The sequence below is a fragment of the Cryptomeria japonica genome, chromosome 8 (genome assembly GCF_030272615.1).
Source record: "Cryptomeria japonica chromosome 8, Sugi_1.0, whole genome shotgun sequence".
NCBI lineage: Eukaryota > Viridiplantae > Streptophyta > Pinopsida > Cupressales > Cupressaceae > Cryptomeria > Cryptomeria japonica.
The window spans coordinates 66,106,872-66,178,960 of NC_081412.1; the positions used below are offsets into that span (position 1 = coordinate 66,106,872).

The 72,089-nt window shown below is 36.0% G+C and overlaps 1 protein-coding gene across 2 annotated transcripts; it reads right to left on the reverse strand.

Annotated features, from left to right (window-relative positions):
• Positions 1 to 2,310: 2,310 nt before the first annotated feature.
• Positions 2,311 to 53,553, reverse strand: LOC131046365 (CDP-diacylglycerol--glycerol-3-phosphate 3-phosphatidyltransferase 1, chloroplastic). Of its 2 annotated transcripts, XM_057980104.2 has the most exons (7): positions 53,176 to 53,545; positions 38,086 to 38,183; positions 37,820 to 37,870; positions 13,013 to 13,126; positions 3,009 to 3,065; positions 2,815 to 2,900; positions 2,311 to 2,654 (listed from the first exon to the last, which is right to left on the reverse strand). In XM_057980104.2, the coding sequence occupies exons 1-7, from the start codon at positions 53,333 to 53,335 to the stop codon at positions 2,528 to 2,530; spliced, it is 693 nt and encodes a 230-aa protein (XP_057836087.1). In that variant the 5' UTR covers positions 53,336 to 53,545; the 3' UTR covers positions 2,311 to 2,527. The 2 variants fall into 2 exon arrangements, with proteins under 2 accessions (XP_057836087.1, XP_057836088.1); XM_057980105.2 differs by lacking the exon at positions 13,013 to 13,126 and having other exon boundaries at positions 53,176 to 53,553.
• Positions 53,554 to 72,089: the final 18,536 nt, after the last annotated feature.

Genomic DNA, 72,089 nt, shown 5'->3' on the forward strand with positions numbered 1-72,089 from the left:
AGATATATAGTGATACATAAGTAGTAATACTTGAACTTCAAGAAATAGCCAACCACCTTAGGGTAGGAATCTTCACAAAACTAGAGAGGGAGTTTCAAAATGCAAGAATCTTTCATTTTGTTTTGATTAGATAAGATGGGAAAGCGTTTGGACCTATTACAATAAAGACAACCATAGAGGCAAGCAAGGCTAGTCTCACCAATTATGAGATTGGGAAAACCGACTAAATATATGCTTTTGACTAGAGCAAAGAACTAGCGGGAAACAAGGATCCTAACCAAATTCCAAAGACTTCTCTTCCACAACAAAAGAAAGGGTATGGGATGAGGTAAGATCTTTCCTTGTCCTACAAATGATACTCCAAGCAATGTTGTCATCTAAGATCCCACTATACGAGGAAACAAAAGGTGACCCCCATCCCGCCCCCTCCCTCGCCCCTGCCCCCTCCCTCTTCCACAACAAAAGAGAGGGTATGGGATGAGGTATGATCTTTCCTTGTCCTACAAATGATTATCCAAGCAATGTTGTCATCTAAGATCCCACTATAAGAGAAAACAAGAGGTGACCCTGTCCCCTCCCTTTCCCACCGCACACCAATCAATCGAAACTTAAATAAATATGGAATCTTTGAATTTAGGGAAAGCAATTAAACCTGTCATTTATGGATATATATTGATACAAAACATTATAACACGTCTAAAAAACAATAAATTAGCAATACAAAGAGGTTCTATCCTTATGAAAAGGCCATTTCAAAATGTATTTATTCAAACATCTAGCTGAAGAATATAAGCTTCCCTCCATTCCATAAAATTAAATTAGGATTTGAAAGGAAGTAATATAGTGGCTTATCAATACTAATTTTAACCGGCCAATGCTTAAGGGCAGTTTAGTCTAATCCTTTTCGTACCTAATTTAGTTGAATTTAATTCTGATAGCTTGATTGATCGTACTCATTACATTCTAAATCCCTATTTTAACTTATTAATATTTGTTAGAGTGAGTTTCTTGTAGAGCACAAATGAAATTTAATATCACTCGTACTCGAATATATTATGCATTTAAAAAAAAAAATTGTGTTTTCACAACACGTAAATTTCATTTTTACGAAAAATAACTCTACGTAACTATTATTTTATAATCAACTAAAACATCCATCCATAAAACCATCAGTCAATGGTGTAGCTATAACTCAAGGTCCTTCAAGAGGCAGTTTAAGGGGGAAGCACACTACAACATGAAAGTTTAAGTTCAAGGACTAAAAGAAAAGACGGGATATATTAGTCTAAAATCATATATGGTTTTAGAAATTTTATTTTCACATGATGTCTATGGTACAGACAGATTTTGTCATGTTGTATGTGCTATAAATATTCCATTAGTGTTATAGGCTGTTATGCTGTAAAAGATCTGGTGGCAACATCTACTTTATCAGGCTAGGTTTTCGTTCATGCCTTACCTTGTGCCAAGATTGGAATTGGTACTTAATTTTCTATTTAATGGTCCTACATAATATTACACCGATTGTAAATGAGTTTATATGAATAATGGCATCCTTGTATTCATTTTCCTTTTCATCATTAAAGGACCTAAAGTACATCCTAGGTTAGCTTATAGTTTGTCTTCCCCTGTCGCATGCTTGGTATTAGATGGTTAGCTACAATTTGTGTCGCGAGAAATGATGCATTCTGGTGTGATGGTTCTTGTGACAAAAAAAGCATTCCTACATTTTTAGGGCATCCTATATACTAAAAATCACCTATCAACTCTTGGATGATATTATTGCTGCCTCCAATCTATGTTTAATATCATTAATCTACTCCAAGAGGAAAATTGATCTAGACATGATTTTTCAATTAACCAGACCCTTCAGATTCATGAGGTAATTAATCCACATTGATAAACATGTTATCAAAAAGCTGATCTAGTTAATGATAATTCATTTCTAGTTTCTAGTTTCAGTTCCACCAATTCAATCCTTTTTGTCCTTCCTAATTATTCATTTTGTTCTTGCTCTTGATTAGATGTAAAATGATGCTCTCCCTTCTGATGGGATAGGAAGGAGTGCTGTTCTCTATTTTGTTATGCCAAATATAATGTCATTTATATCCAGCAATGTTTTAATATCAAAGCTCCAAAAGGAACACTAATACAGTCAAACATACAGATCACTGAATATTTCTGCCCAAAATGGAAAAATTTTAAAGCAAAAACTAATTTTAAATATTAAATTTATACACCAGAGGTTCACCATCACTGCGCTTCACTCTCATGGGGAACATAACTAAGTATGTGTGCTTGGTCAATAAAGAATAAATAAAATACTGTTTTCCATATAAAACTGAATCAACCATTGCCGTCGTATAACAAGGGTATGCGTTGGACCACATTGAACCTAACAGATACGGTAGAATTTACCATCTGTTCTCAACATTTCTTCCACTATCTACTGTCATTGGAAGAAAAAGTAAATTATAGAAATGACACATATTTCAAATGGATATACTGTTACAAGTCACTACAATTATCATTTTTGTTTGAGAAGCATCACTGAAATGCTCTTCATGTATGCTGCCAAAGTCCACAAACCAATACAAGCAGAAACATACAGCATGGCAACTCCACATGCAGCTAAATCGCCAGCCCCAGTGTAACTATAACACAAGACAATATTACAAATTAAATTTGCACTCATCAATATAAAAGGTTGGATAGTATTAAAATGACACTAGGAATATGAAATGGACTAGCATCTTGTCAAATTCTTGAAAAAGTTATTTATCATTTACGATTGGCAGAATCATGAATGCCTACCTACTATCTCTAGTAACCATGAGAAATGTCAAGGCTACCATTTGTAGAGTAGTCTTTAGCTTTCCCAAGTTGTGTACAGCAACAAGCTATAGCATTGTAACAGCCAAATTAACTAATTTCATAATAATAGCATCACAAGATAAAAAGCTAAAAATCGCCCATCTAGACCAATTTCAAAGAAGAGGCAGTACTACCTCATGCAAATCTCCACCTTGAGAAGCAGCCCACTCTCTCACTGCTGAAATTGTTATCTGGAAAGTCAGTCAAAAAACTGAGAGATCATCAAAGCACTCAAAATATGAACTCAGCAGAACAATTAGAAAATTAAAAAGCAAGAGTTGTCAAAATTAAAACAGAGTCAAGGAACCATGACAATGGCAGTTAAGCATGGTATGAGGAATATCAATAAATACAATGTCATGGTGCCCTAGGTCCTCGTAAAGTACGTTTTTTATCCAAACAATGTCACTCCACAATTCCAAAGAAATTTTAGCAAATATTGTGTTCTACTGATCATATTGCAGACTTGCAGTGATGGCATAAAATTATTCATCGAGATTTTGTATATGGGGTCAGGGCAGGGAGTGGGGGCGATAAAAAGTCAAAGGTTTGTATTATAATATAAGGTACATATTTAAAATATGGTTTTTGTATACTGTTATAAATATGCATCAGACTGCTGTGATGTTTAAAAACTTTGATTTGGTGCAGTTTATGTCACAGAATACTTTATCTGTAGTTTATTTGCTATGTGTTGTACCTGTGCAAAAAAAGATTGTACCGTGTCAAATTTCAAACCTAATCCTTGTCTTTTGTCAAATATGAGTCGTATATTGGTCTTCATCTTGTTTGTCCATATCATTTCTGGTTGTCTCCATTCCATGACCTTGCAGGAACAATGAAAAGATCTATAAAGTAAATCCATCAGAACAGGAAAAGTGTTACCAAGTGGAGATGCTATTTGATAGTTGAAACCATGCCAATAAGGATTTAGCGAGAGAGTTTTCACTTTGAAGTCTGCATGTCAAGTGGAGTGGAAAGAAGTGTCATTATGAAGTGAATACAGAATTTTCAAGGCAAGAGTTGCTGCCACGCTTAAGGGTGCATTCCAGGCTAGATAGGAACTGCAGTTTCAAGTTAAAAGCTTGCACCAGAATGCAAAGAGTGTGCTATGCAATGTAATGAAAGACTCTTGAAAACTTAATATTTGAAAGGTAATACCTGGGCATGCACCTATTAACACAGATGAACAATTTTGGAAAAGAAGGGAAAAAAAAAGTGTGCCCTGCTATGAACAAGTGCATGCCTCTAACTGGTAAACAGGTTTTCAATAACTTAAAACACGAGCGGTTATCTGGCGCACACCCTGAAGAACAGAAACATTTTTTAAACCAAAAATTGCAGGAGGTAAACAGTCATGAGCAGTATGAACACAGGAACAAATTATCATGAAACAAAAAATCTGCCACCCTACAAGGGTGCTTGCCTTTGAATGGGCATTCAGATTTTCTTTTTCAGGCACAAAAGTTGCACGGATGATTGAGTGTGCCCATATATAGGAAAGAGACATGATTTTCAAAGGTAAAAACAAAAACAAAGATCCATGCCTGAGAAGACCACCATGCACTATTGGCAAGGGCTGGCAAGGGCCAACTGGGAATGTGTAAAAGAATAAATAAATTTGATTTCTATCAAAATTTCACAAAAATAAATTTGATTTCTGTAGGCATGATTGATATATGTGTATGTGGGTGATTCTATTGGAGTTGCATCTCAATAGTTGTGCACCATTATGAGAGTTGATTGAGTTATTTCAATAGGCTGCAACTGCTATAGATAGGCATGCTCTAACCATGAGATGATACAATTGTTCAGAGGTGTGATTAATGTGTGAGTATGTAGGTGATTCTATTATGAGGTGAACAAATAGTTGTGCACCATCATGAGAGTAGAGTTGACTGAGTTATGTCAGAAGGCTGCAACTTCTATAGAAAGGCATTCTCTGCCAGGAGATGATACGATTGTGCAGAAAATCACGTGATTACCTATTAATTAAGGTGCAATCAGCACAAAGATGGAGTAATTTTTAATAGCAGATCAGAGGGTGAAAGCAGATTACACATACCATAGTTACCAGGAGACAGGGACTAGGACTGCTATGGGAGATGGGAGATGGGAATGGGTACCAGTATGCCTTCTGAAAAAATGTTGGAGATCGATACTTGGAGATGGCAAAAACTTAATATATATATATATATATATATATATATATATATAGAGAGAGAGAGAGAGAGAGAGAGAGATCTTAAAAGAATGTAAAATACTTAAATGCTTAACCAAGTAATGAAATACATGTAAATGAAAGTAATGATTTATAAAATTGATGTTTGATAATCATCAGCATGATATAAAAGAACAAAAAAAATTAACCATGATCTTTTGGAGATGACAGACTGACCCCAAAAGCGAAATGCCATTATTTTTAGAATCATGGTCTTGAGGTCCTTATAGATGCATATATTTTCTATCAATTGAAAAGCTTCAATGCATGTACACATCTAAAACTTTGTAACCACTCTTTGGGATTTGATAGAAAAATTTCTACTACAAAGAAAAACTTATAAATTTTGATGTAAAAAATAAAAAATTACAAGTCTCGCCAAAAACACATCATTAATCATTAAAATCACGAATTGCCACAAGTTGGTGATTTTTTACCAAAAATGCCGTGTTTTAGAAACAGAATTGTGGTCAACATTTATTGACCAACTTGTTTTGGTTAAAACACGTTTAAATCACATGGTGCAACTTTTTGCAATTTATTCTGATTTCTGACTTTTTTTCTTCCACGCAACAGGGTGATGTTCAGTGATTTATTAGCTAATGTTTTGAATGGCCAAACACATGCAAAAATCATGCTAATACTTTTCATTTCCAACAGCATCAATGGAAGGTGTATCTGCATTAAAATCTCAAGAGCGGAATCCTAACTCACAAGCACACTTAAGCTCTAAGTTTGCAGAGGACAGAGGTAATTGGGGAGCTCCCCGTATGCAATGCACACGGGTCAGGGCACAAGGTTGAAACATTTGAATGCAGAGCTACTCGACACAATCAATTTCCTATTAATGGCACAAGCAATCAGAAAATTGCTAGAAGGAACTAGCACTTGGCACATATTTGAGCAGGGAGCCCACCACATAAATAACTTATTTAATTCTAAGAATTTTAAAATTAAATTATTTTTTATATATATATAAAATATGTATACTTCAAGACTCAATATATATTTGCTAATTATAATTTTTAATATAAGTTCATTAAGTAAAAGTTGTTTAAATTTCAATCTAGAATTAATTATTAAATTTTTAGTATTTTTAAATTTTAATGATATTTTAATTGTAATTAAAAAATTTCTAATAAATTAATTTTGATATAATTAATATAATATATATAATTTTGATAATATTATTTATAAATATATATAGGAATTCATATTCATACCTAGGCCTTGAACCTATACCAGTTCTCATATGAAGACTAACAATTTATTTTTTGTTGTTTGTTAAAAGTCATTTCAGGTGCCATTCCTGGATAGTCATTTTTTTAGTTAATTATTAGATACATGGAGTCTAGTCTCTATGCCATTAAATAAATTCCATCTGAAGCATAACTATGGAATTTAATTTTTTTAAAGTTTCATTGACTTCAAATGTTTTGTTTGTAGGTTAGTGTTACGATTTTAGGTTCTTATATTTCTAATTTTTTATTTTTGATCATTCAAAAACAGCTGACGAGCTGCACCCATTTATATAATATTGTAAAAGCTTTACAAGTATAGTTTTTCACTTTTTTGCCGTAGACAAACTAGACTTCCTACCAAAATGTCTCAAATATCACTAGAGACATACTAGCTTATACAAACTTACATATACTATCATCCAAGTCCCACATCATCCCCATAATATTAACCCAGTCTAATATCACAAATATTAACAAAAAGGTATAATTGTGCAGAAAGCAAGCTACCCCAAACGCATCTCACACTTAATTGCAAACTTTGCTCTCATTGGGCAAGAAGGGCCCCACATTCAGCATGCATCTCTAGTGACTCCACATCTTCGGGGGTGACCATGTTCATAGGCTCAGTCTCAACAGACATCTTCTCGCCACCACTATCCTCACCATGCTCAATCAACCCTTCGTCCAGCAAATACTTGCGGGACCATCCATCAGCCTCTTCTGAAACCAAGTCCAGTAATTGTTTCAAGAACTGGATGCTCCTCTCCATCGCCAGCCACCTGCGGAAGAGAGAAGCCAAAATCGCCGAGGAGATATGAGGATGCTTTTCAACCTCTCAGCCCTTTCGCCATGACACAGTAGTCACGCAAGAGAGGGATACCTATCCCCATCACCACATTCTCTAGAGCATCACCAATTCCACCCAGAAACTGCTTCTTAATCACCCCCTGGCAAATCAAGTTGGCCATCTACTTGGAATCCCCTACATTGAGCAAGGAGGCCAAAAACATTGAATAAATATCAATATCCACTCAATAATGGTGGTTGGTCAAGAGAAATTCATCCCTCAACACCATTTTAACTACATGGACTACCAAATCATGGTTCGACCTTATCACACCTTTAATACTCTTCTCAAAGACCTCCCCAAGAAAAGCCATCTGACGCTTTTTGCAGACCAACCGAACAAGGGTATCCATCACACACACCCACCTAGCACTATAGCCGTTGACCAGAGCAAATTTCAAATTGTTGGAGATGGCAAGCCATAAATCCATTTAAAGACTGAGACACGGGTTACATTTGGCCATGAATGCATAGAAGGCTGCCCCCTTCTCCTCAAAACACTCTGCAACATGAGCCTATTGCTCAGTCTCTCCCTAATTCTATAGAACTTGAAGATATGACAAAGTTTACCACAACCCTTCCAACATGATGTTGGGTAACAAATCCATCCCTCCTTTTATCCAAAGATACTGAGATCAGCTTCTCAAAACTTGTGCAAAAAACCCCATCATGATTTTTTTTTTTTTTAAATCAAAAAACCCAAAAAACAGCAACACCCTTCATAATTTTTTGTGGAAAAAATAAAAACCCTCAGGCAGAAAAAGAACCCACACTTTTTGCGTGAAAAAATCGGGCACAAAATTAACAGAAAAACCACATTTTGTGAAGATAAAATAGAGCAAAACCCTCCATGATTTTTTGTCAAGAAAAATCAAAAAACCCATCCATGGTTTTTGAGGAGAAAATCGTACGAAATCATCCAATTTGTTCAAAAACATAACTCGCAGCCATCATGAGTAGTAAACGGAAATGGAATTCCTTGATTTGGGGGAAAAAATCAAGCAAAAACCCTTCCATGATTTTTTGTTGAAAAAGTCAAGCAAAACCAATGAATTTTTTTACTAAACAAATTCGCCAAAAAAAAAAAGCTTTGATACCATGAAACGATAATTCGATGTTGTAATTAATTAAGGAGAGGAATACTCGTTATATAGAAAAAACAAGACGACCTTTCCATAACAGAAATAATTGAGAATAGAAACACGAAAGTAAACATACTAAAAAAAAACTAACTACGAAAGGGAAAGATCCTTTTGATTGAATGACCATTATAGAAACACTACAAAATTACTTTAATAATAACTCTAAATAAGAGAAGCTTTACTAGTATAATATTATTTATATACTATATTTTGTAGAAATTTTCATTACACAAGTATTTTGGAGTATGTTTAAGACTCAACTCATCACTCAATGAATATTTTTTATTGTAATCATTTCTCTACGACATTTTATATCAAGTCATCACCATGATAAATATTTTTTGATATGATAATTAATTGTTCTATAATTGAATAATTACAAAAGAGATGAAAGCTCCTTAAATAAAGATTACATGCAAAGTTTCTAATATATAAACAAAAAACAAAAAACAAGCATTCTAAATAGGAACCAACTACAAAAAAGAAATTACCTAAACTAACAAACTAAATGACCATTATAGAAACATTACAATATTACTTTAATACCCTCCCTTAATGGTCCTTCTACTAACTACCCTACAGAAGACTTGACATAATCTGCAAGTCATTTGGCCATGAATGCAAAGAAGGTTGCCTCCTACTTTGAATGCTTTACAACATAAGCCTACTGAGACCCTCCCTGGTGGACTATAGATCAGCCGACCGCTTTCTACAGAAGTTCTTCATATGACCAAGAAATGAAAACCATCCCAAAGCCATTCCTCCCGCTATCCAGAGACACGGAAACCGAGATTCACTTCAAAAGACTTCATTTGTTGTTGATTAAAAATCGGCAAAAAAAAACTGTAACCTATGATTTTGTCCAAAAATTGTTGTAAGACAGCACCATGAACTTGTTGAAAAATTATCAAACACCAGATGTAATGTTGAAATCACAATTTTGTAAAACATTTGACAAGAACCTTCGTTTTGTGAAAAAAAACAATAAACACCCACGAACTCAAAAATCAAGAATGTTTGGAAGAAATGAAAAAAAAAACCACCATAATTTTTTTGGAAAAAAAATCAGAAAAACCAACCATAATCAAAAATTTAGAAAACCTAGAAACTGAAAAACAAATCTACAATTTATACGAAAAAACGTGCAAAAACTCAAAAATCTCGTCGTTCCAAAACCCTAGCCATGGCAGAAACTGCAGACCCGATCATGCAAAACTAGTTGTGTGGGAAAAAGAATTAGATTGCCAAGTCATGCAGGAAAAAAGAGGAGCCATCCTAAGAAAATAAGACAAATCCATCACAAGCAGCAAAAAAAAACTTCACCCTATCAATCACAAAAAAAAATCAAAGAACCCTCGTCGAGATTTGCAAAAATGTGACCAAAAAAGTCTTTGTGACAAACAAAGTCCACAATTTTTATAAGGAAAAATATCGATCAAAAAACCTTTGAAAAACTCCACAATTTCCCAATAGAAGCCACAAATTTTTATTGCAAATAAAAATTGCCAAAAAATTCTTCGTACAAATGTGTACAGTAAAAAACTCTTTTTCATAAAAAATCATTTCAAAAAACTTCTAGAAATAAATTCCAGGTAAAAACCATGAATTTCTTTTTTATTTCACCAAAAAAATGTAGTTGGCTTTGATACCATGAATTGATAATTAATTGTTCTATTATTGAATAATTACAAAGGAGAAGAAAGCTCACCTTAGATAGAGATTACAAGCAGAGTTTCTAAAATAGAAACAAAAGACCAAAAAGAAGCATTAAGTACGAACTAACTAGAAAAGGAAATTACCTAAACTAACAACTTAAATGACCATTGTAGAAATATTACAATATTCCTTTAATATTTTTTTATGATATTCATTTATGTGACCTTTTATACATGATCAAATCTCTAACCCAATACACATAATTTCCTCCACTAGACGAAATCATCCTTGTTCATTTACTCAGACCATAATTTGAATGTCATCACCATCAACGGCACTAGCACTAGCCCCATATTAGTACTAGTAACCCCACATCTCCAAGTAACTACGCTTTTAAATCAAGTCACCAACATGATGAAAAATTTCATGTGGTAGTGATTGCATGGAATTGTTGACCTATGCTATCATGGGCCTAATGTCAACTATTCCATATAGTTGTGGTATTATCATACCTTTGATAATTGAGCTACATAGTATTTCATAACAAATTTTGATCTTCAAATAGCCGATCAAACTCATCTCAACATCATCAACAAGGTGTGAGAACTAAAATGTCTTGTAAGGCAATTCATATAGTTCATGTTTGATTCACTCCTGAATTAGATGTTCAAATTTTTGCTTAGTGTGTGTATTAAGAAGCCTCAAGTATTTTTTGGCCCAATATTTTGTCATAATAGTGACCAATTTCCCTTATTAAAGAGTGATGATTCTTTACTACACTTGCTTGCACAGAAGGTGTTTTACACAAGGCTTGGGCAGACTTTGCCTTGTCTCAAGACATTTTCTTTCCTTGATGGGCGGAGTTTGCCTTAGCTCAGGACGTTTTCTTCATGTGGAAGGCGGATTTTCCCTTGTCTCAAAACATTTTCTTTCCTTGATGGACGGAGTTTGACTTGTCTCAAAACATTTTCTTTCTTTGATGGGCGGAGTTTGCCTTGTCTCAAGATATTTTCTTTCCTTGATGGGTGGAAAATGCCTTGGCTCAAGACGTTTTCTTCATGTGGAAAGCAGATTTTGCCTCGTCTCGACATTTTCTTCATGTGGAAAGCGAATTTTGCCTTGCTTCAATACATTTCATCTTTGCCATGAACACTTTGTGGAATTTCTTGCTCATCACCATGTTCATCTGGAACTTTCTGGATCAACGCCTTGTTTGGAGAATTTTCTTGATTTTTTCACTTTGAAGATACAAAATTTTCATTTCGAAAACAAGAACCTTATTGCCACGACTTGAGTGACCTAATCCCAGGTCAATTTTCCAAAAGGCTCAAAAAAGCAAAAAGCAAAAAAGTAAGCGAAAAAGCTGCTTCCCCAATTGTTCCCAACGTGCCAAAAATGAAAAGAAAAAAAGAAAAATTCCACAAAAATAGGAAGTTGTCAAAATAGACCTTAAGCAGTTGCAATGGGGCAACACGTGAACACGTCACAACAGGTCCCAGATGTTTTAGATCTGCATTACTATTGTGTATGTAAGACCCTCTTTTCATTATACAGTGCCCAAGATGGATCATAGTCAAAAACTGCATGCAGGAAGTTTCAAACGAGGAAACCTTGAAGCTAAAGGAGGATCTCCATCATGATACTTTGAAGAATGAAATTTAGCGACTGCTGGATGATATTCCTATCATAGAGCATGCTGAGAGGTAAAAAATTTAAGCACAGCAGGTCTGGGCTATTTGCACCCCAAATTGAAGTCTATAAGCATGAGAGGCTTCTTTTGGAAAAAGGGTAGATTGGTGAAAACTTCATGGCTTTAAAAGAGTGAGATGTCTTAAAGTCCTCTTTTTCTCAATCCCAAATTATTCTTAATTAAAAAATATGAAAATTATGAGGTATTGAAAAACTGGAATAGCTTCATGATTCATCTGTAAGTGTTATGATTGTAAATCGTGATGACTATAGTCAATAGTGTCATACAGGATGAATTAAGCACATTTCTTATCAGTGACAATTTATGATACCAAGCAACACATGTAATAGGAATATACTTGCAGCCATACAATTTTGGAATCAAAACGGACGCATAAGCCCCTTGTTTTCTTGCCACTCTATTCATCTGCATTTACAATTAATCCCAGTTTCCAAATCAAACAAGGTAGTTTACTTTTAAATTACAATATCAGGAATAGGAACATTATAAATTTCATTTTTATTTTGACCACACTATATACTCATTTTGCTCCACAAGTGAATGAAACTGAAGCAAGTATTTCTTTCTCAAATCTGTGGATACAAATGTCAAAAAGCCTAATCCTGCAGATTACTCCAGTTTGGTGTGTGTTCGTTCAAATCCTCTCCACCATAAGAACACTTTGTTGAACCAATAGGGACATGCAATATTTGTGGTTCTATAGCTGATGAAAACAATAAGTTGCCTTAGGAGGTATTGCAGGATAACACAAACAATGTTATAAGGACCTAGTCATAAAAGCCTTGATTCCTAAGAAAGCAGTACCTATCACTCTTCCACACAAGAGGAGCCAAGGGTTATTTATGAATGTTATTTTATTTGTATGCTTGTAGATAAACTTCTTAATAATTGATGACTTGAAGGGAAAACAACTTATATGATAGCTCCTATCTGTCTATTGCATAAAAATTTAAATGAGTTGTGGAGTGTTTTATATGATGAGCATTATTATAGTTAGAATTCTTAACTCGACCTGTATGTCACATTGTCAAGTGAAAAAACACTGAAATACTTATTATTGAAAAAACTTAGATTTTCCATTTCTCAATCTTAAAACCACTTCCCTTTTCATACCATTTCTGAGCAGATATAGGATGACTATGTTTCAATGAATTATTTTGACTTTTATAATAGGTAAAAGCTGCTTTTTAGTGGATATCGAAAAAGTGATCAATATATACACATATTTGACTCCTGGCAGTTCCTTTGCACAAAAAATAGTAGTTGGGGTGAAGATTGAGGAAAAACTCCAATATCTAAAAACAGAAGATGAGGAATTTACCTCCCGACCAATTATGACAACTGCAGGCACAGAGAGTATCCATGGCGCATCCCCAAACCAAGCAGTCTCTGGAGGTATAGTACACAATAGCACTAAAGCAGTTGCAACCATAAGCTGCATAGTAGCATACAACTCTAACTAGATCAGAAAATATTTAGCTATTAAATTGAAAAAAAACATCAGAAATCGGGCAAACACCCATGCATGTCCTCAGAAACACATATACATACATCCATCCTTAAAAAAGAGGTGGCTTCATCAACATAAAATTCTTTGTTTCAATTTTGATATATCAAAAAAGGAGCATTTATTGATCTATTTCTTCAATTAATCACATATCTTGTTCTTTCCCTGCACCAAAAGGCACTACTTTTTTGGTTAGCACATCCATCCAACACATTTTTTTGCAGTGTTTCTGATAGATTGTTTGTGATAATTACACACAACCAATAAAATAATTAACCTCTTCGATACCACTTTGATTTTGACACCTCTAATTTAATCCTTCATTGCACACCACAAGAAAATAATAATTTTCTATTAGACTTTGTCATATCACACAAAATTGGCTTCAAAAGCATTATTTTTTTACCAATTCTATATACAGGTAATCTTTTGTTCTTTGCTTGATTTTACGCCAAAACATACTTCTTTAAGTTTCCGTATGATTTGGTCATATTCCAAATTTATTTTGACATTAGCACATTTTGTCATTGTGATCTCCTCCTCTAGACAACCTCTTTGAGAACAACCATAATTCATGCTTGCGATTATCACATTGCTATTGGACTCCCATCAAATTCATTTTCATTTAATGAATTCTTTGCAGTGCCAACCATTTAGATTTTTGCATTGGATTACAAGTCCTACACTTTTGGCTAATTCTTCTCTAAAGCTAGTGCTGATAATAATGAGAATTATCTAATACTAGTGCTGATCTAAGTTGCCAGTTTGGGTACAGTTCAGGGTTCAGATATGCTGCTACAGCAATTTTTTTTCAGGTATGGGTATATGGCTGTATATACATATAATCATATAAATATTTTCAAAATAAATAAAGAATTTAAAATTTTATAAATAATGAAATATATGATAATGCAGAAAGCAGCTAATAAGTGAAGAAGGTGGCAGCAATGTCATTGTTGTTTTGGTAACAAGAGAAAAAGTCAATGTTTTACTAGTTTGTTGGTGAAGAAGGGTGGACAGACGGCTTCTTCTATGGCTGACAAATTTAGGAAGACACAGAAAAGGGAAGGTATTAAGGGAAGGTATTAAGGGAAGGAACTGGTTGCAGTGAAGAAGGAGAAGCAGAGAAAGCAGAGACTAACAGGTGAGGAAATGATTGTTGATTTTAAGGCGTTCGTGAAAAGAGAGATTAAGAATATTAAGATTTGCCATTGGATTGTTAGGATTTGGGAGCTTGCAAAAGAGATGGGTGGTGCATAATGCGTTTAAATTAGGTCCACCATGGCTAACCTATTTTACACCCTAGCCAGATGCAAGGACACACAAATGTCTTAGATGCAGCACAAAAATTGAGCTATGCCTCAATGCTCTCTACAGCAGCTAGATCCTATCTATTATATGACAATATTGAGGAGGTCAAGCACCAAGCAGAGGTCTATTTCAGTATATATATATATATATATATATATAGTAGATTTTAATTATTAAATATAAATATATAATATATCAATCTATTCATAATATATAAACATATTAAAAATAAAGAAATAATTTATAATTTATAAATAATAAATATATGATAATGCAAGATGCAACTAATAAGTGCAAAATGTGGTGGTGATGGCAAGATTATCAATGTTTTCTTAATTTGTTGGTGAAGAAGGGTATGACATGGTAATCATGGATGTAGAGCCACAAAATGTGGTTCAATTTATCACAGACAATGCTGTTGCTCGTGGTGTTGCTAGGAGACTCCTGACAGACAAATACCCCTCTATGCTTTTTTCCCATGTGCAGCACATTGCCTCGATCTAACCCTAGAGGACATTGGAAAACTTGAATGGGTTAAGGAGGCATTGCAGAAGGCTCGCACGGGAACCAAATCTACCTATCATCACACGAGGATTTTGTCTATAATGCACTCTTTCACAAGTGCCAAGGAGCTAGTTCAACCAGGGGTGACAAGATTTGCTACGCACTCCCTTGCACTACAAACACTGTGAACAAAAAATTAATTTGACGCGAATGTTTATTTCAGCCGAGTGGATGAAGTCTAGCTTCACAAATCAGTCGGATGGCATAGCAATGGAAAAGTACATGTATTATACCAATTTTTGGGATTCGATTTAACAAACTGTAGAATTTCCAGAGCCTCTAGTAAAAGTCTCGAGACTGGTGCATGGGGAAAAATCTCCAATGGGATATTTGTATGAGGCCATGGATAGGGCCAAGGAGGTGATGCGGAGTAGGTTGGCAAATACCAAGGATAGGTATATACCATTGTGGGGCATAATTGATGGGAGATGGGATGGACAGATGAACTCTCCTCTCCATCCATGTTGGGGATACTTTCTCAATCCATCGTTGTTCTACAAGACTCCATTCATGGATATCGATACTAAGATCAAATAAGGCTTCTTCAAGTGCATAGACAAAATGTTTCCAAACCAAGATCAATTTAATGAAGCTATGTCAAAGTTGCAACAATACAAGCAAGCAAGGGATTTTCTCTCTTCTAGGGCTGCCATGGAAGGCAGAAAGACCTTCCACCCAGGTAGACTCTATAAACTTTTGACAGTCTCTTGATTTTGTCAACATGGTCATTAAATTTGTTAAGATTTTAAGATATTCTTACAATATCATCTCCATATAATGTGTTTTTCAGCTTAATGGTGAGCTTACTTTGGTGACGATTGCAAAAATTTTAGGTGGATGGTGGTGCACATTTTGACCCAACCATGCAGCTCATCTGCTTGTGAAGGTAATTGGAGTGTTTTTTAACACATATATTCCAAGAAACGCAACCACCTAATACAACAACGGATGAATGACTTGGTGCTTGTTCACCACAACCTCCGCTCGAAGCTAAAGAGAGCTCAAGGTAAGAATATCAATATATACTTATATAATTGCAGTTGGTTGAAATTGTATTCATTGCGTTTTTCAATTAAAAGGCAAAGACTAATTTCTACATGGGCAAAAATAGGGACTACTGGGGAAGATGAGCCAATTGACCTTGACGAGATAGATCCAGAGTCTAAGTGGATTGTTGTTGATGATAATAATTTTCTTGTGTCTGATGATTTTGATATAATGAGGCAAGCCAGCTTGGATCCTCATATTATTGAACGAGTTAGGACAGGCTCTCACCCAGGAGCTTCATCATCAAGGCCTTCTGCCATCTAGCATGTCATTGGCTACATTTGATTTTTCGGAATTTTGTTCTCAATTTATAGGTTGACTTTGTACCAAGTCACATACTCTATTGTAATTGACATTTTAACAACTATCACCATCTAGTTATTATTTATGTTGTTGTGGTATGTTTGTGCATTGTAATCAGCGATATGAATATAAACAACGAAAATCTATTTTCTACAATTCATGTTTTGAGGTCTCTATTTTATTTGCTTACAGTATCTCTATGATATGGAAATACCCTTAAATGTATAAAAAAGTATTTTTTGACTGTTTTTCTACAAATTTTTACATTTTTTTGTAAATCCGATTTTTCCAAAAATCTAATACCTTTGTTTGGTCGATTAATTCCCCAAAAGATTAAATGCTTCTTTGGTCCTAACACTTAGGATAGAAAAATAATAATCTTTTACACTTTGACTTTGCACCTTTATTCACAATGGACTGAATAGATCTAACTTGGAATAGTTGTATTGGTTTCTAGCATAGACTCATTTAATCTGGGTTTTAGGGTTTTGGGTGTCATTGCAAGACTAAATAGATCTAGGTTCAAGAACAAGATCTGATTTGCAAATAAGACAGCCAAGGCACAATCCTTCCACCACAAGTACCATGTGTGTATGTCTAGCCATCCCATCAATGTTCCCAATGGGATTTCCTAAAAAAACCAGAATATTCTTGCACAATCTCCCTAATGAGGCATTAGAAGGGCAACTTCACAATGAGCAACTCAACACTCTTTTAGAACTTATACATCTCCAATGCGCCAACAGTGTTGGGCTGGAACTTGTGTGAATTCTTCACTCCCATTGTAGACACAAACTTGCAAACTACCTTCGTTGCTAGCTATTTCAGCACAACCTTTCTACCCATCAACTTCGTCACCAATCATGTCATGATTCAAGCAAGGGGAGATTCTTGCCAATCAACACTCAATTGATTTGCATTCCTTCCCCCATTCATAATTGTTGGGGATTGACCACTCTAAAATAAAAAACATTCTAGATCAAAGAAATAATATTTCCACAATTATTAGGGAGTATAACGTATGCTTCTTGATTTAACTATGCAAGATATTTTACAATCAATGTTTCGGATCACACTCAATGATCCCATATAGATGAAGAGAGAATGAGAGGATTTTATAATATTCTAGATGAAGGGAGAATGAGAGACATTCTAGATGAAGAGGTGAGCAAGAGAATTTGAAACTGGTTTGGGACCCCACCAATACTCAACCAAGTGCCAAGATTTTTTAATGTTTTATGATTTATTCATTTATCGATTTCAATTTCTTTCCATTCATTTGTTTTTAATTATATATACTATAATATTTATAATTTTACTAATATAAAGTTGCAGCCATTATGGCATATGTATAAAACTGTTACCTTGGACTAATCTAGCATTTTGGTCATATTATATGGCTGTTATTCCTTGGCATCCAGGGTTTTGGTTGGTATGTATGGATATGTTATCCCTATGATAGTTTTTTTTGTCTCAGCTATTGGTTGTTCTTCATAAATCTTAGTTATCAGCTGATTGTGTGAGCTATATTACTAAATTATTTCCAATATAAAAATATACATTTTACTTAGATAATATATTTATTTTATATTTACTATTAATTAATTTAATAAATAAAAATTAATAAAATCATATTTATTATTAATTTATTTATTTGTAAAATTATAAATTATTTTTACTAATTTTAAATATATTTATAGACCATCATATGAATATTTTTGCAAATTACGCACATTTTAGTATATTTTTAATATTATACACTCACTGATATCCATGCCCGAGAAAAAATCATCATACTAGCATACTATTGTGACGTTATCACACATCGCCCCATTGCAAATGGGGATCCCCTTGTTTTTGCTTTTTAGGGTAGTGTTTGGTGTCTCAAGTTTTGTCTCTGATCTCTAGCCTCTACAAATGAGTCAAGTTTTTCAAAATTTGGAGGAGTCATCAAAATCAATAAGGAGAAAGAATGGTCAAAAGGGCGTTTTGATGCTACAAATGTGCTCAGAAAGGTCAAAGGAGTAAAATCAGAATTTCCTGATCAAATCTAACAACTTCCTACCTTTTAGAAAATTTGCTTTTTTTTGCTTTTTCTAAATTTAGAAAGTTTTGTTTTTGGCATTTTGGAGCCAATCCGAGAACCTGATTTTTCAAGTTGCTTTTTCTAAATTTAGAAAGTTGTTTCTTTCTAAAAAAAATAGAAAGTTGCTTATTGCTTTTTCGGGGTCACGGTTGGTCATCGAGTCAAGAAAACGTCAAGTCAAGAAAGTTCGTCTAGAATAAACCAAGTATGGAATCACTTTCGAATCAAGAGGATAATTTCCAAAAGCTAATTGAAGATCAAAAAAATTGACTAAGTTTGGAACTTGGAACGAGGAATTCCTTGTCCAGTTCAAGAAGAATGCCAAGCCTTATGGAAGAAAGTTCCTTGTTTCATAATGAAGTCCGCCCATGCTAGCAAGGATTATCCACAATCATGATGAAGTTCGCCATGCTTGGTGAGGAACGTCCTAATGGCACATGCAAGTCTGCCCTCTAGCATTGGGAAGGTTTCTTGTCTCTATAGCAAGTTCGCCCTCAAGAAGAGGAAAATTCCTCATCTCACATGAAATCCACCCAACCCTTGTGGCAAAATCCTTTGATCAAGCATCAAGTCCGCCTAGAAAAGGTGGAATTTCTTAAGTTGGCATGAAGTCCACCAAGGCATGGTGGGTAGAATTCCTTGTTCAATGGTAAAGTCCACTCCTAGCAAGGGAAGTTTCTTGATCAGCCAGCAAGTCCGCCCTTCCAAGGAAGAAATTTCCTTGAGTTTTGGTGAGGTCCGCTATGCCTTAGAAAGAAATTTCCTTATCAAACACCAAGTCCGCCTAGGAAGATAAGCAAAAATCCTTAGCCAACACCAAGTCCACCCTATCAAGATGCATTTTCCTTATCCTAGTATGAACTTTGCCCAAAGCATGAGAAAAATATCCTATCAAGACTTGAAGTCTCCCTACCAAGCACAAAAATTCCTCATCTCGAATGAAGTCCACCCCTCCCTAGGTAAAGTCCAATCAAGAATGAGGTCCACCCAAGGAGTGGGTGAGAAAAATTGTAAAATGGTTAAGTGTTGGTACTTTGACAAGAAAAAAAAAAGAGTCGAAATTTTGGCTAAGTATGAAAAAACAAAATGAAGTTCGCCATAAGGAGAATTTGCCTAAGTGTTGAACATGGAAAAGTAAGATAAAGTTCACCCAAAAGGATGGGGTAAAATTTGCCTAAGTGTTGAAAACGATTGCCACTAAGATCATAAAGCAAGATAGAAAGGGAAGGTTCAACTTGGTGTTCAAAAGGAGACTGGATTCGTTCCCAACAAAAATAAAGGAAAAAAGTGTAATAAAACAATGGTTGAATAAATAAAGGAAAAAAGTGTAATAAAACAATGGTCGAATAAATAAAGGAAAAAAGTGTAATAAAACAATGGTTGAATTCTCTATAAACATAAGCATTGGCATTCTTTCAACTCGCAAATTGCTTCTCCAAGTTGAAAGTTGGAGCTAAGGAAATAACTTCAAGGCAAATTTTGACAAGTACAAGGCAATTTCTAGGAGAATTTCAAAGCCAATTTCCACACTTGGAGACAAATTTGAAAGTGACTCCTTAGGCAATTTAGGGACTTTTATCAAAATTCTCAGGTTTACTAAGTATTGAGAGCAAATTTTAATTCGAATTCCAAATTTCTTTCAGATTTTCAATCGGAATTTCTAATTTTCCATAAGTGCATAACAACTTTCATTTCGGATTCTACAAATTTTATTCAAAATCATCTTACTTTTTTGTGCTCTTTAGGGGCAAATGCTTCAATTTTCAAAATTTTAATAAGTCTAATTCCTGGAATTTCATGAGTTAAATAAGAATTATCCTTTCAAACTTTGCACTCCAGGTTGGGAGCAAACATCCAACCCCCTTATTGTTTTTAACTTAGAAAATTTTCATGATTTTTAGGTGGTAAATGTCAACTCAAGGAGGGATTTCCAAAAAGGCGCAAATTAAGTTCAATAACAAAGCACCAAAGATGGAGTCCAAGATCGTGATGGAGTGGAGAGGTTGGAGATACCGACCTTGGCCGTGTGGACCTCGAAAACTTCAAAAAAAGAAGGCAAAGAAATATTCCTTGAAAAAGATGAAGATTGATGGTGCCAAAATAGAAGAAACAATCAAAGTAATCCAAGTCAGGGTCTTCATCCATAAATCCAATCCATAAGCAACATTTTCGCAAGGCATCCTCATTTCTATCCATTGAGGATGGTTTTCAAAAACTAATAAGATGGACCTGATGGAATACAAGATTGACATTCTGCCAAGTGTCCCAACGGAAGAGTTGGGCCCCATAATGACCAAGTTCATTGAATTTGCTGCCAAAGAAAAGGATATGGGACGCCCACTTCTAGAAGAAAGCTGGATTTTATAGTTGTATATTTCTCATTGGTCCATTTTGGATAACTATGTTAGCTTGCCTTATTTAGCATTTGATGTTTTAATCTTGGCCATTGATCTTGGATCAATCTAGGCCATTGCTTTGTAATGGGGTGTCTCTATAAACCCTCCTCTCATTTGTAAAGGGAGAGATTTCTAAGAAATTGTTGTAGATGATACTTCTTAAGTGCTAAGACATAATTCATTGTTCAATTGTTGGTGAATTTTCATCTATTTTTGCAAGTTGGCATGGTTTCTTGGCTCTCATTAGAATAGATTTTATTTCCAAGTTGATAGATTGAATGAAGGATTTGATTAAATTGCTTAGTGAGGAATGATGTGTTCATACTTTTTTATAGGATGATTTTCAATTATTTTGCAAAGTTAGCCTGAACCAGTAAATGAAAACTTAACTTCTATTGCTATATTCATTGTTCAAAATGTTGGTGAACATGAGTGATATGAAAATCCTTTGAATTCCTTAGAAGATAGCAGCATTCTTGTGTAGTTGTTGAATTTGGCGAAGCAAGAATTGGTTTTAATTCCATGTTTGCAATTTGTCTCCCGAGTTCATAAGATTAGCTTAGCGTTAGAATTATCTTCCTAAATCCTCGCCCTTTTTCCCTTTTTTTCAAGTCTTAGTAAAAGTAGGATTGGAAAGAGCTTATTGCAAAATCATTCCAATAAAAGAAGAAAGTTACAAGTGTTGGGAATCAGCAAAATCCTTTGATTGATTCACTCCACGAACAATTATGTAAGTCCCCCATGAGATTACCAGCAAATCACAACAAATCAACTGAGACTATCTGCATGAATTTGGGAACCTTGGAGTTGTCTTTGTAATCACATAGTCCATTTGTTTAGCACATAGAAGATTTTGATCAAAGGAGAATAGGATATCTCTAGGTATTTTATTCTAAGTTGCGCATGCATAAAAAACACATTAACACATACCTGTACCCAAACTAGCAACTTAGGCTACGGACTTGACAACTACAATTTTTTTAATTGTTCTCACTTCCCTGTCAAATGCAACCAATGAAATTTTTAATGTTGAACGTGAAATGCCGACACAAAATTCAACAGACTTAACTTGTTTAGATGAAATGATAAGGCAGAATTTGTATACACCCAAACTGAAGAAGATAAAGTGTCTACCACTTCTCATCTAGACAATGGAATCACCTAAATGCTTGTTCTTCACACTCTTTTCATCACACAATGACTAACCCAACAAGAGCAACAGCTAGTTTATATTGCTTGGAGGAAACAAAACTTTTCAATCATATACACTAATTTGACTGCTGCCATAGCATGTGAAATTCAACATACACTGCAATGATAATTGGAGTGTTGCCTGGTTACTGCTATACTTTTGTGATGTCCTCGTGTCCCCATCTAAACAATCAAAACATGATGATGCCCACTCTAAAATAAAATACAATCAACATATAATATATATATATATATAACCAAATAAATGAATAGAATGAACTAAATAAAATCTTAATTATAATAATAAACAAGATTTAATATATAATTTATATTTATTAAATATTAACATTAATTTCATATTTATCAAATAATAATATAAATTTTACAACATTATATTATTGATAAAATAACAAAGTAATTAGAAAACGAATATAATAATAAATAAATTCAGAAAAAACAACTATTCAATAAAAACAATATATAATAGAATAGCAAAAATCCTAAACAATAAATAAAGTTAATTATTAAATTAAATATAAGTAAACTACTGGTGTCAGAGATTGTCACCTCACAATAGACATATTCAGTAATATAATCAAAACTAATCAAATTTGACTTAGTCTAGGAGGCAAACAAGGATTGATAATATAAATAATTAAAAGGGTGCAATTAAGAAACAAATCAAAGGTTTTCTGATTTATTATAGTCATCATAGGACAATCAGCAGGGTGTCTCAGTTCTACACACTAACCAGAAGATGGTCATCTCTCCAAATAGAAACAGTTAGCGTCAGATTTGCCTTAATCCAATATTGTCGACCAGAGGGATCATAATCAGTGAGTCAATGACGTTGGTCATAAGCATCGACATAAGAGCAATATTGAGTATAAAACAAACAGGTCAAATATGGTTGACAAGCATTGACCAATGCCATACATAGATGGACAGCAGTGATTATACAAGTAACCGATCATTGATATACTTTAAGGAGGCACAATTAAGATTAATATTAATCATCAATATAGCAGTGATTTGGTTTGTATGGGACAAGCATCGAGTTATGTATACCACATTAATATATATCAAATAATAATTAATTAAGATCACATTAATAAGGCATCAACAGCGGACGTGTTTGGGAGTGTGATTACGCACGAAAACAAGAAGATTAGATGTTGGTGTTTGAATATGTTTAGACAGCGACCAAAGGAAGGGAAGCAAAGTTTCATTAGAAGGTTGCCACCACCGATTGGACATGTCCCTCCAAGTGATCAAGGGGGATATTTAAACATCTTCCAATGCATTCCTGGAAGGGGGGAATTGGTCTTGTCTTTCGTTTGTATCCTAAACAGGTCTGCTCTTTTGAGCCTTCATTGCCATCAACATAAAGGTTGCATACTTCAAAGTTTATATCAGAAACAGCACCAATATACTGCACGTGTTTCAAGCACCAATCGGAGACAGCAATCGACTTCATCACTATTAGTGATCGAAGATTATCATCAGCATAATACCATTGCTCGCTATAAATCCAAGTCTGAGTGTCCAAGTAGAGCAGGAGAAATACCAAGCTTGGATGCATGAGGAGAAATATTAAAAAAAGGATTATATTTGGGAGAGCGGGTTGTAAGTGTATAGTGGGAATACATTCACCAAGGGAATAATTCATTATATAAAAGATTAATTCAAAGTGTATATGATAAGCAGATTACAAGGAGGAGATTGTGATCTCTATAATTCAGACTTGTGACCAGATCTATAGCAATCTCAAAGGTGATATAAAGAACCACTTTGTGAAGAAAGTTGTGTGTCAGACTTGTAGTCATTTCATAACATTGGAAGATCAAGTAAGTTATTGAGAATCTATTTTATTATGACTCTAATCTGAAGGCTCAGTAGAGCAGTAGAAATGTGTAACATTGAGGCATATATCTCAAGAGTACAAATCAGTGAAAATTATCAAGGGTTAAATTAAGGCAAATCCCAAATGTGGACATTACAACTTTTGGGTGAAGAAATATGATATCCATCCTGCTGCTATAAAAATTACAACACCATACATGTTGTCATGTAATAGCAATACTGCTTGTATGGGAATACAATATTGAATGGATTGCAGAGGCCAATGGATCAAACATGTCAACTAACTTAAAGAAAAGAGATGAATATCATTTAAGGTAATAAAATGCAAATAAAGGGTCAAATATTCAAAGATGTATGATCATCATAAAGTTTTGTTTATTCTCTAAACAAAATAAGTAAGGCTGTCCGATATAGAAAAGGGATTGCTTAGGAGAAATAAAGGAGCAATATTTGTAGACACAGCAAAGACAATCACAATAATTTGGTCAGTCCACTAATAAGGGAACCCAGCCTCTTTCTTTATTGTATTCTAGCACGACGACTAGCAAAACAAACTTACAGCAGAAATAACTAGAGATGAACAAAACAACTACATGAATGGCAAATAAACATAAAGATAACTTATGCAAAAAGCTGTGAGGATGGATGGCACCTAAAACCCAACAGCAACTATATAATACACAACGGATAGCACTTCCACACCCTAAAAAAATGCAATGGTTCATCAGTAGGTGTGATTTATATTTAGACAATAAACGATTGGTGATTGAAAAGGTGAGAATACAACCCTAATAACTACCCTAACCCTAATAAATTAATGCATTGAACACAACAAGATGTCACATCCTAACTGTTAATGTAGATTAGATTTCTTAGTAGATAAAACAGAGGTATCTTTTAATTTTATTATCTCACAATTGATGATCTCACTAACCTACGAATCTTGCAGGTTGCTGCAAGTATGAAGGGAGATAGTATGTCCACAAAGTATATTGATTTCCTAAGTTTTGACAATGCTTCAAGTACTGCTGATTATATCACAAATATCGCTGTATTGAGAATAAGATCTATCTTCAAAGGTTTGCACTGATAGATTACGATACAACCTTCATGGATCTGTTTGTGAATTATATCTATCAAAATGGGGAGGCACATCGATGGATAGACATGTCTCTCCACCGATATGTCTGTCCATTTAATATTACCGATACCAATTCATAATCGGTGTCATTAGCAAACCGTTTGTTATTATTATAACCAAATAAATAAATACCGATTCATAATCAGTGGTTAACTATTCAGTTAACACAACCGATTCACAATCGGTATGTTAAACTGAAGAATCCGTTAATCGATATACATTATCGATTAAGATAAATCGATACACATTATCGATTTATGGTGGATTGAAGAAGATAGTCGATACACTCTATCGACAGGGTATGGATCATACATGATCACAGATTTTACACTAGGAAGATGACGATCGATATATGATCAACCATTAGATCATTTTAATCAGATTTAGTTTATTCCTACGAAACCTGGGGACGCGTCCCCTACCTGAAAACCCCCGTCCCAATCCCAGGGACGTTTCGGGGACTTGGGGACGGCCAGGGGACGTCCCAGGGGACATCCCCCCCCCCCCCCGTCCCCAAATTGCCAGAATTTTGAGGGGACGTCCCCAAAACGGGGGGATGGCTTCCCTAGCTGTGGGGGACGTCCGTACGTCCCAAGGACGGTTGGGGACGGATTGGGGACGGCTAGATGTCCCCCACATCTAGGGCTAGGAAAAAATATTAAAATAAAAAAAGTCGTATTTTCATTTTTTTTAATGATGTTTTTTGCGTAATCAAGGGAGTGAAATATCTCATGAAGGGTTTTTTGCCAATAGAAAAATAACACCCGATGCCTAAATAAAATAATAAAAGTATTTTTGGCCTCGCGGGGCGCTGCCCCTCGACCCTGCCCTGTATCGCGACAGGGAGCGCGCAAGGGGCGCTGCCCCTTGACCCCGCAAGGGGCAATGCCCCTTGACCCCAACTTGGAGGCGCTGCCCCCAAACCCCCGTTGAAAAATATTGGGGGAAACTGCACTGATGGAAGTAGTGAAAATTTAACCTCCGAGTCTGATTAGGCTCCATTATGTATGTTATTTCTTTAATATCTATTATGATATGCATATTGACAATGTGAATGAATTGAAATTCTGAATTATGAGTGCATATTGAGTATTTAGTCTATTGATAATGTTGTATGTTCGATGTTTGCATTCTAAAATGTTTCCATAGTATCATACACATGCTATATCCATGTTTTCATATGAACATTTAGAATTTTCCTATATATTTTAAATTTTCCCTATATTTTAGATAGCCGTCCCCTTTGCCATCCCCCCCCCCCCGTCCCCAAATTTGGCAAAAAAATTTGCCGTCCCGAAAACTCGTCCCCCCGTCCCCCCGTCCCGGAAACTTGGGGTAACGTAGGTTTATTCATGAAAAGAATATGTATGTATATTAACATACATAGTAATAATAAACTCAATGATTATTACTATGTATATTGGTATACATATATGAAGTATTCTAATGATGTAGATCTTATTCATGATCATATTTATCTGACCAAAGCTATCATCTTTAACACCAACATTATATTCCCATGTCATTTTTCTTATAGAAAATATTAACTAGACATCTAAAGATGTTAATGGCAGCTTGTACAGATACTACCAGAATATACAAAATTTTGTGACTGAATATACCAGAATATACCAGATTCAAATGTATTCCAATTATCCATATAATCTTGAAAAAATGTGACTGAACCATTTGCCTAAACTTGTAAAAGAATAAAAAACCAACGTGTTTCATGAATATTGCCACAGCTTCTCCTAGCTAATTGTTCATATGCATCCACTTGCTACAATTCAAGATTTATGTTCCAATCAGATTTTTGAGAATATATATTGTCAGTGGACTGCTTACCTATACCGGCTGTCATGTCCCCTCCTTGATAGATATATATGAAACAATTATTATTTATTAATCAATATTATATAATATAATATTTATCAATGAATGATTATTTGAAATTATTAAATATTTATTTTTTATAAAATTTATTTATCAATAATAATCTTCTTGAAATATTCAAATTAATATTATATTACATAAATTATAAACAAATATGGTGATGTTGATTACTTACTTAATATATTTGGTATAGTAGTTGCTTAATTATTTATTTAATTTAATTATTTATTTTATTTAATTATTTATTTAATTTAATTATTTATTTAATTTATTAAAGGATAACTAAGAAGGAATATCATTCTCATCAAAGAAGTGATATGATCTTAAGAGTGTCGACTTAAGGTAATTGACTAAATACATGAGCAATCACCTTATTCGATAAAGAGACTAAACAATGTTTAAATTAATAATTTACGAAGGTTAACTAATGATGGGACACGATAACTATAATGGAAGGGTACGATCTGGAATCCAATCTCTTAGTTAATGAAAGGAGAATGAAAGGAGGTGATTAGAATACGAGTCGAATCAATTAGCATTAAGACAAGAAAATGCTATGATTAATGAAGGGGTGCGTTAGACAAATGTAGAAACCAATCTGACTAGAAGCTGTTATAGAGAGTGGCGATTACCAAACGGGATGAGACATGTCTCGTCCAATATGACTCCTCAATTAAAAACATCGATATAAGAAGACATTTCCATCATTCGTTGAATGGGGGAAAAGGAAGAAAAAAAAAGGAAAAAAAATATAAATTTTCTGGCAGCATCGGTCAGATCAGGTCTATTAAGTTACAGACAGTAACATCCCTGTTCTGGGTGGTATGCATAGGGGATGCGTTTAGTAAGTATACTTAATATATGAAGCCCATGAAACCTGATAATGTTTATATGCGGAATTTAAAAATAATATTAACATAGATTGTAATATGTATACTAGTAATAATTAATTTCATAACAGTGGCAGAACAGATCTGTTATGCGTCAGAATCTGTCTGCCCTTTTACCAGCCATTGAATATATTAATAACTAATGTCTTAAGCTGTGGTAATATCAGTAATGTATATTATAGGTAATTAGCAACTATATCAATAATGGATTATATTATTTAATTTATTTATTTATTTATGTGTATATATGTAAATCAGAATTATATAGATAGATAGATAGACATGGTGTAATATCAATAATATCATAAACATATATATACATAATGTCTTAATCAGGCAAATAACAATATTAGATTTGTAAATTAGAAAGAGTTCATAAGATAATAAACTGTAAGGAGAATATGTTTATATGTCACTACTGTCTGTGTTTAAGAAGTTGGGTAAGGAGATGTTTCATGTAGGGGGCATTACAATTGGTTTGACAATTGCATTAAGAATTATTGAAATATGATAGATGAACAATTTATTTGTTCAAAGTTAATTGATTCAGTAGTGGAATATCACTGTTTGGATTCATGTTAAGGTGGAAATGTCACCTAATATATTTGGCTTGAGTCATAAGTATATTGAAATAGATTAATTATGGTTAAAACATGTCTAAACCTAGTAAGGGGCATTACACCGGCATACATACATCATGGATGCAGACCCACATTTGTGTGTGTACAGAATGTGCAAGCTGCATTTTCTGCATGATGCAACCTACTTATATTCAAGGGGTGCCATGTTTGAAGATATATATCAAACCATCAGGGTAAGAAGCATCATCATTGTTAGCAAAAATAGGTGCAATTTGACTCCCTAAATTAGGCTCCAACAAACGTACCATATTCATCATTCATAATGAAAACATCTCGATAATATAATTAGGATCACTAGATACACAACAGGACCTCTCAGAACAGTCATTTCTCATGTCATCACAAATAAACCACTTAAAGCAATGACAAAAAACATCTTAAAGCCCCCTTAGCATGGAGGCAAAACCATCTCATCTGGAGATTAGAAACAGCCCTCTTATAGAATGCTAAATTAATCTTTTTGAGAAAAAAGAATAGAGAAAAATTATATTAATGTTCATTGATGACAAAAAGTAGGTCAATGGGAAGTACGGCAGTTTACAATAGAAAGTTCTAGGAAAAGAAACCTAGAGGCACCATACAAAGGGGACGAACAAAAACAAAGAAATAAAAAACTGCATACGACTACCGGCGCAAGTAATCAAAAAAAATAGTACCAAAAGCCAAGAAGGGGGAAAAAACCCCAAAGATCAAAAGCTGAGGAATACTAGAGAGATAGGAAGTCTCATCTAGTATCATTGTCCAAGAAAGAAATGTTGAATTCACTGGCATCATCGTCAATCACTCTGAAGGGACCAGCATAAGATGTGATAATGCTTATCGAAGAGTGCAAAAGGCCAAAAGGGTTGAGCAAGGTGAAGAGCACACGATTATACTGAGGGTGGGGTGAATCAGTATAATAACAACCTTTTAATTTTCAAAACTTGATTAGTCACAAATGCAATACTTCAACACTTGAGCATTCCACAGCAGTAACATAAATGCAAGGTCAAGCAATTTAGAACAAAAGAACATGCGATTTAAATGGAAACCCTTGCAGAGGAAAACCACGGCAAAATGTTGCTTATATTAAAAACTTCTTACAATCTTCGTAGGCACCAACCTACAAGAGACACCAATCCCCTTTGGATGATTTGTAGGCACTAATCCACTGGAAAGACCAATCCCCACAACTGGGCACCAATTCAACAAGAGACACCAATCTCTTTTAATGAGAGACAACAACCTTTAAAGACAAGAATTAGGTCTTCTTAAATCTGCTACAACTTAAAAGGCTGCTCCAAATATTTTCAAGATCTGCCTTAATTCTCTCCTGCTCAAGATCTTGCAATAATTTGCCTTCAGAAATCGGCTCTTAGGTTGCAGTAATTCGCCCTCAAAGTCTGCTCTTAGGTCTGCATTAATTCACCTTCGAAGTCTGTTGTTAGGTCTGCAATAATTCACCTTCTAAGTCTGCTCTTAGGTCTGTATTAATTCACCTTCAGGTCTGCATTAATTCACCTTCAGGTCTGCAATTATTCTCCTTCAGTTTCACTCATCCATGCACCTTAGATCTGCTTCTAAGGTCTGCTCAAGATCTGTGATGAATGGGAATGATATTCAATTGAATGACCTGAAATGATCTCCTATTTATATCCACAAATACACCTCTTCACCAACCAATGCACCTCTTCTTTCTAGGTCGACCAAGGCAGGATTAAAGCTTTTTCTTTAATTTAAAATCCTTCCCCGTAATTGGGTATATTACATTTTTTTTATTTTGACATTTAAATCTCCAAAACTGGTTGGTCATGGTGCTGCTTATTTATTTCTTCTCCCACAAGGCTTGGGCAATTCATAAGGAAGTCAGCCAGCATTATGAAGAATCTTGGAAATATACCATGGTCTGTTCGGACACATATAAACTTAAACAAGACTTGGGCAATTCATAAGGAAGTCAGCCAACATTGGAACTTGTCTTCAAATCACCTTGAAATAATTCAATTTAATATACTTAAATTGCCTCCTTTGCTCAACAATATCTCAATGATAGTGCACGATCAAACTCTGCCCTTTGACATCGATGACAATAATTTCCAACACAAGGTACTCCCCCTAGGATCAAACCTAATATCCAAGGGCAAAGTAACTTCCTTAATTGTGAAAAAAATCTCGTAATATGTGTTTAACCTACAGCCAAGGGGTGGCCAAGGAGGAGTAGATCTATGCCATAGAGAATGAGCCAAATTGTGCCATTATGAAGAAACAAAACCACAATGATAATGAGGAAGAGTGTTGGGGAAAAAGTTGCAAGAGATGTCATCTCACAAGTCTATCCACACCCATGTGAGAAGTAGTGATATCCTAAGACTGTTTAGAGTTGCTATAACCTTAGGGATATGTTGGAAGGAGGTGATCAACCTGTGGGCTCTAGAATCCCTAGAAATCCCATGTCAGGAGTTGCGATGAAGGGTGACAGCCTCCTAAATATAAAAGACCAAGCACAATTGATCTAAATATCTAAATAAAGTATAGAGGTTGTTGCCTAAGTCCCTATACAAGCAATAATCTCTCCCCTAAATCTCACAATAAATGGGGCATTTAAAGATAAAATGCTCCTCAATCTTCATCTCCTAGAGGGAGCAAAGATGAATCCAAATTGGGCAAAGAATGTAATGATCCTTCTCAACTTGTAGTTGATAGGAACACACCCACAGTTTGTCAAGGAGAAACCTCAAGCCATGTGACCAATAATGCCAAAAATAGTAATGAAGAAATAGTACACCATAATCAACCTATAAAAAAAGCTTAGCATAAAAAGCAAGCTTCATGCTACATAGCACAAAGAGGATGTTTGAGTGACCTAAAGCAACACAAGTGATGGTCTTTGTTATCACAAAAGCTTGCACCCTTGCTGAGCTATCAACTCAGCAACCTTGTGAAACATGGAAACAACCCCGAAGTGTGGGACCTTGTGCAAGGGGGTTGAATCTCCGGAGAAGGCCAGCTTCCTTCTCAATCCAAGTGCAGATGTTGAACCAACTCAATACTTCAAATCTTACTTCTAACCTATCTTAACAGCTTGCACAGGAAAAGGGAAGAGAGAAATGCTAAAAATGAAAGGAGGTGATGCACCAAGATAAAAGATGTTTCTCTCCCCAACAAAAATGGCACAAAGAATCAACTGAAGTACCCAGGAGATGCACAAACTTCAGTTGCATGAATGACCTTAATGCACGTATGGAGGTTAGGACTTGTTGAATGTCAAGAGGGGAGAAGGTTTCCCACAAGTCACACCGAGAAACAGGTTACATAGCATATATGTGAAAGAAAGCCACAAACATACACTTACAATGAAGGTAAGAACACATACACAACATACATAAGTTGAAGTAAGGCAAGAATGATGATTTCAATTCATTATAAGGCCAAAGGCCAAACTTACAGTTGCAGACATACAAGATAAATACAAGTCTTTAAGAGAAGTGAAAGAGCATAGAATAGCTCAAGCCAGCAGGGAGAGAACCCTTTACAATGAGGCGTGACAGCCTTATAAAGAAAATTGGTCGCATAGGAGAGACCATTGGTCAAGGAAGAGAAGCCTTGACCCTTGTGTGTGCAGGAAAATGTCAGTCAGGGAATGCAAGGAAGTGCGTGCACCTGACATTTTGTACGTGCAAGCAACCTGGCCATACCCTGAAAATGCAATCCCAAGAAGAAAGGTACTTCTACAAGGTGGGTTGACTGACATTCCAAAGTCAAAGCATGCAGGCATGACATAAGTAACCAAAAATAAGCATGGCCTTGTACTCCACCTGCAAAAATCATTAAATGTGCCCCTATACCTCCACAAAATGTGCCCATGTACCTCCACAAAAGGTGTACAAGTTGCCAAAGTTGTTGGAGCATTGAGAGCCTTGAGTGTTGATCACGCCATCTGGAAGTGTTGCAAGCCGGAATAAGTTAGGAAGACTTCGGAAACACAAGTCACCAAAGTTGGGAAGACTTAAGCTGGGGAATTCGGAACCTGGGGGTTCCAAGGTTCCAGGGTTGAGGACTTAGGAACTTGGGAATCTGGGGGTTCTAGAGTTCCGAGGTTGAGGACTAGAAGACTTAGGAACATGGGAACCTAGGGGTTCCGGAGTTCCGGGGTTGAGGACTTAGGAACTTGGGAACCTGGGGGTTCTGGGGTTCTGGGGTTGAGGACTAGAAGACTTAGGAACTTGGGAACCTACGAGTTCCGGGGTTGAGGACTTAGGAACTTGGGAAACCTAGGGGTTCCAGAGTTCCAAGGTTGAGGAAGAGAAGACTTAAGAACTTGGGAAACTTGGGGTTCTGAAGTTCCGGGGTTGAGGAAGAGAAGACTTAGGGACTTGGGAACCTAGAGTTCCGGAGTTCCGGCAAGACAACACTTTACACTTCATGATTCCATTGTTTTGTCTTTGATCAATTGAGGCAGCGCTGGTCCATAGAACATATCTCTGATCGGTTCTCATTGATGGACCAAGGGTGTCATAAAATGACAATAGTCTCCTTAGAAGGAAAGAACCCAAAACGAGCTTCATTCAATAGAGTCAAAAACAAAACGCTTACGCGATACCCAACAATCCTCTCAGAGCAACAACTATTTGAAAATAAAACAATCAATGTAGAGGATTTAATGGGAATTTGCGATGAATCTCATATAGTTTCCTAGAGCACTACAACTAGGGATTTGAATTATACCACTTTTTACACATGCTCAAATAATAAGTGTCAAGCCCAATATACTCCCTATCTTTGTCACAAGATACAACCCAATGAGGTACAAATTTGAAATTCAAATAATATAAAAGGTAAAATGAAAATTCCCCTCGATGCCACAAAGAGGTCTTATATGCCAAATTAGAATGTTGGATAAGGTTGGGACCTTAAGAACTCCCCTTTAGCTCTAGCTTCATATATATATTTCATAACATTTTCAAAATAATGTATTTGGACATGGAAGTAAGCAAGAAACCATTATCTTGCATACTTTTGCAGCTTGCTTTCATTATGGTATAATTTCTTTACATTAAATAGTTTTAGAAAGCATCTCCTTTTGGCAATTATTGTGGTAGAAAATAATACAAACATAGGGTTAGATACCAAAGCTTGGAGTCAAATAAATTAGAAAAATGAAAGATAAGTCACTCCACTTTGTTTTCAAAAACTAAATTCCCAAAGGCTACTAAAAAACTATTTACCACTTGGCAACGTTCAACAAGTGATCTATAATTGACATGGATATTCAATAGTATTGTTAGTGTAATTATTTATTACACCTAATATTTAATTTTACTTAAGTAAATCCTAATTATTTACTTAAGCAAAATAGGAAACAAGAGCACATGTCATCTCCTTGCCACCTCTACCTCATTCAAACACCTTGATTGACAATAGTTATGCCACATCTCCCTCATTGAGATGAGTTCTTTGGACACCACCACTACTACATAGTGAGTTGTTCTCCAACTCACTGAACCTCAGTCAACCTCTTTGGGATATTTGTCATCTTGGCTCATGCATCCTAGATGCCTACATATATGTACTAATTTCCTTCATTATGGTAAACTGAATACAAATATCAAAATTATGTCTGTCTTGTTTTCTTTTTTGCTCTTAAATTATGTTATCACAATGTTGTTTTATTTTGAAGGAGATAAATTATTGTATTTCATTATTAAATCTAACATGGAATCAAAGCAAAACAGTTCAGATGTCAAGTAATTCATCTAGAATAATGTTTGTAGTTTCTTTCACCTAGGGTTTATAGTCTTGTAAATTGAGTTTTTTCATATTACTTATTGCAAGAGAGCTCCATAAAAAGAAAATGGACTGTTCAATTGCATTCAAAGGGCTCAATTCAGTTACTATTGACTTTCATCTTGTCCAATTCAAATTCTATGCTTGATTGAACAACATTTAAGGCTGAAAACTACAATGTTCCTGCATCTCTATGGCTAGTTGCTCCACCATTAATTCATCAAGCAAGATAGAAATTGCTCCCGTGATTCATTACATGCTTGTGCTATAGAAGTTATCAACTCGCAACAATCAAGCACAAGCAAGTAAATGAAACCTCGCATGAAAAGAACACCTTGGAGAAATCCAATTAGAGAGCAAACTCCAGTAGCAATTCACTATCGATCACTTGTACATGTGTTGTTTCCTTAATGAGGGCCCTCAAGAATGCCTTTATGCCTTTATGCTTTTATGACTGCAGCATTTAATCACCAAACATCTAGGATAATATTCTCAAGAGAGATCCTATTCTGGTACATGAGCTATCTCATAGCCCAATGAAGGTATTAATGCCAAGGCTGAGCACAAGAATAAAAAGAACTGGAATGTCTCCCATATGAAGAAACGGAAGGAGAACCAAATCAACTTCCCAGAACAGGTTATGTCATGTATTGGATATTTTTGACAGGAGCTGAAATTGTGTTCCGATCATCATCTGTGTATGACATTTTTATATATATGCTGCCAAAATGGTAACACTATTTTGTCCCCAGCCAGATATTCCACTGATGCAATGTTCTGCAAATTGGTGAGGTCATCATTTTCGAATATGAACTTAAAATTAGGCACTGTCTTTTCAGAAAGTGCATAACTTTTCAGAGGAATCCAAATATGTAAAAAAATATTCCACTTTGGATGTTCCTTATGCTGTTTTTGTCCCTGTAAAAAACCTGCATTTATAAAGGTTTAACTCAACCAGCTGACTTTGATGAGATTCACCATGATTCAACTTTCGATCATCCAGAGTTCAAATTTATGATTTATGGCATCATGTCTCAGAATTTCAAACAAGGGCCCAATCCACTTGAGAGCACAAATTGGACAAAAAAGTTTTGGAAAATACAAGTTGTTACCAACCTACAATCAACTTATTGTAAAGCTGGAACTAATGTGCTTGAAGAACATATATGACCTCAAATGTTTATGGATACAACTTCTACATTTCATGTTCATAGATCTAATATGATAATTAATTATCTTTTCCAAAGACAACCTTTTGGTACCTCTTTCAAGTCGGACCAACTCAATGTTGGTTTTGTTTTATAAATCTTTTTACAATCATTATTTGATTTTTTTATGTTGTGGCCGATATGTGGGCATATCATAGATGTTCATGAAGCTCATAAGATGTACCATCCTATGGTATGACCTTCATTCCATTACTTTAAGTGTTTAAAGTAACATCCATTTCTCTAAGATTTCAAAAGAGTTTAAAACTCCACTTTGCACATGGTGGTACATTTTTTATCTTATGTTTCAAGGTTCTTGGGACATAAAATAAGGCTACCTATGAAATAGTATTCAAGATAGACAAATGATAAGGAGCTATTGTCGATGGGTTATCAGTAATTGCATACACTCAAAACTAATGCACATAAGAGTCTAAGACATATCACTTATTTAGGTCTTTCATCCTAAATAGTTTTCATGGCCATGTGTTAAGGTTGTGCATTACTTAATGTGTTTGTTATACAGTTATACTCGAAAAACATGGAGAATGGTTGTAATTAATATAATAAAATTGTCATTACAAATATAGTTGCAAAATGCAATTTTACATGATGGTACTTTTTATTAGAATATTTAATTATATTTTAGTCACCTATATTTAGTTCCTTGTTTAATGGTCATTTAGCTTTTTAGTTAATTGGCTTTTAAGCTTTATTTAGTGTTTAGCTTTTTAGTAGTTCACTTTAAACGACTTGTTCTTAATTTAGAACGTCATCCTTGTAATCTCTTTATATACGCTTGTATATTGTTGAATAGATTATCCGATTATTGAATCATTCATTCAATTTATTTTTCACATTTCCTGTGAGAGAAATGCGAATGATTATTTATTGAATGTTAAGGGTAAATGGAATTGTACATAAGAAAGCTTGAGCAGGAGACTTTAATGTTATATCATTCATTTTGCACAACTTAGAAGAGAAATAATTTATTCCTCCCAAATTTGTTGAATTGTAATATCACTTGTCTTTACGGATGGTGATTGTGAATTTAATCTAATCTTAATGTATTATTACATAATTACATTTTCGGAATTGCTTTAATATATATTATACATCTCCCCAATTTTAGCAAGGTACCACAGCATTTATATTCTTGAATCAAAGGATATGAATTTGTTGGTGTAATTTTTAAATAAAAATTGGCTAGATTTCTGAAAATTTCGGGCACACTGAACCTGTGCAGACATTCAACATTTATTAACATAAACCTGTGAAGAGTGAGAAATATTGTCTCTTGATTGGAAACAACATCAGTACAATTGGAGTATGCTACGTTTAGCTGAAGAATCGCAATGGAGCAGTGACCAGAATTTCCCTAAGTGGCACTGACAAACTTCAGGGAAACTGGTTTAATAAATTTCTAAATCAATTTGAAAGAAGTGCTGAGTGTGTGGCAGCGTGAACATGTCAGTGTTTAGTTCATGCAACATAAGGATGAAACGATAAATCTAATGAAGAGAACAGACACACTTAAGTACAATATTATTATTTATTAACTGAGTGCCTATACTAGAAGACTTTGTAGAAGGTAAAAATAGAATTTGAAAACAAAACAGCAAAAGCAAAGGTGTATAAGAATGTTATAAATTTATAATACAAAATCAGCAATTTACAGCATAGGAGGAATGGAAGTTATGGCTTGTAGAAATATGAAAGCATGCAACATAAAGAGTACGTGCAAATGGAAAAAAATGACAACGTGATTGTTGTCCTTATGTAGAATTAAAGCAAGACACCCCAAAAGGGTTATATCTCATCTTGTGTCTATGCAATGCTGACATTCATAATCCTTGACGGTGGCCTTTCATCAAGTTTCCTGCATTCAGAGATTATAGAGGAACAGCTACGACTTACTTGCTAAAACAGCATGCACTATACAACATCAATTCCACAAAATTATATCAAATGACATTGAACCCTTTTACAGACAACAGAAATGTTTTTTTGTTATTTTATCATTTAATCCAGACAGGAACCTTCTGTTCTATGCTCTTTCAAACACTCACCAATATCAACTAATTTCTTTGGTTCTTTATTTAGCTGGAGATTTTTCAATAATATAATAAAAATTAAGTTGAAAATATGCATCCTCATATGCTTTTGAAAAAATATGGATAAAACATAATGCATCCCTGTTCAACCGTTCACCAGCATAACCAAAGTGTAGGCACATACAAGATAGCAGAATGGTTTCTGTCCAAGTACAAAAGCCAGGCATTGAACACCAGAATCAGATTGCATCGAAGAATTATTCTGTTTACCTTGTCAGCCACAGGGTCCAAGAAAGCTCCAAATGCAGAGCATGATCCCATCTGTCATCCACGACAGCGGCTGATTCAGGCCAAATTGTACCTCAAGAGACTGGATAGGGCCACTCCCAGTACCCTTGCGCCACCTATTAAACGATATATATAACAACTTTCTTACAGATAAGAAATAACACCAGGATACTTCAAATCTAGATTCTATATTATCGAGCCTTAAATAAAAATCCAGCACATATTTTTTGAAGGAAGTACTACCATACTTTGCGAGCAATGTAACCATCCAGCCAATCTGTAATGGCTGCTGCAATGAAGATACTTGCTGTTGTCATTGTTGCCCACCGATGCTCCATATAGAAAACTGATCCAATTACATTCTAGTAGTAAGGTTAAAGATTCTCCAATGTAATTTTATTCATATCAGAAATTTTAAATAATTGCAAGTTGATGTGAATGTCTTTCTCTATGCATGCACTCTGAAAAAATAGAAAAAAAATTTAGAGTTTCTAAACATTTCTGGGTCTGAAATTCAAGAGATCAAAGACATCTCAATGAATACCAGTCTGTATCATATAAAAGAAAATAATGTAACAAATAAGACAAAGACAAAATGCATTCAATAACAATTGTGAGTTTTTTCCATACAAAATGTGAAATTAATAAAGAAAACCCCAAGCGAAAAACACGAGAGTGTCATGCCTAAAGAGCTGTATATGATTGTAGCTTGAAAATATTACAAGCCTCTGTGAAGGTTGTCTTGTGTGAAATCATGTCAGTAACTAACATTACAACATGCATTTCGTACTATAGTTTGCAAACACCCAACATAGATAAAAAATTTAAGAATTTTTTGGCATCATGACATTCAGAAGTATGGTGTCAATATATTTCATTCAAAACACATACTGCTCGTGAGAATTTCTATCTTTAAACTAGAGACCAGACTTCACACTCCATAGTGGAAAACCCTTACATCATTTTCTTACCTGAAAAAGATTGTCAAAAGCTTGATTTAAGGCCCAAATAAACATTTTTTAGCCTGTTTGAGTTGATGAAAATAATCAGCACAAAGACCAAGCTTGCTAAGATGAGGGAATGAAAAGCCATAATCCATTTATTACAGCACCACAATTGCTGGGATACACAGTATGGAAACAGATCTATCAATTTAAATTTTTAAAAGCATGTGTGACTATAAATTTTCTCTAACCTAGGAAATAACTAAGGTATTAGAGTACAACCTATTTCAATGTATTGTGCAAGCCCTATTGTTGGAATTATTGGATGATAAGGCCCGTCCAAATCTAGCTAAATTGTGCACTTATCACATTCAAGTTTGGAAGAAAAAACATGGTCCAACATGAGAGGAGAATGCCCAAATAAAGAGCTCTAACTGATCCGAATCTTTTGATGAACAGATGACATATGCAATGAATACAGGATCAAGCTTACCAAAAAGGGGAGAACTCATAATTAACATAGTGTAAGGGATGAACCAATATTTAACAAGCAAGAATAAAATGGAGTTCAATGATTTTCCTGGTGTTAAAAGCAGGTTCACCTGTTTCTTTCCTGTTTATTTCCTCTGTGTTTTTCTAGGAGAATATTGAGGTTACTATTCAATGTCACAAATGCTGTAAATAAACTCTGTGGAAACACACAGGTCCTGGAAAAAGTGATGCTTCCAGTTTGCCCAATTTGTCTCAGGGGCTATGAGAATTTTGTAAAGGGGATTACGAAATTGGGAACTCTGTTCATCCCCACCCTTAACACCAAATATGATGGTTTAACTTTAAATAGCAAAAACCATAGAGATTTTGCCTATAGCTATTAATTCGTTGGTGGAAATTTTATATACAGTATCCTATGATTACAGCAGTGTGGAAATTTGGCAGGCCAGTGGTTGCAAACCCTCATGATCAAGGACATCTCTCTCTATAAGTCCTATAAAATCATAGTATTAATGATACCGGAAAGCCCTACAGGGACAGCATCTGAGGTTCTTAGAACAGATGATAACTTGCAGAGCATTAAGCAAGCTTTACAAGACAAAATTATTAGAATAATGTAATGTTTCTTTAATGGTCATCTTAGTTAGATTAGATTCTTTCTAAACTCGTCTTCAATTAACAATTGTTTCTTTAAGAAATATTGTCTTTGTAAATCTATTTAAGGAGCCTTTGTCTCCTTTGTTTAACACAATCAATTATTTGAACATGGTATCAGAGCAGGAAACACAAAAAATTATGAAAAATTTATAATCCTAAAAAAATTTCATCGATTTTTTTTAAGTGAAGTTTTCCAAAAGATTTTTGGTTTAATTTTCTAGTTCTTGTGCTTGAATGTTCATGGGCAAGATTTATTACAAATGTAATTGGTAAAATTTTATGTATTTACTAATGATCAATGCGATCATTAAATAGAGTTACAAGACACGATGTTTCTAATAAGAAACGATTGTCGGAATTAGAAAGAAACTAATTATACAAGATTTACAATATATTGACCATTAAACATAATAGAAACAAATATACTGAAGATATTATTCTAATACCCTCCCTTAACGGTCAATCTATCTATTGCACCAAGCAGCCCCCTAAACTTAACAAACTTATCAGGAAGTAGGGACTTGGTGAGGATATCTGCAATCTGGTCCTTTGTAGGAACATACTGCAAGTCCACGGATCCATCTTCAACCAGCTTGCGGATGTAGTGACAATGAAGCTCAACATGCTTGATTCTCTCATGGAAGACTGGATTCTTTGCGAGTTTCAATACCCCTTGATTGTCACAGAAGAGGGGTGTAGGACCGGCTTGAGACAGTTGGATGTCTAAAAGCATCCGTCGAAGCCAAACTGCCTCACAAGTTGCTTTGACAGTTCCTCGATATTCAGCTTCAGTCGAGGAAAGAGCTATGGCCTGCTGCTTCTTACTAGTCCAAGTGATAGCACCTGTGCCCAAACCGAAGACATATCCGGATGTAGACTTTCTGTCATCAACAAAGCCCGCCCAATCCGAATCTATGAAACCAATGAGTCTCGGATCTTTGGTCTGTCCATAAAGGATACCAAAGTCTGAAGTGCCCTTGACATAGCGCAAGATTCGCCTCGCTGCAGCCCAATGTTCTGATGTAGGGGTTGTCATGAAGCGGGATATGTAGCTCACTGGATAGCTTAGATCAGGTCTAGTGGAGGTGAGATAGATTAAATTGCCCACTAGCTGCCTGAAGTCGGATTCATTATCAACTGGAGAACCGGATTTAGCTGGCAGCTTCAGGCCTCTCTCCATAGGTGTAGATGCAAGTTTGCAATCCTACATTCTGAACTTGTCTAGCAGAGCCCTGGCATATTTGGACTGAGAAATGAAGATGCCATGAGACTGTTGCCAAACCTCAACACCTAGGCAGTAGTGCAAAAGCCCAAGGTCAGTCATTTCAAAAGACTGGCATATATTCTGTTTGATTCCCTGAACCAAAGATGCTGAGCTGCCAGTGATGATCAGATCATCAACACAAATAACCAGAATGATGATATCACTACCAGTAGTCTTAACATACAGATTTGAGTCAAAAGGACTCCTCTAGAAACCCTGAGCTGTGAGGTACTTATCAATTTTCATGTACCATGCCCGAGGAGCCTGTTTCAGGCCATAGAGAGCTTTCACCAGTTTGAGCACCTAGTGTTCTTTGTCGGCAACCTTGAATCCAAGAGGTTGGGTCATGTAGACCTCTTCCTATAACTCACCATTCAAGAAGGCACTCTTGACGTCCATCTGATGGACTTCCAGCCATACTGAGCGGCCATGGCTAGGACTAATCTGATGGTGCTCATCTTTGCAGTCGAAGCAAAGGTTTCCTCATAATCAATGCCTTCACGCTGAGAAAAGCCTTTGGCAACAAGACGAGCCTTGTACTTATCTAAAGTACCATCAGCCTTGTATTTGACTTTATAGACCCATTTGCACCCAATGGGTTTCTTGCCTGGAGGAAGATCTGACAGAACCCAAGTGTTATTTTTCAACAAGCTCTAGTGCTCAGTTGCCATAGCTTGTTCCCACTCAGGTATCCCTTTCGCCTCTGTGTATGATTGAGGTTCATACACACTGTGAATGTTAGCCATGAGAGCAAAATTGACATAATCAGGCTGCTTGCTCTTTTTCCGAGCAGTTCTACCATCGATGAGCTCATCATCATGAAGATCAGAAAGTGTCGTAGCCCACCATTTAGGCCGAAGAGTAGAAGTGCCAACATCAGATGCAAGAGGTGCAACAGGATCGGGTTCATCTAACAGAAGATCGGATGAATCTTGTGGAAAGTCAGGTGGGGCAGCTACATGTCTAGGTGATCCTACAGGAGAAGGAACTGGTGAAGGTGCAGGAGTTGGAACAGCTGGAACCCTCCCATCCGGTGGACCTAATGGAAGACGAACACCCAAGTCTAAAGCCTTCAAAGGTGGATCCTCTGAGTCCACAACTGGAGGAGAGAGCTGAAATGGCCCTCGACCCTCATCAAAAACCACGTCCCAACTAAAGATTACACAATCTGTCTCAATATCAACCAAGCGGTAGGCTTTGTGATTATCACTATAACCAGTGTGCATGAGTTTCTAACTCTTGGCATCCAACTTGGTGCGTTTTGCATCAAGGATCCAAACAAAGGTAGTGGAGCCAAAAACCTTCAGGTGACTGATTCTGGGCTTGCAACCTGACCAGGGCTCTTCTGGAGTCTTCTTCTTGACAGCCACGATAGGAGGCCGATTAAGAAGATAGACTGCAGTATTAACTGCTTCAGCCCAAAATTTCTTTGGAACACTCTTGTGTTCAAGCATTAGACCAAGACATTTCGATAATCGTGCGGTTTCTCCGCTCAACAACACCGTTTTGCTGAGGGGTGTAAGGTGTAGTGAGTTGTTCACAAAAATGGGAGAAAGCAGAAGAACAAAATTCTCCCCCATTATCAGACCGAAGAGTTACAATATGATTACCAATGCTTTAAATTTTTGAAACACAACAAAAACCTCTGATTTCTGATGAAGAAAATACACCCACATACTAAAATCATCAACAAAAAGTAGAAAGTACCTGGACCCAGTGACAAAAGGAGTAGCCATAGGTCCACAAATATCAGTTGTAGTACCTTAGAGGCTCTCCAGGAGTCGCCATCCGAAAATGAAGTCTGATGCTGCTTGCCAGCCTGACATGCTCCGCAAACTCCAAGGTTCTGGGTCTGGATTTCTGGCAATCCAATGACAAGATCTTCCCGAACAAGTTGAGAAAGATAGTGCACATTCAAGTGCTCATACCACTGATGCCAAAGTGTACTAACAAAGGAGCGCTTGGCTGCCATGGCGAGCTCTGGAGAATCACCAGAATCAACTAATCTGAATAGACCATGACCCTCAAGACCCATAGCAACAGTTGTTTGAGTTTCCCGATCAATGATACTGCACTGATGTGAACTGAAGGTCACGGCTAGCCGAGGAGAATGTCTCAAAATTTGACTAACTGAGAGAAGGTTGAGTTCCACTCCTGGAACATAGTACACATCAAGGAAAATTAATTTCCTCCCGCCAGACTGGATCTGTACATTGCCCTTTCTGACAACGGTGTAGTGTACTCTTCCCCTCCTCCAAAGATAATTGAATCTCAGTACAGCTGAAAATCAGTGAGCCAATCTCGGCAATGGGTGAAGTGGCGTGAGGCACGTGAATCTATATACCAAGCAAAGGATTGGACTTGGTCTGCAGGTCTTTTAGCCATGAAGGCGTAAAAGGCAGACTCACTCTGCTTAGTGTGCTCTGCTACATGTGTTTTCGGCTGCGAACTACTTTGCTTAGCCTGTGCCAAGCGCTTACGACACTCAAGCTTCATGTGACCAAATTTATGGCAGTAATTGCACTGAATATTTTTCTTCTTCGAGCCTTTTGATGACGGAGCAAAGTTCTTCTGCTAATAGGGCTGGGAAGGTTGAGATTAGCGTTTATCCTTCTGAAAGGATTTAGCTGCAAATGCTTGTTCTGAAGAGGCTGAGCTAGTACCACTGCCGAACTGCTACTTCCACCAATCCTGCTGCAGAAGTTTAACGCAGAGATCAGCAAACTTCAGATCAACACCAGTTGAGGTGATGTTGAGAGTTTCGACAAAATGCTTGTAAGACTTTGGTAAGCTCTTCAAAGTTATCACGACCATGTCCTCCTCCTCCATTTTCCAGCCGATGGCTTCCAACTGGTCACGGATTTCCTTGATCCGATTGAGGTGATCCTGAAGAGATTTCCTCTCATCCATGACAATAGAAAAAAGCATATTCTTCAGAAAGAAGGCTCTGCTCTTATCAGATGTCTCATGCAGTGTCTTGAGATGCTCCCATATCTCGACAGCTATGTTGCCAGAAGGTATTTGAGGAAGCTGATCGTCGATCACTAAGAGCTTGCTAAGCATGACTGCTTCACAATTTTGTTCATCAAACTTTGTCTGGTCAGGACCTGCTGCAGAGGGACAGGTGGCCTTTCCAAGAACTAACTGATCAATAACGCAATACTCAAAAATGGTGAGCATCCATTGTTTCCAGGTGTTATAATTTCTGCCATTGAATTTCTAACTGCCCTCGAGCAGAATATTCGTCAAAGATGCCATTGCTGAAAATGAAGGTCAAAGCTGGGTGCCCGGATAATGGCACAAATATCGAGGCAGAAAACGCGACGCATGCAAGGAAACGGAGGCAAAATACTGGCACTAATTTCAAGGCAGATTTCAAGAAATTTACCAACATGGATCTCAATGTACGGATTTCTGGAGGACCAAAAAAAATTGACGAGTACCTAGAAACGCTAACGAAAAACCCACAAAAACCCAAATCACAAATATTTGAAAAAAAATTTCAAAAACCCTAGCCGCAGAAATAGAATGATTGAGGGTTTATAAAACCCTGGGCGGCAAAAAAGCGTTTGAAGAAGCAACAAAGAGACGAGATTCGCAAAAACCAAAACCCCAGCCGAAAAAAAGAACAGGGTCGTCATCGAACACAGAAGGTGATGCCAGAAATTTGTGTCGCGCAAGGAAAGAAATTCGCGCGACACACAAAGACACAGAGAACGGCCACGGAAAATATAGATGCCTCTTGCCGTCGCAAGCTGGAAAACGGCACTAAAAAACGCAGAAATTTGGCACAGAAATGAAACGAAATTCGCATAGATAAATCTAAAATCGCGTAACTCGGGAGCCGAAGATACAAACGTGATTTTTAGAAACACGTGAGCCTAAACCCGCAGAACAGAAAGCCACGCACGCCAAATACTGCAGCCACAAACACGGGAAACGAGGGTGTGAAAAACGAAAAAAACGTGAAAAAGAAACGCGTTTTTAGACACCCACAGGAAAATACTCAAAAAAAATTTGAAAGCAATCTTCACTAAAAATAAATTTTAGAATTATAAGATTGCTCCAAAATATTTAATTGTACTCTAATACCATATTACAAATGTAATTGGCAAAATTTTATGTATTTACTAATAATCAAAGCGATCATTAAATAGAGTTACAAGACACGATGTTTCTAATAAGAAACGATCGTCAGAATTAGAAAGAAACTAATTATACAAGATTTACAATATATTGACCATTAAACATAATAGAAACAAATATACTGAAGATATTATTCTAATAAGATTTGTGAGTCCGTATTCATTTTTTTTTGGCACATTTTTTTCTTGATCACGGATCTGTGAACGAGGCTGTGTTCGTTGGTCTTCTAGCAGCTCATGTCTGTGTCATCTCTATTTTGAAAATCACGGCCTCTTTGCATCGATTTTGACTGTGTTTTTCGAAGACCGCATGCAAAGGTTTTTGCCGCATTTTTTTCTCCTAGTTCCTGTTCACGAACCAGCATGTTGGCCCGACCTCTATTTCGATTCATGTTTGAGGGCACCTGCATTTTTTTTGTTCTTCGCAAAGTTTGAAGGCAAACATCACGAGAGTTTGTTTTCTCTACTCCTTTCGGACCGCATTTTTTTTTCCTGCTTCTAATCCGGCAATTTAACACAGCCCACAATCTAGGTGTCTCTACGCCTTTTGTGCCTCCATTTGCTTCTGCACAATTTGTCTATAAATCGTGACCATCAATCTTAGCTAAGTCTTGGTGTGGCTAGAGGTTCTTACGAAATAGGGTTTGCAAATAGATTCCAGGTTTTAATAATTGTCCTTAAAAATTTTGTTCAAGTTTTAATAATTTTGTCCTTCAATTTTGTCCTTAAGAATTATATTTGGGTTTTAATAATTTTCTCCTTAAAAAATTCTAGAAGGGTTTTATATTTTTTGTCCCTTAAAATTATTGTGAAATTTGCATGATTTTTTCCACAAAAAACATTTTGTATTAGGGTTTTACCATTTTTTCCTTAAAAATGAGGTTTTGTATGTTGATTTGTGTCTTGGATTTTGTGCCAACTACTCATTGATGTTTCAGTGTATGGGTTTTGTGCGTTTTTCTCCTTAAAAATTGTTTATGGGTTTTGATAGATTTTTCTCCTCGAAAATCATGTCTAGTTTTTTTCCACAAAAATTGTGGTTTCTTGCAGCTATTCAAGATCACACCTAGAGTTGCTAGGGCAACAATCTGCACAAGGGTTTGCCGATTTTCTCCTCAAAATCGTGGTTTCAGTTTTTTTGTTTTCCCAACATCAAGTCAAAAGGTTTCTAGTTATCTTGATCATTAACATTCTGCAGATCCAAGGAGGGTCTTAGCAGCAATAGAATGTTTTGAAGAGAAGGGGCAGCCTTCTTTGCGTTTGTGATCAAAAGACCTGCAAATTGTCTTCAGTAGGGTAGTTAGAACAATGACCATTAAGGGAGGGTATTAGAATAATGCAATGTTTCTTTAATGGTCATCTTAGTTAGTTTAGATTCTTTCTAAATTTGTCTTCAGTTAACGATTGTTTCTTTAAAAAAACATCATCTTTGTAAACCTATTTAAGGAGCCTTCCTCTCCTTTGTTTAACACAATTGATTATTTGAACAAAAATAAAGAACCGACAAACAAAAACTTAACCCTTCACAATCTTCATAAGGTTTTGGGAGAGATTGTTGTGGATATTGAAGCTTTAATTAACTCTTCATTGGTATTTTGGGTAGCCACTATTTCTGTCTACCATACGATTTTGGTGTCTAATTTTATAGTTTTCAGACAATTTATATGACACATGAAACAAAGGCACCTTTTGATAAGAGGTCTCCGTTATCAAAACCCAATTACAATGTTGTTGTTCAGTTTTAATTTATTAATATCTAAATGTATCCAATATTTATAAGTATGCTATCTTCACTCTGTTGTTAGAATCAATGCATGCAAATGTAAATATGAGATGAAATTTATTTGTTAAAACTAGCAGAACTGGTAGGATCTATACGGCAAAAATAATGACAAAATCATTTGTACAATAATGATTGTAGATTAATTGTTTACAATCAGTTCCATAAGAAATAAAAAAGGCTTTGCAAATCCTAAAAAAGCCAAAAACATAGTTAGGACGTGATTAGCTCTATGGCCTCAACACTCGCATTTTTTGAAGGGTTTAAAGTCTTAACTCTTGGAGTTTGAAAACAATAAAATTATGACAAATGGTGTAATGTCCCCTACCTGATTAACATTATTAATCTATTTCAATATACTAAAATTGATTGAGAGACTAATCATGAAGCTAGTCATTGATATTCTTCAACTTATTAATTATTAACAATTGCTTATTGATTTTCCTCATTAGATGATTAATTTCATTATTCATAGTTCTTAATACAGTTATCAGACCCTACTACTACTTCGGTTTTAAGGGAGAAGGGTCTATGTATGTTACCAAAGCGCTTAGAGACCAAATACAATAGGGTCTATACCCTCAAGGCTTATGGGACACTGATCCCCACCCTATCTTGGGACTTAACCTATTGCTTGGATTTAGACTGCCCCTCTTTGGAACATCTCATTCCCATCTTCTTAAATACTAACAGTAATAACATGTAGACTATAAGTATACTAATTTCTTACGTATTATGAATATATATGAAATTAAGTATGACTATCATACATATTGCAGTCCAAATTAATATTACTATTTATTCTGCATAAGAACATTATCAGGCTTCATATATTAAGCATACTTATTAAACACATCCCCATGCATACCACCAAGAAGAAGGATGTTACTGCGTGTAACTTAATAACAGTTCTGATCTGATCTGATCCATTCCATGGTGCTGTCACTGGTGGATTTTGATTCCTTTCCTTTATATCTCTCAATGTGAGGGAGAGGTCACACCTCTTCATCATGTATGCCCTTTGGCAAGAGACACATTCTTTGACAGCTCTTCATTATTTCTGCCCTTTGAAAGGGACACAACCTTCCACAATCAGATCTGCACTTCTCATTTCCAATTTCTCCCCTCCTCAAATGAGGTTCTCTTCTCCCTTTTATATCTCATGTTTGAGGGAGTCACAACTTATCATTTCATGCCTTTTGACCATCCATTAACTTTAATCAATTTTCAATTATATTTGATTATATTCTGTTATATTTTAATTTAATTTTTATATTAATTCTTTTGTATTTTATTATTTTTATTTATTATTAAATTAAATTTCAACGTAGGGAGATTATAAACGGCATATGCCATGAAGCTCAACAAAAACTTTAGAAATCCTAAAAAGCCAAAAACAAATAGTTAGAGCCTGATTACTGCTCTATGTCCTCAACATTCACATATTTAGAAATAACTAAAATGGTGTTTTTCATATTTTTATGATTTTTCAGAATTTATAATTTCCCCAGTTTTTCTGGATTAAATTCCAACTAATTGAATTACAATTATACTTTTAGTTCGCTTACTCAATCCTGATCCCAAATGATGCTACCATGGCTGCAGCAACATCAAGGATCTATGTGAGATATGAGCAAAAGACCCCATAGAGCTACTGATGTTCGGCTGAGTGATATAGGCTCCTCACTACCATAGTTCATGACAAACCCAACCCCAAAAAAATTTTGCTTGATCCACAAACCGAAACCAAAATCCGACCAGAACCAGCAAAATAGTTTAAAGATTTTAATTTCTTCAGCTTGAATCCATTAATCAATTTAATTGTATGCTTGTATATGTGATTGGAGTAGCTTGTTATTGATTGTTTTCTCAATTATTGTGTTTTTAACTTGTATTTAAAAAAGAGTGCATAGGAAAACCTTTAGTTCCTTTAAATATCTCGATATTCCATGGTTTGTTCAATTTGCCAGGTCGGTGCAAAGTCTAGGTACCAATTCCAAGTCCACATCCAAAATCAGCCTGTCAAGTCTGTGCCAAGTCTGGATCTGGTAACTATACTTTCAAATTTCACAATAAAAAACAAGAATATTACCATGTCCTTGAACATCCTTCCTGTACCTGCATAGCTGCTTGTGAAGCAAGCTACGCAAATGGTGTAAAGTGTTCATCTTATTGTGATCAACTCAATGTTTGAAACATATTTGGTCATATCTAGGGCAGTGAAGCATCACTTGATTTCCATCCTTTATTTCTCCTTAATTACATGGCATATAGAGGAGAGATTGGTATTCTGGGTTCTTCTGTTTCCCTGTTTCAACTGCTAGGTTCAATGTGAGTTTACCCTGAGCCAACAAATTATAAGAAACATTGACTGCTCCCAAACTCCACAGTTGGATAAGACAAAGTAGTTAATATCCACCAGCATTCTTTCATTTAATTACATGCAAATAATTCTCTCTTCACCATTCATAAGACTGGGGATGGTGAAAAGCATTAGCCATCTCAAGATCCTTGAAGAAGACAATGAGATCACTAATTACCAGGTGAAGGGTTTGTAAGAGGAACTAATGGTCCTTTCTAATTGGTTGAATAAATTGACAGAAGACTATTATTGAGCTTCTGAGCAAAATTTAAAGATCTACCTCCACTTAAACACTCAGTTTGTTTTGAAGAACCACCAGCAAGAAGTGAAAGCTACTTCCATACCCTACTTGATGATTTTTACGGCACTAAAAATAAACGCTACTATCCCTTTCCTTGTTATTTCTTGTATGCTTTTCAGGCACATTCTTATGATTCCTACTCTGTATCAAGGATGCTGTGTCCTATTGCTTGGTTTAGAAGAATTAACTTGTTTTATGGAAGCCCTTGATATTAGCTGTATTCCTGTTCGATCAATAGGATCTTTGGGAGAGGTGTTTTGAGGGATGCATTTGTTCATTCAATTTTGTCTAAAGCACCAATCCCAGGAATTTTCTGAATTCTGGTAACTGGGAATTTGGGCAGTCAATTTATCCCCACTTTGGAAAGTAGGTATGACAGTGTTCTATGGTAATGCCAGCAGAGCCCTCCTCCTTGGCAATTGTGCTGTTTGGTAGCTCCAATAGATTTCATATGCGGAAGTGGAACAATGGTGATGTAGAAATGCAGCAGGCCAGAGGCCTTGAACCCTAGTCTTCTGGCGCATCTCTCTCTGTAATTCTTATCAAGATTTATGAGATAAAATCAGAAGTCTAACAAAAAAACAGCAATCCTGCACAATCTTCAGAAGAGTCTGGGAGAGGTTACTGTATTTATCGCTCTTTGTTAAGATTTCAGTAGCCAGTATTAATGTCTACTTGATGTCGGGGGTAATTTTGCCCGTAAGATTTTCGACATATGAAAGTCATCTTTTAAACTTATGTTTGTGATCACAAGAAGCTTGGGATGACAATTTAAGACATATAAGAAGAGAATATTAATGTCTAACCAATGCACATAATAAGGATAAGTCATTCAGAAATAATTGATGTTAAGATTATCATAGCTGTGTAGGGATGCAAAATATGAAAGCAAAGAAAATGATTGCTTGAAAAATTAAATACCATGAAAAATACTCAAACATAGAATGTGTTTCACGCTAGCAGGCTCTTCAGAAATAGGCCAGTCTTAATATCAGTAGTTCTTGAGAAGGAACTTCAAATTTTCAAAAGGCAAGGAGAAAACCTATTTTAGCATTCTTCTAAAACTAATGCAATTTTTTTTCAAGCAATTGTGGCATAAATGTAAAGGAGGACACTCCTAAGACAATGGCCTGGGTTCAAATGCCCCTCGCTAAATAGGATAGCATAAATTTCAAACAAAATGTGAAATGCGTTTGTGTTATGACAATTATGGGATATATTGAAATAAATGGTACTCACATAGAAGCACAAAGATCAAAACATCAAAAGAAAAGAAGAAAAAATAAATTCCTGATGTCCATTTGGGATTATATGGTAAGATTTATATTACAGATGGAGAACCCCAAAATACTTTTTCTAAATTTCTTTATATGAAATTGTATTCAAAAGACAAAAAATATACTCCAATAACAAGAGCACTTCACTCACATAGATCTTTTGTGCTAAGCTAGCCTTAAAGTTAATATCAATATTTCTTGATAACATAATTCAAAATTCTTAAACACAAACAAAGTCTAGGTTTTGTCTTGTTGTCAATTATTCTTGTTGAAAACTTACCAAGTTGAATCTCCCACTGTTATAAAGTAGCTAAAAATTCTAGCAAACATGTGGCGAAGTTCTGACATAAAAATTATAATGTGCATTCAATTGTAACCTTTGTTTACATGCGCCTTTTGTTCAAGTTTACCAAACCCAGTTTCAAATTTCCCACTACAATAATCCAGCAACATTCAACTATAGCCTATATTTACAAATCTTAAGAATGAAATTCAAGCTTACCAAACCCCAACTTATTTTGTCCACTGTGAAAAGGCAGCCCATAACTTTCGGGAGAACATATGGTGAAATTGGGTAATAAACATTAGAGGCTAAAGTCCAATATAACCTACATTTACAAATCTTACGAACATGATTAGTTTTAACAAATCTGGTTTGATTCTCCCACTACAATAAGTTAGCCCATAACTATGTGAAAACGTGATGAGGTTGTGAGGTAAATATTCTAAATCTTGAAAACCTGGTTCAAGCTTAGACCACCCACATTGAGTTCTCCTATTACGATGTAGTAGAGGGAATCATCCTTCACTTTCACTTTCATTCTAAAAAGATTGCTTGATCCTAATTCTAAAGAAATGTTTCTCCCAAGCAGACCCTGAGATTCGTCCAGAACTTGATTCATTCTTGTTCCAAAGGGCTCCCTTACTCATTCCCTGCATATCTCCAAAAACCAACCCCTGACTATTGCTGTAGTGGTATTTCATTCTTCAGGCATTTATGCACTCATTTAACAGGACAAAAGGATCAAGTATCCCAACCAGTGACGTTGAGGGTCATTTAGATCATCAAGAGATAGTAACTCAGCTGATTTTAGGACCTTAATGCCCGAATCTCAGTCCATAACACAAGCAAACATGTAGCAATATTGTGATGTTAATATTATGAGGTGCATCCAAGTGTACCCTAGGTTTACAAATCATAAAAACTGCAGTTCAAACTTGGAAAACACAGGTTTAACACTGCAATAAGATAGCATGTAACTACAGCAAACATGGAACATTGTCATGGCATAAAGAGTATGTGGTGCGCTTTAGTGTAACCAATGTTTACAAATCTTAAGAATGCTCTCCAAGCCTAACCCACAAGGAGTTAAAGGAAACCCATAACCTTGCCTCGAATATATATCAAACACAAAATAATGATTATAGTCTTGAGAATATTTCCCAGAACTACACCGCTATGAATTAAGGGCAATTTGTAACCTCGCGCAATACATATCAAACGAAAACAAAAATAAGAAAAAATTTCATGGGATATCAAGCTAGGTGGGTCTGACTGTGAGTGTAGGGAAAAAACCATGACTGAGCAGGTTTGGACCTGAATGCTTGGGGATATTAAGCTAAGCGGTCCTGATTGTGGGGAAAATTGCATGATTAAGCAAGTTTCATCCAGAATAATACTTGGAGGCTCGGTCATCTACAAAGTACCGATAGCAAGATCATTTTGCTAGATTTAATCACACTGCAATAGTACAGGGATTGGAGATCTCCCGTAACAAAGTCCCAATTACTACGTCCCTACCTGTGTCCACTGGTTCATCTCGCTAGTTTCAATCTCACAATTTCAGTATCGCCTTGTGCAATGAGTGCAAATGGCACATTCAAGCCTACAAGCGACAGAATCTTAATAACCCACTACTCATAAAAGTCGGGTCACCAAAATTGATTGGCATTCCCATGCGAGAAAAACACAAGTAACTTAAATACTACGACAAGTTAATCCCACAGCATTTCAACCAATTTCAACGCTTCATCATGTGTCATATGAATTTACACACCAAACACCATAAAAGTTTAAAGAATTCTACGAAATCCACAGAAAGGGTTATAAATTTACCGGCCACGAGCACAGGAATCGCCACCACCCTTGCAAGCGTTAAAATCGTGGGTAGGGTGAGAATTCTTGACGATGTTTCAGCTTTCTGTAGGCACTGTTGAGTATCTTTAGTAACTTTAATAACTCCATTGTTGTAAATGTGCTGCTCCAAGCCCTCCATTAACTCTTCTGTTTTTCTTTCCTGCAAACCCTAGCACGTTACAGAGTGCCTGCTTGCCGAAAAGAAAGAAAAATAATGGCGTGTGAATCTGCTTTTTTGGGGGTTTGCTCGCAAGAAAACAACGCTGAAGTCAGCTGCGTTGCTTCCTTTTATTTGCAACGTACTTCAAAATTTGTACTTCTGCTGAATGACTTTTTCTTTATTTTGGGAGAGATTTTATTTTTTATTTCTTTCGTTGTTGCAGGCGAAAGATACTTCTTTAGCCGCTAGCGTGTCGAATATCTAGTGGAGTAATATATCAATTATTAAGTTAAAGTAGGTGCCATGGAATTTTTGATGGAACATTAATTAGATCCTTTGTTATTACGACACTCTTTAATCAGATAATTAGATTTTATTAATATATTAGTTTGAAGACAGAAAAAATTGTAAAAGATACAAAATAAAATAAACAAAGTTATGTTGTTGCGAAGTTCTTGTCAAGTGTTGTTATAAGGGTTTCCTCCTTTGAAATGTAGACAATTTGAGAGAAGTATTTATCTAATCAAACCATTGGTAGGTATGGTATTATTGACCAACCATTTTGCAAATTAGGAATACTCATATAGAGTGCTTAATTCAATGAAGACAGCCTCAATCTCATGGTGTCCAAGCATATCAAGCTTAACTAGTTGAATAGGTAACCCTGAGTACGATATCAATAAGACCTCTTTCTATATGTATATCTCTTTTTTTCACTTTTTATTTTCTCTCTCTTTCTACCTCTTCTCTTTGTTCGTGGAAGGTTAGTTAAGCTATTAGATTTCTTCTAGATGCAATTGATGTTAACAATAGAACATCATCTAGTGGATATATGTTTAACCTACGGAGTGGTGCAATAAATTGTATGAGAAAGAAATAGATCATGGTATATCTTTAAAATATAGAATCTAAGTACTTGTAAGTTACTTGTGCTTGTAAAGAGGCAATGTGACTTCTTATATTGTGTTCAGATATTTTCCTAAGACAATAGTTAGTGAGGATTTACCTTGATATTTGTGGTGGTCCTAATTTAGCCAAGAAGCCAACTTTTCACATGTTAAAGGCACATTGATATGTGGAATGATTTTATTTTCGACAATATATAAGAAAAAAGGGTAATGATTGAGAAGGTGAACACGTTGTAGAATGTTACATTCATTTGATGAAGTTTGTAAACATAGAGAAGTTCTTGTGGTAAAGGAATGATGTTTCCCCTTAGTAGCTTGTAAATTTATTCTATGTTTGGACTATACGTAATGGTATAAAACAATTGAAATATGTATATATTCTAAATTAATGTGATGTAATGACATTGTCATTTTATTGATATCAAATATTTAAAAAAAGCTATAGCTAATCTTTGATTGTAACACTATATTTTGAGTTATTCATTTTTTTTAATTATATATCATATATTTATATTTACTAGTGTAATATATATATCAAAATAATATTGAAATAATAATTGAATAGTAATTGTATAAATATTAAAATATAATATTCAATATAAATGAAAATATGTTTATCAAATATTTTATATATATATAGCAATTGTCTAAATATTAAAATATAATATTAAATATAAATAGAAATATATGTGTGTGTGTGTATATATATATATATATATATATATATATATATATATATATATATATATATATATATATATATATATATATATACATATGTGTATATATTTGTGTGTGATATATGTGTGTGTGTGTTATGTATGTGTATGTGTATGTGTATGTGTGTGTGTGTATGTGTGGGTGTGTACACACATATATGTATATATATACATATATGTATTTATGTATATATACATATACATATATATACATGTATATCCATATATATACATGTATATATATGTATATGTATACATATATGTATATGTATATGTATGTATGTATATGTATATGTATATGTATATGTATATATATGTATATTTTTATTTATTTTTTGTGTGTGTGTGTATAGTGTGTGTGTGTGTTGTGTATGTGTATGTGTATGTGTATTTGTATAATATATACATATGCATATGCATGCATATATGTGTGTGTGTGTATATATATCTGTGTGTGTGTGTGTACATACACATACACATATGTCCTATACATATACATATACACATACTGGTGCAGGAGCACCTTCACAATTTTGGCTTGTTTGATCCTGATGGGATCATGAATTGAATAAAGGACTATTGTAAGAGTCCAAGTGTGTGTTTTAGGTTTCATTATGGTTTAGGTTTATCTTAGAGTGGTTTACCAAAGGTTTCACAAGTTTTATTTCTAGTTTTGGCCCACAATGCATTGTAAGCCAAAAATGGCATTATAGCGAAAATGTGTTAAAAACCTTGTAACAAGCCTAGAAAGGAATTGGAGTAGGTGTATTTATTGATTTGACACCATCTCAAATGGTTAGGTGGAAGATATTTGTCTCGTAGGCCAAAAATGCACTAAGAGTCAAAAATTGCTAATGTTGTCAGGCACATTTTGACAAAAAGTGAGAAACGTTGTAAAATCACTCTACGAGGTAGTTATGGACGTCATAATGGTTGGAATGGTTTGAGTGTGCCTATATAATGACACTTCAAACATTGTAAATGGGTTGGTTTTGTATTAGCAAGAGGTAGTTAATGAAAAATGACTATTTTTCATGATTTTTAAGCTTAATCTATTATAACAGTCCATAAAGAGCACTATTTCCATACTGTTCTTTCATGGGAGTTTGTGTCATGGTTGTATGAAGGTTTTTCATTCTTGGTGTTAGGGTTTTTATTGTGTTTTGGTTTATCAAATAAAATCTTTTTGGTTTTGCCAGTTCACTGCCCTGAACTGAGGTTTTGAAGAAAATGGATTGAAACACTTGGTCTCCATGGGTAACCAAGCAAAAATGAACCTTGGAGACCAAGTTGGACCTTTGTACATATTGTATTTTAAGTTTTTGTTTCCATTTGTGATGGAAAAGGTGAATTTGAGCATTTATTAGGCAAGTTGTCCAACTTGGCTAATATTCTTCCTTAAGGCTCAAAATTTGGGTTCTGAGCATCAAATGTTGAAACAAAGCAAGGACAAAGGTCTATACCTATCCTAGAAGCATTTTGAAGGAATTTGAAACTCCAAACTTTACTCTTTTTGCATTATAAGAAGTCATTGTTTGTGAAGGGCAGCAAACTCCCTGTTTTGGGAAATATAAGGGTTTTTGACATCAATATTGTCTTTGAAACTTTCCATACATGGAGACTTAGCCTTCTTTGTTCAATTCAGGGTTAAATTGTTGTTTGAAGGTTTGTTCATGCTATGGTGCAGGCATTTGGGAAGTCTAAACCCTCTGTTGTGTAGCAAAAACAGTGAAAACAGTGAAAATGACTATTTTTTGTCACTTCTATAGCTAGCATGCTAAGTGTTTGGTAAAATGACAAGTGGTAATTGTTTAAATAGTGTTCTCCAAGGTGTGGCAGAGTCTATCAGTCAGGTTAAGACCTTGGTTTGTGAAGGAGTAGTGGTTTCCAAAGTTGTTTGGGTCTGAACCCTAGTAAACCCTACTAAAATGCCTATAATGGTGGACAGTCCCCAAACAACCTCCTCAACAACTAAAACTACAAAAATCCTTGAGCCTTGACACTATTAATAGCTTCCAGTATGACTCCTAAGGTGGAATTGGCCATCGTTGGTTAGTATGAGCAAAAATACCTCAAATTAGACCTACTCGGCTAGTAGCCCTTTTTAGCCTAGTTTTGTAAAAAGTATGAACCCGATTTGTGTAAGGTTGAATGGTCTTGAAGAACCATAGGAAATCATTTGAAAACATTAAAGAAAGCCTCCTGACACCTCAATTTGAGTAGAGTTACTATATTAGGGGTTTAGACCTATAAGAAGGGTTTGAGTAAGTGTTGAGGAATGAGAGCATGGTAGTTTGAGTTGAGCAAGTGTATGAACAAATGATGGGAAGAACTCAAGGACGAAGTTTTGGGTTGAGTGAAGCTTGTGAACATTGAAAGTGGGCCTTATCAAGAAAACCAAAACCTTTCCTCTCTCATTTGAAGGAGTCTCTTAACAAGAAGATTATACTTAGCTTTAATTGGTCCTCCTTTGGGATTCTTCCTATCAAATTGGTATCAGAGCAAGGAAGTAGATCCTTGCAGTTAGTTGTGAGTTGTGAGAGTTGAAGAAAGAAGTTCCTAGCAACATGGAGAGTAGATATGATCCAAGACAAGCCATTTTCAAAACCAAGTGCAAATGCAAGGGTAAAGTATGTAAAGTTGTAGTTGATAGTGGTTCTCTTGACAACGTAGTCTCAATAGAAATGGTGGAAAAGATGAATCTACCAAGGATACCACATGAGTCACCTTACAGATCATTTGGTTTGAGTGATGATAATTGGGTTGATGTCTTAGAGAAGTCTGTTGTTCATTTCAATATTGGTCCTTACTATGAGATGGTGGAATGCGATATTATGCCCTTGAGAGATTGCCATTTGATTTTGGGAAGAGCATGGCAATATGACAATTGCACTATGTATGATGCTTACAGGAATGTTTATCAATTTTCTAAGGATGGCAAAAATTTTACCTTGAACTCTATGAGGGAAGAAGATGATCCAACATGGCGTATGATGAGAGGTCTAGGGTTGGTTGAGAGAATAGCTTTCCCTGAGCATAAGAATCACCAAGAGGAAGATGTTGAAGAATCAGATGGTGAAGCAGTACACAATGAAGGTTTAGAGGAAGAAGTGACCCCAAGTATCATGGAAGGTGAAGTTGAAGAGGTAGATAGTCCATTCAGTGACTTTGAGCAATAGATGCATGCTGAAGTGAAGAGTGAGCGGCAAAGAATTGAAGAGGAACCTTATATGGCAACGGTTCTTGAGGATGAGCAAGGATTAGAGACCAATGTGGTTGAAGCACATACTCTTTATCCCGATGATGGAATTGTTGAACATATTGGACAACAAGAAGACATAGTACAAGGGTCACATGCACTTGAGAAGCCTATTAACAAGCAGGATACAGAGATAGTTGGTACTGATCATTATGTTGCTACAGAGGTCTACACGCATGAACACTATCAGATTGGTACTTGTCTTTATGAAGGTGTCATGACCTTTATGGGAGCAATGCTCTATCCTAGGTTACCGATGCATGACACCAAGCACCTATATTGGTCCCCACAAATGAGCACTTCTCCTCACTTTGAGATGAAGTTCATTGAGATTTCTCATATCTATTCCTGGAATTGTTCTTCGACTGAGAGTTTACTGGAATGGCAGTTAATCGTGTCATTTACACCTATAGCGTCCTAAAATTGCGACACTTGCAATTTCGACTGCATTTCGGTCTTCACGATGGCGACGCAACACGCAACCTGAATGGAGACCCCGAAACCTGATTACGACACTGAAATTTGCATTTTTCAAGCACACTGGCCTAAACCTCCTTGCACCCTGCTGTCCCGGGAGGTGGGACCAGAGCGCCCAGCGCCCTGGTCCCTGGGTCCTATTTTGGGCCCGGTCTCTTTTGGACTTCGGGTCTTTTTGTTTGCAATTTGGAAATTAACTTTCCTGGTCGGCCTAAGGTCGGGAAAATCAGTCTATCAGCCCTAAATTACAAGTATATAAACTACATATTCCTCTTTCATTCGATATGATGGAAAAAGCGTGGAAACTATACTCAAGCATTCAGGCATTCAAGCATTCTTTCAAGCAATTGATCATTCTAAGTCTCCATTCAAGGCTAAGTGTTGCATTCAAGACAAGGATTCAACCATTGAAGAGGAGATCACATACTACATGCTACATGCAACATACAACAATACAACAAACAACAACATCTATACCTTCACACATAAGGATACAAACATCCTTAGAACAAGGTATTAGTACTTGTTTTACAGTCATTTACATTTACAGCACTTGCTCATTTCTTGGTTAATTCCAAAACCGGGGTTTGACCTAATGGCAAACCCCTAATCCCTAACCCCCCAATCGTTTTCGCTTTTCTGTGTGTAGGTTGCAGATACGCGGCTGAAATTGAAGATCTGGAATCCTTGTGCAGAGACGAACAGATCCCCCTTCGTTTCACGGATTTTTCGGAGGACCGTGGCGCCAGGCGCCATCGTCCCGACAACTTTTGCTCAAATTTGCAGGACAGCGCCGTATCGACATTTTACTGCTAATTCTAGGTCCGCAGCTTCATCCTATATCCCTATCTCAGTTTATAAAGCGAATCTTTGTCACTTTCTATGCATTCCTAGCCTAATTCTCCTATGCACATTCTTTACAAAAGAGGGTAGCCTTGCTGTCTTAACCCCTTGAAACACATTTAGCATCCAATCTTGCCTTGTGTGGGATTGGATCTTGTGGGTTTCAACCCCTCTTTTGAATGTAAAGTCTCTCCCCTAAGTGAAAACCATCAACCCTAGTGTATCTCCCTTCTCTCTCCTTGGAGTTGGAAGAGGGGAGAGCAACTAGGGTTCGATCGCGATTTTCCGCTTTACATTTTGGTGAACCCGACGTGAACATCCTTTCTGATTATTCATAGTTAGATCTGAAAATTGGATTCCTTGATTACATTTCCATGTTTGATCTTTTGCAAAATTTTAGAGGTTAATTGCATAAAAACCCTAAATTTTCTTTTTAGTAATTAAGCTTGTGAAATGTCTAAATGTTAATGCTTGTTTTAGATCTACCCTTCTATTACAAATTATCAATTCATATTTGTGCTTTAATTTTGAAAATTAAGTGGTTAAGTGTCAAAACCCTAATTTTTGAAACCCTCTTGATTCAACCTTTGTCCGACAATTTCACTGATCAAAACATCTCCAAATCAGCTGTAACTTTGGATTCCGCAATAAAATCACAATATCTTTCATCCCTGAAAATTTGGAAAAAAGTTGCGAGGACCGTGTGCACTCCGAGCGCCATCGTCCCCGACATTTTTTCTGAAATTTCGGGAGCGAGATCTTACTGTATTTTCCTGCTAAAATCCAGAATTTTGGCTGAATTTATCAAATCTAACACTTTCAAAATTACAGTCAAAGTTGGTCTTGTGATTGCTTGGATTAAGGCTTCTAAACATTCAAAAATCATCGAAATTGAAATTTTGTGTCAAAATTGTGTTCTTACTGTCCTAAATCTAAAAAGTGTGTTTGCATTCATTCGAAATTTCAGTGCTTTATTCAAATTCTTACAATTTGTGACTTTTGAAATTAAGTACTTAATTACAACAACTTTAATTTCCGCTTTCAAAATTGAATTTTGCGTGAAATTGAGTCAATTTTTAAATTTCAAAATTTGCATTGCTCTTGACATTCCCTCTAAAATCATAAAATTCAAAATTTCAGTTTCCCTCTCTTTTTCAAAATTCAAATTTTTGCATTTTTCGACAATCTTGGTAGGGTTCAATTTTGAGATTGCAACTTTAATTTGGCCTATCTACAAATCGTAAAATCACTCAATTTTTTCAGATTAGCTTCAAAATCATCATACCTTTCATCCCTGCAAATTTCGAAAAAAGTTGCAAGGACCGTGTTGCACTCCGAGCGCCACGGTCCCGGACATTTTTTCCGAAATTTCGGGAGACTGTCGTGATTGCATTTAACACCTTAAATCCAGAAGATTGGCTGATTTTACTGAAAATTGCTACCTCTAAATTCAAAATCTTCTCTCTCTCTTTAGTGCATGAGTTTTACAACAATAAGCCCTACTTACACTATTCCCGTTAGACGAAGCCGTAGAATTAAGTCTTTCCGAGGTTTAATTACCGAGATGGAACCTAATTTGAATAGCCTTTTTAACGAGGACATGGGTAATTCCTCTAATCCTCCTAATGATGAAGAAGCTCTCCATGAGGTTTCTGAAGAACAACTTTCGAAATTGGATAACCAATTTGACGATTTTCAACAATGGATGTCTCAAGAATACCCCGACAGTCAAGCTCTTCCTTTAATTGAGGGTCTAAAACGTATGCTTCAAAGTGATAAAAATGGAATTGATATTTTGCGTGGTATTGCACACATTGTGGATTCGAATGTGATGCCTATGAAGAGTTGTGCCGAATCTTTAGGTTATACACAACCTCCTACACAAGTCAATCATTCTATTCCTTTGACAACTTCTATTGCTAGCATACCTACCTTTACATCAAACATAATGGCTACTTCTATACAAGATATTCCCCCTGTGATCACCAGTCATGGGGGCAATCCCTCTTCTTCAATTAACCCTATTCCTTCATTCAATCCGATTTCTTCATTCGTCCCTTCAATGAGTGTTCCTATTACATCTCCACAAATGAACATGACGCAGGGGGGCAATTCATTTAATCATTCCATTCCTCCTTGTAGTGTTCCTCCTGTCCAATCATCTCCTATGACTAACTATCATAGTGTCCCACCACCTTACTCTCTACCTTCTTTCAATAACATAACACCTCCATCACAATCTAACACGTCCAATATGAACTCTTCGACTGAAGCGACCATTAACAATCTTGCACAAACTGTCTCTTCTTTACAGCAACAAATTGCCTCTATGAATCAATCTAAGTTTAGTGTGCCCACATTTGATGTTGCGAGCCCACTTTCTCTTGATATTGTTCGAGCTATTCCCCCTAAACATGTTGAAATTCCACATTTGGAGCTTTATAGTGGTAAAGGTGATCCTCTAACACATGTTAAGACTTTTCAAACAATATGTACTGATTTTGCTTATGACCAAAGGTTGCTTGCAAAACTGTTCACTAGAACATTAAGAGACAAAGCCCTACAATGGTATTGCTCGTTGCCTTCTTATTCTATTACTTCTTTCGAACAACTTGCAAATGCTTTCATTCAACAATTTCAAAACAATATAAGTCCTAAAGTTACTTTGATTGATTTAATGCATTGTAAACAAGGTGTTAAAGAAAAAGTGACTGATTTCATTGGTAGATATAAGCATTTGTATGCTCAAATTTATTTTCCAGTGCCTGACAATGATATTCAAAGAATCTTTATTTCTAATTTACAAAAAGATATTCGAGACAAACTTCTGTTTTCTGAGTTTACTTCTTTCCAACAGTTGTGTGCAACTCTTCACAATTATCAACTGACTGTGAGTCAAATGGAACAATCACATCCTATGGCTCCGAGTGATAAGGGTGATAGCAGTCAACAACCATTTGGGAAGTTTAAACCGAACAGAGATTCCATCAAATTCAATGAAAACATCATCAACAACAATGTGAATGCAGCATCAGGTGTGCCTCCTATTTCTAAATTTTTCAAGAAAGAAAGAAAGTATACTCCTTTGAATGAATCATTGCATAGTATTATGAATAAGTTATTGGAACAAAATGTGCTTACTCTTCCTCCTATAAGACAAATTGATCCTGCAAAGATTACTTCACCTTATTTTGATAACAAAGCTTTTTGTCAATTTCATCGTCAGCCTGGGCATGATACTGAAAAATGTTTTTCTTTAAAGGGTAAAATTCAAGATTTGATTGATAATAATACTATTTCTGTTTCTGGAGTGAATGATAAAGGCAATACATCTGTAGCTCCTCCTAACCAAAATCTTTAGATTTTCACTGATCCATTACCTTCTCATACCTCTAATGCAATTGAGGCTAATGATTCCTCTCTCTCATCTGATGGTCTTGTGTCTATGACTCCGAATGTGATTAACTTTGTAGAGCAGCAAGAAAACCCTAAAGAACCTTCCATCACATTTGATTCTAGTGAAACCATTAGGGCACCTGATGGTCCTTTATACATAGTTGCAAAAGTCAAGAATACACCTTGTCGTGGAGTGCTTATTGATCCTTCGTGCATGATTAATGTTATTACTGAAGAATTTCTTTTTACTTTGCAATTGAATCAAGTGATATATGACAAAACAGATGTGATTGTGAAACTATTTGATGCATTTTCTTCTCCTGCAATTGGTTCTATTACATTGCCTATTGAGGTCCATAACAAATCCCATGATGTGAACTTTGCTATTATTCCTTCATCCGAACAATTTCGTGTGAAGCTTGGCCATCCTTGGCTATCTTCCATGAAAGCTATTGCTTCTCCTATTCACAAGTGTTTGAAATTTCCCCATAATGGTGAAGTTGTTACTGTCCATCATAGTCTCTTTAAACCAGCTGAAAGAACTTCTAGCGTGCCTACTGATTACTTTTGGCCTAAACAATTCCAATCTCTTCCTCCGTGAAGTGATCATCTTTTCAAATCTTATCAAAAGTGGAAAACAGATATGATCCTATCTCTAAGTGAACCTAGAACACCTAAACTTGATATTCCCATCATTCTTGAGAAGGAAGTTCTTCCTTTGAAAGATAAAACTAATGTCTTTCCTCGAGAAGATTCCCAACCCGTTCCCATGGATGTGATTATGTCTATGCCTAATAAACCTTCTAAGAGTAGACCTATACCTCCTCGTCATGATGGACTTGGTCTTCTTCCTAAACCAAATATTCCTCCTTTATATGGAGCAGTCCCTCCTCCTTCTTTTTATAGAGCGAAGAGACCTTCTTCTTCTCCTATTATCCAGCCTAAGAGACCACAACCTAAACACCCAAGTGATAAGGATGAGAACATTCCTCCTCCTCAATCTTCTCCACTTCCTACTAAGACTAGACGAAATCGTTCTACACGTGAACGTCGATGAAAGCGTCGTCTTAGAGCTCAAGCAATTGCTTCTCAAACTTTGCAATCTCCAAAAACACCTTCAACAAGCATTATTCCATTTTCTCCAAAATCTCCAAAACATAAGATGCATGATGGTCTTGATCCTGTGCGAGTTAAAGATCCTATTTTTATAAATCTTGATGATGATATAGATGAAAATGTTACTTCTCTTGCTTCTGATAGTGAATATGAACTTGTTGATATTGATAACCATTTATCTAATGAATTTTCTAAAGCACTTATCCTAGCTCCTAGACAAGAACAACGTGGCTTGGAACATGAACATAGCCCTTGTTTGGATCTTGTGATAGCTCCATCTGCTGTGTTGGATGTTCCTCCTCTAGGGTGTTCCCTGCCTTCCCGAAACATTGATCAGCAAGACCAGGGGGTAGATGACGTGCTAGACTAGTTACATTAGCATAGCAGATTCTCTCCTCCTCTCTTGTGTTACTTATTCTATATGTTATTCTCATTCTTCTATTTGTTGTCCTTAGTGTTGTCTACTTGAGGACGATGCAAAGCATTGAGATCTCTTTGGTCTCTCTCATGTTGACTCAAAAGACACATGTGTTCCCTTCTTCTAGGTGACCTTCCTTGATTGGGGAATGAAGAACAATTATGCATACATACATATGATATATATACATGAATTATCATACAACATACTGACCCCGAGGAAAACAAAGTCACCTTGTGCTTTGTGTTTTGTGTCTATTATCCTTGGGCTTATCTCACACTTGGGGGCTAAATCCTTGTGATAACGTGCTCCTTTCTCATTTCTTATATGTATCACTACCTTAAAGCAATCACCCCCGGTGAGGCGTGTGCGATCGCTTTAACGTAGGGGGGCATACATCCCGTTCATATCTTTTCAAGATACTTGAAAATTTCTTGACAAATTTAGCTTTGCCTTGAAAAATTTTGATATCTTTCTTGCATGACTCATAGTGAGGGAACCTTACTACTGACAGTCATGGTTCTCCCTCGTGATCTTCCCTTTTACTTTGTCAATCGAAGTCGTAAGATCCTTAGTCCACTAGGGGCTTGGTGTGTCTTGCCTCCTTGACGTGGTGAAAGTCTTTCAATATTGTTTCCTTGTACTTTACCGGAAGTATGAGCATACATACTCCTGCTAAAGTGGGGGCTAAATGTAGCGTCCTAAAATTGCGACACTTGCAATTTCGACTGTATTTCGGTCTTCACGATGGTGATGCAACACGCAACCTGAATGGAGACCCCGAAACCGGATTACGACACTGAAAACTGCATTTTTCAAGCACCCTGGCCTAAACCTCCTTGCACCCTGCTGTCCCGGGAGGTGGGACCAGAGCGCCCAGCGCCCTGGTCCCTGGGTCCTATTTTGGGCCCGGTCTCTTTTGGACTTCGGGTCTTTTTGTTTGCAATTTGGAAATTAACTTTCCTGGTCGGCCTAAGGTCGGGAAAATCAGTCTATCAGCCCTAAATGACAAGTATATAAACTACATATTCCTCTTTCATTCGATATGATGGAAAAAGCGTGGAAACTATACTCAAGCATTCAGGCATTCAAGCATTCTTTCAAGCAATTGATCATTCTAAGTCTCCATTCAAGGTTAAGTGTTGCATTCAAGACAAGGATTCAACCATTGAAGAGGAGATCACATACTACATGCTACATGCAACATACAACAATACAACAAACAACAACATCTATACCTTCGCACATAAGGATACAAACATCCTTAGAACAAGGTATTAGTACTTGTTTTACAGTCATTTACATTTACAGCACTTGCTCATTTCTTGGTTAATTCCAAAACCGGGGTTTGACCTAATGGAAAACCCCTAATCCCTAACCCCCCAATCGTCTTCGCTTTTCTGTGTGTAGGTTGCAGATATGCGGCTGAAATTGAAGATCTGGAATCCTTGTGTAGAGACGAACAGATCCCCCTTCGTTTCGCGGATTTTTCGGAGGACCGTGGCGCCGGGCGCCATCGTCCCGACAACTTTTGCTCAAATTTGCAGGACAGCGCCGTATTGACATTTTACTGCTAATTCCAGGTCCGCAACTTCATCCTATATCCCTATCTCAGTTTATAAAGCGAATCTTTGTCACTTTCTATGCATTCCTAACCTAATTCTCCTATGCACATTCTTTACAAAAGAGGGTAGCCTTGCTGTCTTAACCCCTTGAAACACATTTAGCATCCAATCTTGCCTTGTGTGGGATTGGATCTTGTGGGTTTCAACCCCTCTTTTGAATGTAAAGTCTCTCCCCTAAGTGAAAACCATCAACCCTAGTGTATCTCCCTTCTCTCTCCTTGGAGTTGGAAGAGGGGAGAGCAACTAGGGTTCGATCGCGATTTTCCGCTTTACAACACCTTGTGAGCAGTTGCAGCTATGGTGGATGTTGATTTTTGCAGCAAGGCCTTGAGTGAAGATGAAGGAAGGAGCTTTTCATTTGGCCCTACATGATGAATCCAAAGACAAGTACATGCCAAAGGTCACGATGAAGCCTATATGTTTTGCACGTATCATTTCCAAGAGGACTTGGAACTTTTTCAATTTTGGGGAGTATGGTGCAAGAGCACCTTCACAATTTTGGCTTGTTTGATCCTGATGGGATCATGAATTGAATAAAGGACTAATGTAAGAGTACAAGTGTGTGTTTTAGGTTTCATTATGGTTAAGGTTTATCTTAGAGTGGTTTACCAAAGGTTTCACAAGTTTTCTTTCCAATTTTGGCCCACAATGCCTTGTAAGCCAAAAATGACATTATAGTGAAAATGTGTTAACAACCTTGTAACAAGCCTAGAAAGGAATTGGATTAGGTGTATTTATTGATTTGACACCATCTCAAATGGTTAGGTGGAAGATATTTGTCTTGTAGGCCAAAAATGCACTAAGAGTCGAAAATTGCTAATGTTGTCAAGCAACATTTTGACAAAAAGTGAGAAAAGTTGTAAAATCACTCTACAAGGTAGTTATGGATGCCGTAATGGTTGGAATGGTTTTAGTGTGCCTATATAATGACACTTCAAACATTTTAAATGGGTTGGTTTTATATTAGCAAGAGGTAGTTAATGAAAAATGACTGTTTTTCATGCTTTTTAAACTTAATCTGTTGTAACACTCCGTAAAGAGCATTATTTTCATACTGTTCTTTCATGGGAGTTTGTGTCATGGTTGTATGAAGGTTTTTCATTCTTGGTGTTAGGGTTTTTATTATGTTTTGGTTTATCAAATAAAATCTTTTTAGTTTTGCCAGTTCACTGCCCTGAACTGGGGTTTTGAAACACTTGGTCTCCATGGGTAACCAAGCAAAAATGAACCTTACAGGCCAAGTTGGAGCTTTGTACATATTGTATTTTAAGTTTTTGTTTCCATTCATGATGGAAAAGGTGAATTTGAGCACTCGTTAGGCAAGTTGTCTAACTTGGCTAATATTCTTCCTTAAGGCTCAAAATTTGGGTTCTGAGCATCAAATGTTGAAACAAAGCAAGGACAAAGGTCTACAACTGTCCTAGAAGCATTTTGAAGGAATTTGGAACTCCAAACTTTACTCTTTTTGCGTTATAAGAAGTCACTGTTTGTGAAGGGCAGCGAACTCCCTGTTTTGGGAAATATAATGGTTTTTGACATCAAGATTGTTTTTGAAACTTTCTATACATGGAGACTTAGCCTTATTTGTTCAATGCAGGGTTAACTTGTTGTTTGAAGGTTTTTTCATGCTATGGTGTAGGCATTTGGGAAGTCTAAACCCTTTGTTGTGTAGCAAAAACAGTGAAAATAGTGAAAATGACTGTTTTTTGTCACTTCTACAGCTAGCATGCTAAGTGTTTGGTAGAATGACAAGTGGTAATTGTTTAAACAATGTTCTCCAAGGTGTGGCAAAGTCTATCAATCAAGTTAAGACCTTTTTTTGTGAATGAGTAGTGGTTTCCAAAGTTGTTTGGGTCTAAACCCTACTAAAATGCCTAAAATGGTGGACAGTCCCCAAACAACTCTGTATCCCGATGATGGAGTTGTTGAATAGATTGGACAACAAGAAGACATGGTACAAGGGTCACATGCACTTGAGAAGCCTATTGACAAGAAGGATACAAAGATAGTTTGTACTAATCATTATGTTGCTACAGAGGTCTACATGCATGAACACTATCAGATTGGTACTTGTCTTTATGAAGGTGTCATGACCTTTATGGGAGCAATGCTCTATCCTAGGTTACTAATGCATGACACCAAGAACCTATATTGGTCCCCACAAATGAGCACTTCTCCTCACTTTGAGATGAAGTTCATTGATATTTCTCACATCTATTCCTGGAATTGTTCTTGGACTCATAGTTTACTAGAATGGCAGTTAATGGTGTCATTTACACCTTGTGAGCAACTGCAGCTATGGTGGATGTTGATTTTTGCAACAAGGCCTCGAGTGAAGATGAAGGAAGGAGCTTTTCATTTGGCCCTGCATGATGAAGCCGAAGACAAGTACATGCCAAAGGTCATGATGAAGCCTATATGTTTTGCAGGTACCATTTCCAAGAGGACTTGGAACTTTTTCAATTTTGGGGAGTATGGTGCAGGAGTGCCTTCACAATTTTGGCATGTTTGATCCCAATGGGATCATGAATTGAATAAAGGACTATTGTAAGAGTCTAAGTGTGTGTTTTAGGTTTCATTATGGTTTAGGTTTATCTTAGAGTGGTTTACCAAAGGTTTCACAAGTTTTCTTTCCAGTTTTGGCCCACAATGCCTTGTAAGCAAAAAATGGCATTATAGTGAAAATGTGTTAAAAACCTTGTAACAAGCCTAGAAAGGAATTGGAGTAGGTGTATTTATTGATTTGACACCATCTCAAATGGTTAGGTGGAATATATTTGTCTTGTAGGCCAAAAATGCACTAAGAGTAAAAAATTGCTAATGTTGTCAAGCAACATTTTGACAAAAAGTGAGAAAAGTTATAAAATCACTCTACAAGGTAGTTATGGATGCCATAATTGTTGAAATGGTTTGAGTGTGCCTATATAATGACACTTCAAACATTGTAAATGGGTTGGTTTTGTATTAGCAAGAGGTAGTTAATGAAAAATGATTGTTTTTCATGCTTTTTAAGCTTAATCTGTTGTAACAGTCCGTAAAGAGCACTATTTCCATATTGTTCTTCCATGGGAGTTTGTGTTATGGTTGTATGAAGGTTTTTCATTCTTGGTGTTAGGGTTTTTATTGTGTTTTGGTTTATCAAATAAAATCTTTTTGGTTTTGCCAGTTCACTGCCCTGAACTGGGGTTTTGAAGAAAATGGATTGAAACACTTGGTCTCCATGGGTAACCAAGAAAAAATGAACCTTGGAGACCAATTTGGACCTTTTTACATGTTGTATTTTAAGTTTTTGTTTCCATTCGTGATGGAAAAGGTGAATTTGAGCACTTATTAGGCAAGTTGTCTAACTTGGCTAATATTCTTCCTTAAGGCTCAAAATTTGGGTTTTGAGCATCAAATGTTGAAACAAAGCAAGGACAGAGGTCTGCATCTGTCCTAGAAGCATTTTTAAGGAATTTGGAACTCCAAACTTTACTCTTTTTGCATTATAAGAAGTCATTATTTGTGAAGGGCAATGAACTCCCTGTTTTGGGAACTATAAGGGTTTTTGACATCAAGATTGTCTTTGAAACTTTCCATACATGGAGACTTGGCCTTCTTTGTTCAATTCAGGGTTAACTTGTTGTTTGAAGGTTTGTTCATGCTATGGTGCAGGCATTTGGGAAGTCTAAACCCTCTGTTGTGTAGCAAAAACAATGAAAACAGTGAAAATGACTATTTTTTGTCACTTCTACAGCTAGCATGCTAAGTGTTTGGTAAAATGACAAGTGGTAATTGTTTAAATAGTGTTCTCCAAGGTGTGGCAGAGTCTATCAGTCAAGTTAAGACCTTGGTTTGTGAAGGAGTAGTGGTTTCCAAAGTTGTTTGGGTCTAAACCCTAGTAAACCCTACTAAAATGCCTAAAATGGTGGACAGTCCCCAAACAACCTCCTCAGCAACTAAAACTACAAAAATCCTTGAGCCTTGACCTTGTTAATAGCTTCCAATATGACTCCTAAGGTGGAATTGGCCATCGTTGGTCAGTATGAGCAAAAATACCTCAAATTAGGTCTACTCGGCTAGTAGCCCTTTTTAGCCTAGTTTTGTAAAAGGTGTGAACCCGATTTGTGTAAGGTTGAATGGTCTTGAAGAACCATAGGAAATCATTTGAAAACATTTAAGAAAGCCTTCTAACACCTCAGTTTAAGAAGAGTTACTATATTGGGGGTTTAGACCTATAAGAAGGGTTTGAGTAAGTGTTGAGGAATGAGGGCATGGTAGTTTGAGTTGAGCAAGTGTATGAACAAACGATGGGAAGAACTCAAGGAGGAAGTTTTGGGTTGCGTGAAGCTTGTGAACATTGAAAGTGGGCCTTATCAAGAAAACCAAAACCTTTCCTCTCTCATTTGAAGGAGTCTCTTAACAAGAAGATTATATTTAGCTTTAATTGGTCCTCCTGTGGGCTTCTCCCTATCAAATTGGTATCAGAGCAAGGAAGTAGATCCTTGCAGTTAGTTGTGAGTTGTGAGAGTTGAAGAAAGAAGTTCCTAACAACATGGAGAGTATATATGATCCAAGACTAGCCATTTTCAAAACCAAGTGCAAATGCAAGGGTAAAGTATGTAAAGTTGTAGTTGACAGTGGTTCTCTTGACAACGTAGTCTCCATAGAAATGGTGGAAAAGTTGAATCTACCAAGGATACCACATGAGTCACCTTACAAAGCATTTGGTTTGAATGATGATCATTGGGTTGATGTCTTAGAGAATTTTGTTGTTCGTTTCAATATTGGTCCTTACTATGAGATGGTGGAATGTGATATTATGCCCTTGAGAGATTGCCATTTGATTTTGGGAAGAGCATGGCAATATGACAGTTGCACTATATATGATGCTTACAGGAATGTTTATCAGTTTTCTAAGGATGACATAAATTTTACCTCGAACTCTATGAGGGAGGAAGATGATCCTACATGGCGTATGACAAGAGGTCTAGGGTTGGTTGAGAGATAGCTTTCCCTGAGCATAAGAATCACTAGGAGGAAGATGTTGAAGAATCAGATGGTGAAGTAGTACATAATGAAGGTTTAGAGGAAGAAGTGACCCCAAGTACCATAGAAGGTGAAGTTGAAGAGGTAGACAATCCATTCAGTGACTTTGAGCAGCAGATGCATGCTGAAGTGAAGAGTGAGCGGCAAAGAATTGAAGAGGAACCTTATGGCAACGGTTCTTAAGGATGAGCAAGGATTAGAGACCAATGTGGTTGAAGCACATAGTCTTTATCCTAATGATAGAGTTGTTGAACAGATTGGACAAGAAGAAGACATGGTACAAGGGTCACATGCACTTGAGAAGCCTATTGATAAGCAGGATACAGAGATAGTTGGTACTGATCATTATGTTGCTACAGAGGTCTACATGCATGAACACTATCAGATTGGTACTTGTCTTTTTGAAGGTGTCATGACCTTTATGGGAGCAATGCTCTATCCTAGGTTACTAATGCATGACACCAAGCACCTATATTGGTCCCCACAAATGAGCACTTCTCCTCACTTTGAGATGAAGTTCAATGAGATTTCTCATATCTATTCCTAAAATTGTTCTTCGACTGAGAGTTTACTGGAATGGTAGTTAATGGTGTCATTTACACCTTGTGAGCAGCTACAACTATGGTGGATGTTGATTTTGCAGCAAGGCCTCGAGTGAAGATGAAGGAAGGAGATTTTCATTTGGCCCTGCATGATGAAGTCGAAGACAAGTACATGCCAAAGGTCATGATGAAGCCTATATGTTTTGCAGGTATCATTTGTTTTGCAGGTATCGTTTCTAAGAGGACTTGGAACTTTTTTCAATTTTGGGGAGTATGGTGCAGGAGCACCTTCACAATTTTGGCTTGTTTGATCCTGATGGGATCATGAATTGAATAAAGGACTATTTTAAGAGTCCAAGTGTGTGTTTTAGGTTTCATTATGGTTTAGGTTTATCTTAGAGT

Bases quoted from the DNA above. Each gene is read 5' to 3' on its own strand.
- LOC131046365 (XM_057980104.2), bottom strand. From the start codon at position 53,335: ATGGAGGGCTTGGAGCAGCACATTTACAACAATGGAGTTATTAAAGTT. The intron at 37,871-38,085 runs GTATGGTAGTAC...CGTGGATGACAG, and splicing joins ATGGTTACATTGCTCGCAAA to ATGGGATCATGCTCTGCATT. The intron at 3,066-13,012 runs GTAAATTCCTCA...CTGACTTTCCAG, and splicing joins TTGTCATAATTGGTCGGGAG to ATAACAATTTCAGCAGTGAG.